This window comes from Suncus etruscus, chromosome 4 (assembly GCF_024139225.1).
Source record: "Suncus etruscus isolate mSunEtr1 chromosome 4, mSunEtr1.pri.cur, whole genome shotgun sequence".
Classification (NCBI taxonomy): Eukaryota; Metazoa; Chordata; class Mammalia; order Eulipotyphla; family Soricidae; genus Suncus; species Suncus etruscus.
The window spans coordinates 133,220,544-133,292,632 of NC_064851.1; the positions used below are offsets into that span (position 1 = coordinate 133,220,544).

The 72,089-nt window shown below is 39.9% G+C and overlaps 1 protein-coding gene across 2 annotated transcripts; it reads right to left on the reverse strand.

Moving 5' to 3' along the window:
* Positions 1–16,778: 16,778 nt before the first annotated feature.
* On the reverse strand, positions 16,779–53,058 carry ASAH1 (N-acylsphingosine amidohydrolase 1). 2 transcript variants are annotated; one of them, XM_049772368.1, is made up of 14 exons: positions 52,940–53,052; positions 38,535–38,581; positions 33,459–33,549; positions 32,692–32,778; positions 26,948–27,026; positions 25,796–25,870; positions 24,327–24,372; positions 23,744–23,888; positions 23,159–23,213; positions 22,962–23,043; positions 19,565–19,696; positions 19,354–19,477; positions 18,571–18,627; positions 16,779–17,898 (listed from the first exon to the last, which is right to left on the reverse strand). In XM_049772368.1, the coding sequence occupies exons 1-14, from the start codon at positions 53,018–53,020 to the stop codon at positions 17,809–17,811; spliced, it is 1,191 nt and encodes a 396-aa protein (XP_049628325.1). In that variant the 5' UTR covers positions 53,021–53,052; the 3' UTR covers positions 16,779–17,808. The 2 variants fall into 2 exon arrangements, with proteins under 2 accessions (XP_049628325.1, XP_049628326.1); XM_049772369.1 differs by lacking the exon at positions 38,535–38,581 and having other exon boundaries at positions 52,940–53,058.
* Between the last annotated feature and the right edge of the window lie 19,031 nt (positions 53,059–72,089).

Sequence of the window (72,089 nt, forward strand, 5' to 3'; positions counted from 1 at the left end):
TAGGATGTGACCCCCCAAATTAATCATATAATTATAATGTTAAAAAATTGCAAATGATACTAATGATATAAATGAGACTAGTACTAATGAAGATGATAATTCACAAAAAATAATTCTTTGTAAATATGTTGATGCATCCTGGATACTAAGAAAACACTATTTTGAGGCTATGATGACAAATATAAAATTCCACTGTTGAATGAATTCCTTGTTCCAAGGTACAACGCCAGGCTCTAGAAGATATAAGCACTAGCACCTCTGCCTCACCAGAACATCTCAGCAGGCGTGTGTTCCCATGAGACCAGACTCAGCAGCTGAGCAGAACACTTAAATGTAGGATGCAGATAACATCTGAACAGAGGGAGAAAAGCATACCAGCAATATTGCTTTTGTTAAAATATCTTTATTTAAGCACCATGGTTACAAACATGCTTGTAGTTTGGTTTCATTCATAAAAAGTACAACCCCTTCACCAGAGCAACCTTCCCGCCATCAAGGCCCCCCATCTCCCTTCTACCCACCCCAGGCCTGTCTTTGAGACAGGCATTCTATTTCTCTCCTCACTATCATTGTCATGATAGTTGTTAGTGTAGTTATTTCTTTAGCTGCACTCTTTGTGGTAAGCTTTATATCATGGGCTGGTTCTTCCAGTCCTCATCTCTATTAGGTTTCATATCATGGGCTGGTCCTTCCAGTCCTCATCTCTATTGTCTCTCAGTTTGATGACCATAGTGTCTTTTAGTTTTTTTAAATCCCACTGTTAGTGAAACTATTCTGTGTGTCTCTCTCTCCCTCTGACTTATTTCTCTCAGCATAATAGTTTCCATGTCCATCCATGTATAGGAAAATTTCATGACTTCATTTTTCCTGACAGCTGCATAATTATCAATATTTTTCAAGTGCACTCTTAACTCTTTTTGTGTTGTGGGCTTCTCAAGCAATGCCAAGAGGGCCCAAGGATATAGTGCCAGGGATTCCCTGGGCTGCAGTGCTGGGAGCCCACTAGTGCCAAACCTGGCCATGCTCCCATATGGTGCCAGGAACTGGATACAAGTCTGCACATGCAAGGCCTTAAGCCCTGCACTACTAGCTTTCTAGTCCTAAAAGAAAAGTTATAAGAAAAAAAAAACAAATGTTAAGAAATGGCTACAGGGGCTGGAGAGAGAGCACAGCAGTGGCCGTTTGCCTTGCACGTGGCCGACCTGGGACAGACCCAGGTTTGACTCCCAGCATCCCATATGGTCCCCCAAGCCTGCCAGGAGCAATTAATAAAAAAATACCATTAAAAATATTTTTAACAATAGCTACTTCTCAAGTCCATAAACCTGGATAAAACACAGACTTGGTCTTGTACCCTGGATAAAAGGCCCATTTGCCTCATACTTGGAAACATTCTATTTCTCTAAAAATATTTTTTTGTTTTTGCTTTGGGGTCACACCTGGTGGTGCTAAGAGGTCATTCTTGGGCCTGGACTCAGAAATTACTCCTGGCAGGCTCAGGATGCTGGGGATCAAATTCTGTCCAGTTGGCTACGTGCAAGGCATATGCCCAACCTGCTGTGCTATCCCTCAAGCCCCCAAAATATAGTCTTATACCTGTAATTACCTAAGTGATATATTTCTTAAACCCAGGTACCACCCTCTCATTTCATTTCTGGTTAGGAATATTTTTATTTAGATATTTTAGATTATTCCTCCGAGAGATCATTAAAGCATTTTTATCTTTGCCATCTGAAAGGTTTTTGTTTGTTTGCTTTTTGTTTTTTTTTTGGGGGGGGGTCACACCCGGCAGCACTCAGGGGTTACTCCTGCCTCCATGCTCAGAAATTGCTCCTGGCAGGCTCAGGGGACCATATGGGATGCCAGAATTCGAACCAATGACTTTCTACATGAAAGGCAAACACCTTACCTCCATGCTATCTCTCCGTCCCCTGAAAGTTTTTTTTTTTGAGGAGGTTGTGGAATAAGGTGGGGGGGGCTCCCAAGTGGTCTTCAATGTCCCTGGAGGCCACTCTTTGTGTACAGACTCCTTGTGAACACTTCTAGTTGAACAGACTCAAGTGCTCAGTGCTTAGGTCCTGGCAATGTGGTGTTGGGGGGCCACCAGGGGACCAAGCACTCTGGAGACCAAAGTTAGGTTTCCATATGCAAAGCATGTGCTCTAGCCCTTTGAGCCATCTTCATTATGTAGGTTTTTATTCTTATTTTAGAGATAGCAACAAAGAATGCTTTAATTTACTTCAACCTTATTTCCTTCTGTTGCCTGGGAGTGCTCCTGGTGATACCAAAACAGTCAAGTGAGAGAAGTGAGAGGTTGTGACTGCTTCACAGAGCCTGGGATTAGACACATGCAGGCAAACAGGTGCATTCAACATTGACACATCCAATATGCAGCAGGTGTGTGGAGGGAGTCTGCACCCTAATTTAGCCTTGTAGTTGACCTGTTAGTACTGGATAGTGCTAATTGTTCCAGAACAGCTGTTACTTAGTTCGGAGTTCTTCGATAATCAATCTGCAGGCTGGCACTGGCCCACAGATGTAGGAGTGTTAAAAAGCAGAGATAGTCCCTGCTTTACTATATTTCCCAAAATACACAGGTAGGTGATAAAGTGATAGCACAAACACCCACACCCAACACCCACACACAATACACAGGTAGACTGAAAAAAAAACTTGAAGAAGAAAAATTCAAACTTTATGCACCTACAGTCAAATATTTTTTTCTAAATTTTGTTTCTTGTTTTGTTTTTGAACAACAGCCAGTGGTAGTCAGGCTTTACTCCTGCTCTATGAACAGAAATTACTCCTGGCAGACTTAGGGGACCATCGGGGATGACTGACATTGAACCTGGGTTGGTAGCGTGCAATGCAAAAGCCCTACACACTTTGTTATGGGTCTGGCCCCAGAAACAGTTTTTTAAATTACTTTATTAACACATTGTGGATACAAAATACTTCATGATTGAATTTTAGTTATATAGTGTATACTACATATATATGCCAGTGCACATAGCCCACCACTAATGTCCCTTCCCCTGACTACCCCTGGAGCAGGCATTTTACTCCTCTCTCTCTCTCTCTCTCTCTCTCTCTCTCTCTCTCTCTCTCTCTCTCTCTTTCTCCTTCCCTTACTCTCTCCCTCTCTGTTGTAAGTCAGCCCTTGATGGGGCTGACTGATGTAGGAAGAGAGGATGAGGTCTTTCTCCTCCATCTCAGAGCACGCCTCTGTCACCCTGTTCAGCTGGCGGTTCTGAGGTGAATGTGGCAGGTATAAAGTTAACAGTCAGGCTTCAGAAGATATCAGCTTTATTCAGTGGGCATGGCTGAAGCCCAAAAGCCCAGAATCAGCCCTTGAAAAAGCCCCTGCCTTCCACAGACCCTTGCTTTTATACATCAGAATCAGGTACCAACCTAGGGTGGGAGCAGAATGCCAGATCACACCCTAGGGTAGGGCACAATCACTGATCAGGGTAGGATTAGTAACATGATAATCCCATGGAAATGTTTACATACACAACTCCTCTCTTTATCTCTTTTTTAAAATTAATATATTTAAGCACCATGATTACAGTTTGCAGTTAGGTTTCAGTTATAAAAAGAACACCCCCCCTTCACTAGTGCAACATTTTCACCACCAATGCACTCCATCTCCCTCCTCCCCCACTCCCTGGCTGTATTTGAGACAGGAATTATATTTCTCTCACTCACTACCATTGTCATGACAGTTGTCAGTATAGTTATTTCTCTAATTGAACTCACCACTCTTTGTGGTAAGCTTTATATAATGGGTTGGTCCTTCCAGCCCTCATTTCTATTGTCTGTATATTATTACAATAATATCTTTTATTTTTCTTAAAATCCATAGAATGAGTGAGACTATTCAGTGTCTATCTCTCTCCCTCTGACTTATTTCACTTAGCATAAAAGTTTTAATATGTATAGGAAAATTTCCATGATTTCATTTTTCCTGATTGCTGAACAGTATCCCATTGTGTATATGCACCACAGTTTCATTAGCCACACATCTGTTGTTGGACATTGGGTTGTTTCCAGATTCTGGCTATTGTAATTAGCTCTGCTATGAACTTAGGAGTGCAGAGGGCATTATTGTAATGTGTTTTTGTGTTCACTAGGAACGGTATACCTGTATCATCTGAGAGCTCAAATTCCAGTTTTTTTGAGGAATTTTCATATAGTTTTTCTTTTTTTTTCCCATATAGTTTTTCATACAGGCTGGACTAGACGGCATTCCCACCAGCAGTGATTGAGAGCTCCTTTCTCCCCACATACCCACCAGCACTGAGTGTTCTTATGCTTTTTGATGTGTGCCTGTCTTTGTAGCGTAAGATGGTACTTCATTCAGGAGAGGCATCATCATGAAGGGCAGCATCGAGAAAGCCATCATCATCAGAGATACAGCATCAGATTCAGCATCAGCAATTCAGTATCATCAAAGAAGCAGTAGCAATAGTATCACCAAAGGGAGTTAGTCAGCCTGGAAGCCAGTTAGGAAGCCTGATAAAAGCAGCTGAAAGGGAGACGGAGGCCAAGAGAGCCCAGTAGTACAGAAGTAGCTGCTAAAAAAAAGGCTTAGTATAGAGGCCATGTGAGGAGGTGTACATGGCAGTAGGACTGTGAAATAAAGCTCCTGACTCCTGGAACTTCATCTGACTGCTTTGTGAATCTCTCCACCCTCACCCTGCCACATTCAGACCTGCCAGATCATAGGGGCTACGGGAACCGGTTCAAGCCCAGAAAGGCCTCACCATCCCCACATGAACATTAGAACTCTTTCATTTTTATTAAGACAACAACATTCAATATGCAGCAGGTGTATGGAGGGAGTCTGCACCCTAATTAGCCTTGTAGTTGACCTGTTAGTACTGGCTAATGCTAATTGTCCTAGAACAGCTGTTATTTAGCTCAGCAGTTCTTCTATAATCAGTCTGCAGGCTGGCACTGGCCCACAGATGTAGGAGTGTTAAAGAGCAGAGATAGTCCCTGCTTTACTATATGTCCCAAAACACACAGGTAGGCGATAAAGTGATAGCACACACACTCACACCCACATCCACACACAATACACAGGTAGACTGAAAAAAAAAACTTGAAAAAACACTTGAAGAAGATGGTACTTCATTGTTGTTTTGATTTGTATCTCCCTGATAATTAATGGTGTAATAAACATTTTTAATGTGTCTTTTGGCCATTTGTAGTTCTTCTTTGAGGAACTGTTTGTTTAATTCTTCTCCCTATTTTTTTGATGGGGTTAGATGTTTTTTTTCTTGTTAAGTTCTGTCAGTACCTTGTATATCTTAGATATTAGCCCCTTGTCTGATGGGTATTGGGTGAAGTTTCGCCCATTCTGTGGGTGCCCTTTGTATACTTGCCACTATTTCCTATGAGGTGCAGAAGCTTCTCAGTTTACTATAGTCCTATCTGTTTATCTCCATTTGTTTGAATAGTGCTGTTTCCATCTTCTCCTCCTCCTCCTCTTCTTCCTCTTCTCCCTCCCCCCTCCTCCTTCCCTTCCTTCTCCTCCTCCCCTCCTCCTCCTCCTTCTTCTTCTCCTTCTCCCCCCCCTCCTCCTCCTCCACACCTGGTGACACTCAGGGGTTACTCCTGGCTATGTGCTCAGAAATTGCCCTGGCTTGGGGACCATATGGGACACCGGGGATCAAACCAAGTTCCATCCTGGATCAGCCACATGCAAGGAAAATGCCATACTACTGCGGTATCACTCAGGCCCCTGCTGTTTCCTTCTTGAAAATGCATTTGGCCTCAATACATGGAGTGTTTTACCTATGTGTTCTTCTATATACTTTATGGTTCCAGGTCTAATATCAAGGTCTCTAATTCATTTGGATTTGACCTTTATGCATGGTGGTTAGATGGAGGTCCTAGTTTTTTTTTTTTTTTTTTTTTGCATGTGGCTGACAAGTTGCCCCAGCACCACTGTTGAAGATGCTTTCCTTGCTCCAATTTTTGCATTGCTTGCCCCTTTATCAAAGATTAAATCGTTGTCTGTCTCAGGAACATTCTCTGAATACTCGTCTATTCCATTGATCTGAGAGTCTGTCTTTATTCCAATATCATGCTGTGTTAATGACTCTTGCTTTGTAGTACAATTTAAAGTTGGAAAAAGTGATGCCTCTATCTTCTTTTTTCTAAGGGTTGCTTTAGCTATTCTTGGTTTTTTTATTGTTCTAAATGAATTTCAGGAATTTTTGATCCACTTCTTTGAAGAATGTCATGAGTATTCTTAGAGGAATTACATTAAATCTGTACAATGCTTTGGGGAGTGTTGCTATATTAATTATGTAAATCCTCCCAGTCAATGAACAGGGATACATTTCTTTGTGTCCTCTTTTATTTATTGAAGCAGGATTTTTGTAGTTTTCTTTGTGTAGTCCCTTCACCTCTTTTAGTTAAATTGACTCCAAGGTATTTGAGTTTGTGTGACACTAGTGTGAATGAGATTTTTTTTTGGTTTGTTTGCTGTTGTTGTTTTGTTTGTTTGTTTGTTTGTTTTTTGAGTCATACCCAGCAGCGTTTAGGGGCTACTCCTGGCTCTACGCTCAGAAACTGTCCCCGGCAGGCTCGGGGGACCAGATGGGATGCCGGGATTTGAACCACCGTACTTCTGCTTGCAAGGCAAATGCCTTACCACTGTGATATCTCTCTGGCTCCAAGATTGTTTTTTTTTTAATGTCTATTTTTTCTCTATCATTATTTGTATATAAGAAGGCCATTGAAGGCTGAAGAGATAGCATAGTGGTAGGGTATTTGTCTTGCATGCAGCCAACCCAGGATAGATAGTAGTTCGAAATCCAACATCCCATGGTTCCCGAGCCTGTTAGGAGCAATTTCTTAGTGCAGAGCCAGGAGTGCTGCCTGAGTGCCACCAGTGTGAACCCAAAACCAGGAAAAAAAAAAAAGAGGCCTTTTATCTAGAAGCTTTTTGGTAGAGTCTTTAGGGTTTTCTAAATATAGTATCATGTCATCTGCAAACAGTGAGAGCTTGACTTCTTCCTTTCCCATCTGAATGCTCTTGATATCTTTTTCTTGCCTAATTGTGATGGCAAGTACGTCTAGTACTATGTTGAATAGGAGTGGTGAGAAGGGGCAGACTTGTACCAGATTTTAGAGAAAGGCCCTTAGTTTATTCCCATTGAGAATAATATTTGCCATTGGCTTGTGGTAGATGGCCTTGACTATATTGAGAAAAGTTCATTCCATTCCCATCTTTTTGAGAAATTTTTTTTATCATGAATGGATGTTGGATTTTATCAAATGCTTTCTTCACATCTATTGATAGGTTCATATGGTTTTTATTTTTCTTTTTGTTGATATAGTGTATTATGTTGATTAATTTATGTATGTTAAACCATCCTTGCATTCCTGGAATGAAACCTATTTGGTCATGGTATATGACCTTGACGAGGCATTGGATTCTATTTGTGAAGATTTTGTTGAGGATATTTACATCTATGTTCATAAGAGACAGTGGTATTAAGTTTTATTTTTTGCAACATCTCTGTCTGCTTTTTGTATCAAGGTTAGTTTCATAAAAACTATCTGGGAGTGTTTCTGTTTCTTCAATTTCCTGAAGAACCTGAAAAGGATTGGTAGTAGTTCCTCTCGAAGGGTTTGAAAGAATTTGTTAGTGAATCCATCTGGTCCTGGGCTTTTGTTTTTAGGAGACTTGTGATTACCATTTTAATTTCCTCAATAGTAAGGGTCTGTTTAGATATGCTAGCCCATCCTGGTTCAACCATGGAATATTATGATCCAAGAATTAATTCATTTCTTCAAGGTTCTCATGTTTTATAGTATAGTTTTTCAAAGTAGTTTCTGATTATTCTTTGAATTTCTGTAGTGATCTCCACCTTTTCATTTCTAATCCAGTTTATTAAGTTTCTCTCTCTCCTTTTCTTTGAGTTTTGCTACTGGTTTACCAATCTTGTTTATTTTTTCAAAGCACCAACTTTTGCTCTTGTTGATCTTTTGGATTGCTTTATTGATTTCCACTTCATTGATTTCTGCTCTAAGCTTTGTCATTTTCTTTTTTCTTTTTTTTTTTTTTTGGTTTTTGGGCCGCACCCGGCGGTGCTCAGAGGTTACTCCTGGCTGTCTGCTCAGAAATAGCTCCTGGCAGGCACGGGGGACCATATGGGACACCGGGATTCGAACCAACCACCTTTGGTCCTGGATCGGCTGCTTGCAAGGCAAACGCCGCTGTGCTATCTCTCCGGGCCCGCTTTGTCATTTTCTTCTGCCTACCTATTTTTGGTTCCTTTTGTTGATCATTTAAAAAAAATTTTATTTTTGGTATTTGGGCCACAACTGGTGACGTTCAAAGGTTACTTCTGGCTATATGCTCAGAAATTGCTCCTGGCTTGGGGGACCATATGGGATGCTGGGGATTGAACCAGGTCCGTCCTGATTGGCCACATACAAGCCAAACACCCTACCGCTCTGCTATTATTACGGTCCCTCATTTTCTAATTTATAATTAATTTTATGAGCTGTGTCATTAAGCTATTTATGTAGGCCCCTTCTTCCTTCCTGATGCTATGAATTTTCCTCTTAGTTACGCTTTTGCTGTGTCCCACAAATTCTAATACATAATTTGTGTCTTCATGTGCATTTGTTTCCAAACCTTTATTTAAGCACTATGATTACAAGTATGATTGTAGTTGGGTTTTAGTCATAAACAGAACACCCCCTTCACAGTGCAACACTCCCACCACCAATAACCCCCCTTCCCAACCCTTGCCTGTATTTAAGACAGGCATTCTACTTCTCTCACACATTGTTATGATTCTTATTTCACCAAGAATCTTTTGATTTCCTCATAGATTTTTATCTCTGATCCACTGGTTGTTCAGTAGCGAGCTGTTCAAGTTCCAGGTGTTAAAATTTTTCTTCTGGGGCCGGGCGGTGGCGCTGGAGGTAAGGTGCCTGCCTTGCCTGCGCTAACCTAGGACGGACCGCGGTTCGATCCCCCGGCGTCCCATATGGTCCCCCAAGAAGCCAGGAGCAACTTCTGAGTGCATAGCCAGGAGTAACCCCTGAGCGTCACAGGGTGTGGCCCAAAAACCAAAAAAAAAAAAAAAAATTTTCTTCTGTGTATCTTGTAGCTCACTTTAATTTTAATTTTAGTGCCTTGTGATCTGAGAAGGTAGTCTGTACAATTTCTACTCTCTGAATTTTATGAATATATGTTTTATGGGCCAGCATGTAGTCTATCCTGGAGAATGACCCATGCACATTGGAGAAGAATGTGTATCCAGGTTTCTGGGGATGGAGTGCCATATATACATATATATGCCATATATATACATATATACATATATATATATACATATATATAAGCTGTACTCTCCAGGCATGCACTATTTGTTTTTTATTTATTTAGTATGCCATTTTATTTAGTAAAGTAAAAATAAAGTTTACCATGTTTGTTACAAAATACTGCATTACGACTACATATAAGCATGACTTTTATTTTTAATATAAATTATTTAAGCACCATGGTTACAAACATGATTGTAGTTGGGTTTCAGTCATAAACAGAACACCCCCCCTTCACCAGTGCAACATTCCCACCACCAATGCCCCCCTCCATCCTTCCCATCCCTTGCCTTTATTCGAGACAGGCATTTTACTAGTTATTTTTTTAAGTTTAGTAATTTTTTTTTTCTTTATTTCTTAAAAGTTAAGTGTTAAAAAAATACAGTTAGTAGCCGTGTGAGAGTGGCAATCACCATTGTTTGCATGGGCCCAGCAAAAAATGGGAAAAACAGAAAAAAAAAAAAAAAAAGCCTTGGCCTAGTTACAAGGAGGCCAAGGAGGCCTCACCCTGAAGTTTTCTGGTAGAAGACCAACTCTGGGTTCCAGGCATATCAGGCTGCCCAACCACTGAGTCATTCTCCATGGTTCTGGTGAAACTTTTTTGCACATTAGCTGTTGTTGGTGTCAGGTTCCTGTAGTTAAAGATTCTAGTTTCTGTGCATTTCCTTCATCGAGTCATGTTGATGTGGAGCGTCCTCTAGTTTCACGTCACCATTAGATTAGGAGACACCTGCCCTGCAAGCAGGTTGTTGCTGTTGCTAAATTATCTGGGTGTGGGGCTGGTGAGGTGGCACTAGAGGTATGGTGTTTGCCTTGCAAGCGCAAGCCAAGGAAGGACCGCGGTTCGATCCCCCGGTGTCCCATATGGTCCCAAGTCAGGGGCAATTTCTGAGCGCTTAGCCAGGAGTAACCCCTGAGCATCAAACGGGTAAGGCCCCCCAAAAGCAAAAAAAATTATCTGGGTGTTAAGAGAGCACTCTTTGGAGTAAGTCAATGCCAGAGCAGCGGTAGGGTCTTCCCTGGTAGAGGTTTGTTTCTTGGTTATGTTATAGACAATTGTGGTTGTTTTTATAGATGGTATCTATGGTTCAGGGACATATAGTGCATTCTTCTGAGGCCTGAACCAAGTCATTAAGGCACACACTATTTGGTTTCATGCAGTCTTTAGTTCTGGGAGTTTCTCTGTAAAATGATATCTTTAACTGTTGATTCTTCCTGAGATTTTATTCCTAGGTCTCTGGGACTTCAATGATTCTTATGTTGTTTCTGTTGAATTTATCAAAGACTTCTATTTTCATCTGTTCACATTCTTTGAGTATTTTTCCCATTGTCTGATCATTTGCTTTAAGGTTCTTTTCCAATCTTTTCTGCATCTCATCTTCCAGTTCACTGATTTGGTCCTCAGCTGCTGTTACTCTGTTGAAGAGGCTTTCCAGCGAGGTTTTTGTTTCACCTACCATGTTTTTCAATCCTGTTATTTCAGTTTGGAATTTTCTGATTTCTATTTTCATATTCTCTTGATTCTTATTTGTGGTCCATTCAGCTCAATTTATGCTTTCTTTGAGTTCTATGAACATTCTCTATATTTTTTCTCTAAACTCCTTATTTGAGAAACTAAATAGGTGGCTTGCACTTTCTGGGTCATCAGAGCTGTCATCTTCATTCATTTTTTTTTTGGGGGGGCACACCCGTTTGATGCTCAGGGGTTACTCCTGGTTAAGCGCTCAGAAGTTGCCTCTAGCTTGGGGGAACTATATGGGACACCAGGGGATCGAACCGTGATCCTTCCTTGGCTAGCGCTTGCAAGGCAGACACCTTACCTCTAGTGCCACCTCTCTGGCCCCACATCTTTATTCTTTATGCATGGTGTTGGCCTGCATTGTTTCCCTATTGACATGCCTGAGTGTAGAGTGATGTTTTCTGCATATTGTTCTGGGTCATTAACTAGATGTACACAGCTGCGGAGCAAAGTAGAGTGGCCGGTCTCCTCTAGTTCCACCCTTCTTCCTCTCTCTCTCTCTCTCTGTCTCTCACAGACTCTTCCTTTTTTCCCTTTTAGACACTGTGCTTTGCACTATTATTAATGAAAAGGTACAAAGCATATCACTTTATCTCCTTTCAGCACCCCATTGTTGTCCATAGTGGTCAGTTTCAAGTATCATTTCATAGTGTACACTTGTACACTTCTCTGCCCTAAATGCACTGCTCCACTTTTGTAAAAGCTTCCTACAATGGACTGGTCCTTCTGGCTCTGGAATCTTCTTATAAATACTTCAAAAATACTTTTGGTTCTGGTTTTGTTTGTGTGTGTGTGTGTGTGTGTGTGTGTGTGTGTGTGGTCACATCCTATGATGCTGAGGTATTACTTTTAGGTCTGCACTCAGGAATTACTCTTGGCAATGCTGGGGACCATATGGGATGCTAAAGATTGAAACCAGATATGCTGTGTGCAAGATAGGCATCCTACCTGCTATTATTGCCAGTCCTACTGGAGCAATAGTAGCAGATAAGGTGCTTGCCTTGCTATGACATCGTGTGGGCTCTTTTGAGAAAGGTTTCTAGGTTTTTCTACAATAACATATATGACTTTAACAGTCTCTAAAAGCAGAGGCTACAGAATCCTGTCCTAATATGAATAGATGCAAATTTGAGCTTCATGCTTTGGCACGAATTAACGGTGTAGTTCTCCTCTGAGATAAGAATTAGCTAAATCCTTGGGGACTAACAACTTCCTCCTATGACACAATCAATAATCTCTAGCCAAGGAAGAAACTGGAACTGGGAAAATTCCGTGGTTTAATATCTAAACTGAACTTTTCTTGTCTTGTTATATTCTCAACTGGATTATCTCCACATGAAGCAGACCAATCATGTTATGGAATATACATATATTTTTTGGAGGGCCCCAACCTGGCTGTGCTCAGCAATTTCTCATTTGTCCTCAAGGATCATTCTTGGCAGATCCTTGTGGTACTAGGGATGGAATCTGGGTTGGCATTCTGTAAGGCAAGTGCCCTATTTTACCAATGTTTTTCATTTTGTCTTAGAGATTACCAACATTCAATCAACTATAAAGTATACAATTTTCTAAGTTTTTACATATACATAAATTACCATAATAGTGAGATTTCATCTCACCAATACGCTGAGAACCTGAGAGTCAAACAAATAGTTTATGTGAGAGAAATGGCTATTTTTGTTTTGTTTTGGGATCACACCCAGTGGAGCCCTGGGCTCAATCCTGGTTCTGTGTTTAGGCATCACTTTTGGGGGTGTTCAGGGGACCAGTGCCAGGGATTGAACCAGCATTGTCCAGGTGCATGGAAAACCCCTTATCCTATGTCCTACTTTAGAAAGTATCCTGTATGAGCCCAATCTCTCATCTTTCCTATGTGTGGGAAACTGTTAGCCCATTGGACTATGCAGGAGCATAATTTGAATTTGTTTTCCAGATATTAAATAAGATTGACAGTGAACTCAGGTGCTACAGGTTTTCAGAATTACATATTTTCCTTTTATTAGTTGATATGCTACACCTGTGTGTTATGCAGCTATTACCATATACATGAACAAAGTTTGTTTGCCCCTGATGATTTTGACAGCATAGTTGCCAGTGATTGCTTTAGCAATAAAATAGAATATAATGTAGTAGAATTAATTAAGTAGGAAAAACAATGTGGAAATAAAAGTGAAGTGGAGCCTCTACATCATTTTCAAATCTATGAAATGAACTTTGGCATCTGCCCCTGTTACTCTTGACTCCTGCTTGGCTGTCTAATCCCATCCTTGCATCAATTACTGGACTCCATAAGGTTCCACCCACCAAATCCTTTCTATTCTATGCCAATTGTGGCACTTCAGCCCCCCAGCTTGAAGGAAACCTTCATATGTTTGTAGGTTCTGCCCTCTCTTTATAACTTGAGATACTCCTACTTGCTCCTCTTGGAAGTCCCTGCATCCAGAGTCTTAGGCAAAGACCACCGGTGGTAATCCACATCTTTAATGAAATAAAGATCTGAGTTGCAGTTCTGGGGCTCTGTTCTCAGGACTTAGGGAAACCTCTGGTTTTCAGGTTCTTTCACATCTCTCCTCTCCTTCCTCCTGACCTCTCTGGGCTCATCTCTGTGACCACGGACGGCACTTCTTGGCAGTGGTAGCACCTTTTAGCTAGCACAGCTCCAACATGCCCACCCATAAGCTCCTCCTCTCAGACTTGCTTTCTTCTCTTTTATAGGGATCAGGACAAAAATACACAAGGTCACATGTTTTCCCTGGGACTCATTCTGCCTAAAACATGCTATCAGATCCAATGCCTAACTGCTTACATTAGGAGAAAAGTCAAATTTCTTCCAAAGCCAAGTACAAATGGGCCAGAAACAAGTGCTTCCTGACGTGTCTAACTACACCTGGGAGTTTTGCTGTTTTGAATTGCCAGCTTGTCTCAAACAATTCAAATCTAACTTCATCAAGATAGTTCAGCAGACTAAGTGCATGCTTTACATGAGAGGAGGTCTGGGTTCAATTCCCAGTTGTCCAGCTTAGGAGTAATTCCTGAGCATAGAGCCAGGATTATCCCCTCACCAAGCACCACCATAAGTAACCCCAAAACAAAAGAAAGAAAAAGCCCAAAATAAAGCTGGAATCATAAAGGCTTGGGGAAACCATTGACATAACTGGAATTGTTTACAAAGGCAAATATGAAGCTGTAAGGGGGTTCAGTGGATCATCAGTGTACAGTTGGGAGATAAAGGAATGGATAAAGGAATGACAAAGAAAGGACACCTAGAGTCAGATGTCCTGATGACAGTACATCTGGAGCTCTGGGCCAGGGCATGCCAACCTCCCTGTAGCACACTGGTAAAACAGAAAATGTGGGGAGAGAGAATCAAGAGGCCACCTAGAGTTCACAGAACATCTGTTACATTGTGTTTCTATTAAACAATTAAATAATGTGTAAATTAGGAATCAGAGGGATAATACAGCAGGAAAGGTGTTTCCTTGGCATGCAGTCAGCCTGGGTTTCATCCATGGCATGGCATATGGTCCCCTAAATACTTCCAGGAGTAATCTCTGAGCACAACTGGGTGTGATCCAAAACCCCAAAAATATTTTTTAAAGAAAAAAAAAGGCAGCAGTCTATTTTAAATTAAAAAATTTTTCTGTACTATATTATCTTTCAAATTATAAGTCCAATATTGCCAATTCTTCCTCCCCTCCAAAATCCATTTCCTCTCCATACAATTGATCCCCTTTGCCCTTTTCATACTTGATTTCCCAATTTGGTAGCCAATATGAGGTTTTTTATTTTGTTTTGTTTTTTTGTCACACCCAGCAGCGCTCAGGGGTTCCTCCTGGCTATATGCTCAGAAATTGCTCCTGGCAGGCTCGGGGGACCATATGGGATGACAGGACTCGAACCAATGACCTTATGCATGCGAGGCAAACACTTTACCTCCATGCTATCTCTCCGGCCCTATAAGGGTTTTTTTTTTTAATTATTATTTGTTTAATTGGTTTCTTTACATTTCACGAATAGAATCATTTGGCATTTGTCTTTTTCCATATGACATTTTACTTGGCAAAACACTAATTCGGGTCCATTCTTGTTGCTGCAAACAAAAGGCCTCAATCATGCAATGGCTAAGGCATGGAGAAAACATACCGTATTTTCCGGCGTATATGACGACCACCTAATTTTACAGTTAAAACATATGTTTAGGCCTATATTTGCTGTATAAGACAGAATGTCCTGTGCTGCAACTGTATCTTCCACAGTGAGCCAATCACAACAAGCAAAGGTCCAAAGGTTATATTGTAATAGACGTCCTCTCTGACTCTGGCCAATCTGAGCAGGCTTTTTACAGTGTAGATTTGGGTACAGAACACTGTATAATTTGCATGCATAAAAAGCCTCTTGAGTTAGAGAGGCTGTCCGAGCAGCCTGGCAGTGATTGGTGCAGGATCGAGTTGGAAAATTTGTTTTGTGGCAATATTCAGACAATTTTTGTTTAGTGGCATATTGAAACATTTTTCAGGATATACTCAGCATATAAGACGACCCCTGATTTTCGGTTGACTTTTTTTTGTTTCAAAAGTCGTCTTATATGCCGGAAAATACAGTACCTGCTACTAGACTATCACTGGATAAAGGAGATGAAGACACCAGCAATATGTCTTACTATTTTCAAAAACGATGAAATCTTGCTGCACATAATTCTTTTTTTTTTTTTTTTTTTTTTTTTGTGGTTTTTGGGTCACACCCGGCAGTGCTCAGGGGTTATTCCTGGCTCCAGGCTCAGAAATTGCTCCTGGCAGGCACGGGAGGACCATATATGGGACGCCGGGATTCGAACCGATGACCTCCTGCATGAGAGGCAAACGCCTTACCTCCATGCTATCTCTCCGGCCCCTGCACATAATTCTTGATCAGGACTTTATGACGGGGCCAAAAAGATAAGGGGCTAGTAAGGGGTTTGCCTTGCATAAAGTGTATTTGGGTTCAATCCCCAGCACTTGATATGGTTCTCTAAGTTTGCCAGGAGTGATCCCTGGGCAGAGGCAGACATAAATCCTGAACACTGCCTGATGTGGTTCCCAAATACAATACATGACATTTGAGTCACAGCAGAGGAAATAGTGGAGAAAAACCTGGGCGATATCAGGGGTTGCTCTGCCAGTGAGCCTGATACCCCTTTGCCTCACTGGTCAGCAAGGTCTTCATTACCTGAGCCAGAAAAACAAATGTGTCCTCTGTCCCACTACAGCTGTCTCTGCTATCAGAGACTGTCTGATGAGCAAGAATCCTTAGATAGTCAGTCTGGAACAAAAGCTGTCCTAAGACATGTGGAAATGCCACAGAAATTGTGCAACACACAGTTAGTTTGTGGCCCTTGGCTGGGAAATGCCTCTCTCAGTGCCCATGTGAGCTGACAAGCCTGGTCAGACAACTAACCTCCCTGGGCCTATAAACAGGGTTAGTGGATAGGTCAGGGCAGTTGGGACCTTCATAGGTAACCCTTGGTTGTGGAGTATTGTGTAAATTTAACTCAACTAACAAAACATATCCTCTGACGTGGGACTAGCTTCCGTGAGAAAGCCTGAGCTTTTCTATTTCAGAATTCTTCTGTTGCTTTTCTTTTTCTTTAGGGTCATGCAAGGGCAAACCCAATGCCCAGATTGTTCAATTACTAATGTAATTAGAACCACAAATAGACCAAGAGTAGAAACTTTCACAAACTGAACTCAGACCCAGGGTAGGGAGAAAAAAAAGTGCAAGTAGATGCAAGTTGATGGTTTCCCAATGGAAACCAAAATGATGTGCAGAGAACTAGACTCAGAGAGATAGCTTGGGACATACAGAGCTCCAAAAAACAAAACAAAACAAAACACATCACCAATCAATCACTGGACTTGACACTGCCTGACACTACTTCCCATGACTGTTTTATTGAATGTCATGCATGAAAACAACCAATATTATAAAGAAATGAAGTGGATACAATCTTATCCAAGTAGCATATGTTTCACAGTTAATTATGAAAGTTTGAGAAAGATTAACAACTTTTATTAATTCTTTCCTAAGTAGACTTATGAAAAACATTTTTAATATTGAGTTTTAAAAATATATTTGATCAGAAGGGAAAGCTAAAATTTGGTTCATTAAGTCATATATAGTGTTAGTAAAATATTGGATTCCTTTCCTATTTTTCATGAGAACAGAACCTGAAACTATTTTTTGAAGTTAAGTACTTCCTGGGGTTATAGGAGGTAGAGGAATTATGAAAAAGGGAACATTTCAAGTCTGTGTATCAAGAAGGGCTTGTGTGTTGATTATTTTGTAAGCTCCACAAAGTACTCCTACTCAGAATCAAATGTATATTTAGTGCCCTTTTCAAGAAATATACAATCAAATATCTCTATTATTCCCTCCCATCAGCTAGTGAAATCACACTGCTGTCACAGAAAGCAAAGATGTAAATGGTAAATTTATGTGAACAGTAGTAGTTAGAACTTATAAGAAAAATATTCTATGCTGAAAAACATTCATATATGCAGGTCAAAGTGAAAATCTAGTCATGCAGAGTACTGAAGTATAGCCACAAGCATACACTGAATTCAGCACTCACAGAACCACAACACCCACAACACCTTGGCTTCATTCCATGGAGGACAGACAGCAGTGTGACTGCACATCCTCTGCCCCAATGGTCAAAGTGAAATGGAACTCAGCAAACTCTGTACTTTATGTCAAGAAATTTATCAATACAAAACAACAATCAACTGTTAGGGCAAAAGCAGCCTGTGAATTGTAAACATTCTGAGAAAGGTAAGTTCATGATTAGAGAACATCTGCTCTTTTGGAAGGAGAGTGTGGGCTACGCAGGCTATCTGCTTCCATCATCAGAATGGAGCCACTTGCTGCAGGTAGGGTTTGCAACAGCTGCTTGATGCTCACCACCCAATACAGGGGTCTGGACAATCTCGCACATAGGTTTCAAAGCGATCATTGGTAACATCTATCAAGGTTGTGAATGCAGTCAGCTGAAAGAAAAATTGATTTTACAGATGTTTATAATTTTATAATGGCTTGAATTGCTGAACTTATTTAATATTAGATGATTAACATAATATTATAAATAGATATAAAATTGATAACAAATAATAATAAACAATTGAGTCCAATAAAACCATTATTCCAGGTCAAGCCACATGGTGGTTGGGGATAGATGATGAGGAAACTTTCTTACATTTTTAAAGCTCTTGTGTGCAGAAAAGTAGAAGGATATAATAAAGTTTTAGAGAAACCCTAAACCCCTAAATACAAAGCTCTGTTTGAAAATAGATTTTAGACTTGAATTTGGTTGTCTAAAGTGTTCATTGCAGACTATTGCATAGGACAGACAGAGACACGAAGATAAATTCCATGTAAGCATAATCAAAAATGGAAACAATGCTCTGACCAATTTGGACATCAAGCCATTGTGATCAATGTCTTCATCACAGACCAAATGTCATGGTTTCAGTTATACAAAACTATTTCAGAAATCAGCTCTAAGTGAAACATGAGCTGGGATTCTAGTTCTGACTGATTCAATATAATGGGAAGAGATTAAAATTAAAGAACCAAATCCTTCCCCTAAATTTTTAATTTTATTTTATGATTTTTAAATAATTTTTTTATAAATTTTATAAATTATTTATTTATTCAAATACCTTGTTGAGGACAGGTTTTGTTGACAGGACATCATACAAATCTGCAAGTGAGATATTCTAAAATATAAAAATAGTGTTCATGAGTTATAAATGTCAGCAGCTATTTATTAACATTTATTAACATAAATGGACCATTAGAAACCAAGTCATTGAAGATAACTAATGTTCCCCATAAATGCACTAAAAGTAATTTCTGAGGCTGTTAGAAGCAGCAGTAAAGGCTCTATGTATCACTTTCAAGTTCTGCTTCTTCTCTTCTTTAAATTGTCTGTCTGATTCCGCTTCATAGATGCCCACAATAGATTAAGAAAGTACTAGGGGCCAGAGAGCTCAACAGGCTGAGCACATGCAATTCACAAGAGAGCTTGCTCCTCTGGGCATTGCCAGGAGCAAAAGTCCCCAATTCCTCATCCCACTAGCATAGTGTGGGAGTAGCCCACTGGGCCCCTGGCATTAAAGGAAACTACTCAAATCATCCTTCCCCCCAAAAGGTAACACAGCAAAAATTTTGCTGTTTAATTGTTTATTTGGGCCATACCCTGCAGTGTTCAGGGGTTGTCTGGGATTGAACCTGAACTTCCTGCTGCAAGGCAAGTGCTTACCCATTAAACTATGCCTCTGTTCTCTAAATCTTGTCCTTTTACAAACAAAACAAAAACTTAATTGGGACTGTCTAACAATAATATAATGAGAATTGCAAATTTTTTAAAGATCAAATAAATGTCAGAATTAAGATATTCTCTAATGTTCCCATTATTTTCTCTACAAGACTCCATGATATACCTCTTGGGAGATCCGGTTTAGACATATCTTTGCAGGTTTCCTTCGATCATCAAGGAAGAAGGGATTTTTCCAACGGTCATAATTTGTTTGTACCACATACCACCTGTCCAACTTGGTGTCTAATCTAGATTCAAAAAGAGAGATTCAGATTTCTTACCTTCCTTTTGCACAAATGTCAATCTATACGGTAGTGTCTACTAATGGTACTTACTCATATACATCTAAAGACTGTTTTCTGCTTCGTGTAATCACACATCCTTCTCCAGACTTATTGCCTCCTAGGATAAAGTATGCCGGGGCCAATATCTTGGATTTGGTCAATATATTCTTAGCTTCTTCATAACTAGATAGAAATATCCAAAGCGGGGAGAGTTTTAGTTAACTTCGAATGGAAAATTTTAACTCTCCCTGCTTTGGAACTTAAGGGAAAAACAAAGAATTTGAAGAATAGTTTTTTTTTTGGTTCTGGTTTGCTTTTGGGCCACACCTGTGCCCAGGGCTTAGTTCTGTGTTCAGAATTTGGGGACCTTATAGGATTCTAGGGATTGAACTTGGCTCATCTGTATTTAATGCAAATACTTTACCTAGTGTACTATTTCTCTAGCCCTTGTTTGAGAAGTAAATTTAAAATAATTTATTTTTTTTTGGCTTTATCCAGCTGTACTCAGGGTGACTCCCCGCGCAGAACATAGGGGACTATGCTGTGCAGAATACTGAACCCTCTGAGCTATTTCTCTAGTCCCAGAGTACTTTTCAAAATGATCATGACAGTCAGCTCTGGGAGAAATAATCCCTTACTAGTCTGAAATAAAAAAGTAAATCTGAACTATATTTCAAAACTTGAAAATTAGGAATATTAAAAATTTAAGTGAATTATTGGGGCTGGAGAGATAGCACAGTGGTAGGGCATTTGCCTTGCATGCAGCTGATTCGATCAGACAGTGATTGGAACCCCAGCATCCCATAGGGGCTCCTGTGCCTGCCAGGAGCAACTTCTGAGCACAGAGCCAGGAGTGACCCCTGAGCGCCATTGGGTGTGACCCAAAAATCAAACCAAACCAAACCAAACCAAACCAAACAAAAAAACCCAACCAACCAAAGAAATAGAATAACTGAATTTCCAAAACAACAACTCAGTCTCATTCCCTGAAAACCAGTAATGGGAAGCACATGAACAAAATGAAGGATAAAAATCACATGATCAATTTGCTCATGATCATAAATCAAAGAAATGGCAAATGATGAGATTTCACTTCACACTTGTTAAAATGGTGTTTATAAAAATTTCAAGAGAGGGCTAAAGAGATAGTATGGGAGGTCAGAAGCTTTGCTTTGTATGTAAGTCAACCCCAGTGTGGAACCCTGGTACCACAAATGATCCCTCAAGCATCACTTGAAGAAGGGTCATTCTTGAGCAGCCAGCATTAGACACTGAGCAGTGCTGAGTGTGGATCAAAACCCAAAAAGTAATTGAATTTGAAAGGATTAAATAAATTTAAGTAGTAACAAGTGATACAAAAAAATGCAAAGAAAGAGTTCCAGTACACTGCCAGTGAGACTATAAAATGGTACAGAAAAGCAATGGCTCAAGAAATTTTAAAGAACTATATGGAGCTGCGTTTTTCTATAAAACTAAAAGGAAAGGAGTAAAGAAAGGCTGGGGGTTAGGGGCCAAGTGGTCTCATGTGCACAAGAGGGGAAATAAATAAGGACAGAATTTATTTATTAATCCAAGCCAAAGTCAATGATAATAGAATCAAGGGACCTAAACTTTAACAATCTGAACTCAAAAGGGCCTGTTACACTGGCAGGCCAGGGGGAAAAGTTTGGTATAGGATACACTCTGGGTCCATTGGTGGAAGGAGGTTGACACTGGTGGTGGAAAGGGCCCTACCTGATTTATTGTATATCTGAAATTCAACTATGAAGGACATTGTAGATCACAAGTGTTTCGATAAAATAAAATTAAAACAAACAAAAAACTATATGAGCTTCAGTTATACTTCTGGGTACTTATACAAACAAAAAGAAATGAATAATATGAAAAAATACCTATATCTCCATAATTGTTGAAGCATTATTTATAATAGCCAATACATGAAGACAATGTAACTGTCCATTAAGGGCTTAATAAACTGTAACACACAGAAATATTTTTCAGCCACAAAAAAAAAAAAAAATGAAATCTTGCCATTGCAACAACATGAACAAACCTTAAGTGTACCATGCTAAGTGGAATAAGTCAAAGGCACATACTGAAGAGTCTCACTAATATGAGGTATCCAAAAACAAAGCCCAATTTCCAAAAAACACATAGAGAACAGAAGTGGAGGAATGAGTGGGGGTCGGAAAACTGGTGAAATAGTTGAAGAATACAAGCTTCCTATTGCAGAGATGTAGCATGCAGTATGGCAATAGTGGAGACAACTGTTTGTACATTGGAAAGCTGCTGAGGAAATAAAGTTGTTAAGAGGATAAACCTTGGGCCCGGAGAGATAGCACAGCGGTGTTTGCCTTGCAAGCAGCCGATCCAGGACCAAAGGTGGTTGGTTCGAATCCCAGTGTCCCATATGGTCCCCCGTGCCTGCCAGGAGCTATTTCTGAGCAGACAGCCAGGAGTAACCCCTGAGCACCGCCGGGTGTGGCCCAAAAAAAAAAAAAAAAAGAGGATAAACTTTAAAAGTTCTTCTACGAGATCTGGAGAGATAGTCCAGGGTGAAGGTACATGACTTGTATACAGTTGGCCCCAGTTTGAAACTTAGTACAACGTGGTCACTGAACACTGTCAGATGTGGCCCCAGCACTGCTGTAGGACCTGGGTATAAGATATTCTCAGATATTTGAGAATCATGGAGAGAGAACCCCTCCCCAGCCTCCTCATCACTACTTAATCTCACCCCAAAATTCTCATAAGAAAAAAAAATTGTTGGGCTGCAATAATAGCATACAAGGTAGTGTGTTTGCCTTGTAGAGGACTTGATTTTGATCCCTGGCATCCCATATAGTCCCTGAGCCTGCCAAGAGTGTTTTCTGAGCACAGAGACAGATGTAATCCCTGAGCATTGCCATGTGTCATCTAAAATAACAAAAAAAACAAACGAAATACCTGAGAGCACCAGGCTAGGATGAGGGTGGGAGAACTTGAGGAGACACACAGGCATGGGTGAGGTATCTGAGACACTTTGGTGATGTTAAGATGAGGCAGTAACATACACCAGAAAAATAAATATCAACACGATTGTAAATACATAATCCAAACTATAATATTTGGGGGGAGTTGTTTCCAGGGTGATCAGGGATTACTCTTGGTTCTACATTCATAAATTATTCCTGGCAGGGCTCAAAGGTCCATATGGGGTACTGAGTATTGAACCTGGGTCAGCTGCATGCAAGGCAAGTAAGTGCCCTGCCTGTACTACTGCTGATTCCAAAATTTTTAAAAATAGTAGTGGCATGTGACACACATGTGGCTATTAAGTAGACTCATGGGGTAATCATTTTGCAATACATAAAAATATTGAGTCATATTATCCACCTAAAACTATCATAATGTAACATTTTCAATTAAGAACCGTTATACTTGATAATAAGGCAATCAGTTTGTTTACCTTGTACCATTTTCCAGGACTGATCTGGTAATAAACCCTATCCATCTGGCATCTTTCTTTCCCAGCATCCACTCGATGATACCTGCAGGACGTCACACAAAGTGTCAAGGCTGTGGTTGAGGTTAGACAATTGACAGCTACAAGGGGTGTAGCCTAGTGCTCTTCTTAACCATCTTGGAAAAACACTCTCTACTCACCCAGATATCCGCCATTTGTACTGAAACGTTCATTTAGTGTAAGACTAAACAGTCCCTGAAAGGGGGGAAAATTATGTCAGAAACTTAACCGTCCAGTTCCAGGCCCTCATTGTTTTTAGGGGTATATCAAAGCTTTGAATTAAGCAATGTGGAATGCAAAGTATCACTTCTATTAACAGAGGTGTTTTTTTTGTTTAAGTTCGTAAGTGCTTAAGTTCAAACCCTTTTCATATTGAGTGCATGAGATAAGTAGGCGAGATATTAGCCACATTTTTCTGACAGGGAAACTGAAGTGCAGAGAATTAATGCCTAACTTGCCTGAGTGGCAGACCCAGGATCAGATCCCAGATTTCGACTCTCAGCCCTTGACACCCAGACACATGCTTTTTCCTCAGAAAAACTCCATTTCCTTTCTACTCTTCTCTATCATGCAAGCTCATACCTATGAAGGTAAGAAGAAGTACAAAGGGATAAATTGGGGCTTCAGATTCCTTTCCGGTCCCCATTTTCTTAGAATCCACCCTTTCCAGAGAGTAAAGTAGGCACAGAGCTACTTGTAAAATTATATAACAGAAGATTGCTTACTGGTTTCATTCCTGTTAACATGCCTACATAGCCAGCAAAGGTTGAAGACTTGAAGACAGTCTTATTATTTCTTTGAAAGTCCAAATTCACTGTTAAGGGTTTTAGTTCTTCAGTTACGACCCAGGAATTATTATCTACATTCCATCTATAAAAGATAAAATTTAAGGACAGTTAAGAACGATGATAACAGTGGTGAGCATGCTGATGATGGTCAGGCATTTACGTGAGGAGCTACCTACCCTAATAACTCAACAAGAACTTACCGTGTCAATGATTTCCCTTTTATTTTCCACATGGTACACTGAAGCTCAAGAAGTTAACTGAACTTTTCTAGTACAATACACACTATAAAAATCCATGGTTCTAATTTAATTCCAGAAAGATCAAGAAGTCATAAAACAGAATGCTATTCTGCCTTGTAAGCAGTAAACTAAGATGTGTACCTGGAGGACTTTAGGCACATTATAAAGCTGTCTCAAAATCAGGAATTCAGTATTTTCACTTCTGGTCATATTCTGAGCCTGGCTTGAGACTTTTTTCCCAATCAAGGTAATATCTATTCTTCATGGGAACTACTACTCACCCAAGAAATACTCCAAAATCCATGTTTCGTGCATGAAGTAGGTGACCTAATTGAAGATAAGAAAGACAAGGGGCAGCATTAATGATAATATGACTGACTCAAAGTCACAGCTACAAGTTTTGCTTAACTGATAAATAAAACTCTTCAATCTAAGATTAAGAAAACAGCTTCTTAATTGGTTTCATGATTAAGCCTTCATGAATCAGAGCTTCATGTTTCTGAAATCATGAGGCTTATTGAAATCAAACTGTATTTTCTGTGATGATAATCAGAATCCCCACAATATCTGGGCACAGGTAAGATCCAGGTAAAATTGAAATATGGGAGTAGGAACAGTGGTTGGACGACTATGACATGTCACTACCTGGCCATGACCTCAATTCATGTGACTTTCCAACATGTTTTTCTGTAGACACGGTCCACCTACCACCGGGCACAAGATTTAGGTATTGTAGAGTTTATATCTAGAGAGTATCAGGATAAATCACTGCATGCCATGTTTTTGGGGAGCCAGCCAAGAACAATACAGGAAAGTGAGGCTAGGCTGTTCTACATAAGCACAGCATAAGCTCTGTTAAGTAGGAAATAAAAATCTGTCTTGGACATTACTGTAATAATACCCAGACACAATAGAATGAAGGCTGGAAGGACCGGCCATGATAGAAGCTTATCACAGAGTGGTGAATGAAGTTAGAGAATAACTACATTAACAACTATCATGACAATGCTAGTGAGTGAAAGATGTAGAATGCTTATCTCAAATACAGGCATGGGGTTGGGGAGGAGGAAGATGGGGCATTGGTGGTGGAAACATTGTATTGATGAAGGAGAGGTGTTCTTTTTTTTTTTTTTAATAACTAAAATCCAACTACAAACATGTTTGTAACCATGGTGCTTAAATAGCTATTTTTTTTTTTTTAAAAAAAGCCTGTCTTAAAAAAAATAAAAGCCTGTCTTGGGTTTCAAGGAAAGTCTGAGGTCATTATGCAGTTGAAGATAAGTAAAGTAAAAGTATATAGGTATAAGTAAACTTATATAAGGAAGGTAAGAATGTTTGGAAGCCCAAATGCTCCACAATTTTTGTAAACTTGAAATTGCTTTACTTTAGTCATTTTTAAGAAGTTTTTTTTTTTTAATTTTGTTTTTGTTTTTGTTTTTCGGGCCACACCCATTCGATGCTCAGGGGTTACTCCTGGCTAAGCGCTCAGAAATCACCCCTGGCTTGGGGGGACCATATGGGACACTGGGGGATCAAACCACGGTCCTGATCCTTGGCTAGCGCTTACAAGGCAGACACCTTACCTCTAGCGCCACCTCGCCAGGCCCATTTTTAAGGAGTTTTAAATTTAACAACTCACCAAGATCTAAAAGGCCCAGAGGTTGCATTAAAATTTACTATTTCTAATCCCATTTAGATTTTTCCTTTACTTTGTGCTTTGTACAGCCCACCTTGCCTTGTATACATTTACCTTTTTTGTCTTCTGTTATCACTGAAGTACACATGGTAAAAAGCTCATAGAAAATATTGAATGAAATAATCTCTCCTGTAAGAAAATACAAGAAAAAAATTGTCAATATACAGGAACCCTGACAACAGTACAAAAAAAATTTTTAAAAAAAAGATTTAACTAGGGCTGGAGAGATAGTACAGTGATTAAAGTAATGGCCTTGCAATTTATGGTCAACCCTAGTTTAATCACTAGCACTACAACTGTCTGGAGTAATGCCAAAATTCTGCTTCTACTGACACAAAAAAGAATCTCAAGAAGAGATAAAAATTAATATATGGTGGTCTGGAGCCATAGCACAGTGGGTAGTGTGTTTGCCTTGCATGTGGCCAACCCGGGTTTGATCCTTAGTATCACATATGGTCCCCTAAGCCTGCCAGGAGTGATTTCTGAGCACAGAGCCAGGAGTAATGCCTGAGTACAGCTGGGTGTGGCCCGAAAACAAACAAACAAAAAGACCAAAAAAAAGTACATATCACCAAAGAAAAATAAGGGACACCTGGGAACATGGGAATGTTTGTGAAGAGGAATGATGGAGCATGCTGAATTGTTTAAATTTACTGTATTTTGATTAAAGTTGTAATTACATATTTACATGCCTTTTTTAATTTTGGGGGTGACCATGTCCAGCAATGCTTAGAAGCTACATCAAAATTAGTGCTTGGGAAATTGGTGCTGAACAGCAATTTTGGACTTACCTATCTCCCCAGCTTCAGTCAATGCCTTATGAAAACTATTTCTGAAAACCAGGGATGTGGCTCAATGTAAAGCATGTCTTGTATACATGAGACCTGGTTTCAATTCCCAGTCCAACAAAATCCAAAACAAGACAGCTATATTGAGGGGAAGACAGATAGCTCAATGGGTTAAGTATATGCTTTGCATACAAGAAGTTGAGCTCTGATCCCTACCACTGCATGGTCCCCTGAACACTGCTGAGAGTGACATCTGAACAGAGTGGGAAGCAGCACCTGAACACCATGAGGTGTTCTTTGAAAACAAAAACAAGCTATATTGAGATATATATGGAATATCAGTGCATTTAAATGTATGCATGCCATATCACAATAGAAAAAGCCTCATTAAATCAAACAGTTGCAAAATAAACTTTACCATAAGGAATTCCAGTAACATCTGCAATGCCTCTCATTTCTTCACCAAAAGGGGCAGGTAAGTTGCCGAGAAGACTAGACTAAAAGATAAATTAACAATTATCCAACCTTAAGGGTGACTGTTCCTTTATACAGAATATTTAGACAATGCTGCCATAATGGATAATAAAGTTATATTTCTGCAACTTTAATTTCTACTTAATTTTTTTCTGTTGAAGTAACTGCATTATAAGTTCCAGATGTGCATTATTATAACTCAAAACCTGTTTATACCACATTCAATTCATTCTAAGTGAGCAGGAAAGATAGTAGAGTGGATAATGGACTTTCCTGGCATGTGGCTGACCTAAATTTTAATCCTCAACACCCCGTCTGGTCCCCCAAGTACCTCCACAAGTGATCTCTAAACTTTACTGGGTGTGGGTCCCTCCAAAATTCACATTGAGTGCAATTCTATTATTCACTTTATAACTCACCCCCTTTTCCTGATCTACCCATACTCCTTAGCCCTTTCCTTTATGTTACCTGCTAGTTTAGTCTTGCGCTCTAATGCTTTTATAGTCTAATTTATTGAAAGAAATTGGGGCCGGCGCAGCGGTGCTAGAGGTAAGGTGCTTGTCTTGCCTGCGCTAGCCTAGGACGGACCACAGTTCGATCTCCCGGCCTCCCATATGGTCCCCCAAGCCAGGAGCAACTTATGAGTGCATAACCAGGAGTAACCCCTGAGCATCACCGGGTGTGGCCCAAAAACAAAAAAAAATTTTTATTTAAAGAAAATATATCACATAGTTGACATAACTGATCATAATTTGTTTCAGAAAGAACAAAGGCAAAGTTATTTAAAAAAAAAAAACAGATAAAACTAACAAGATAGAAGAGAAAAAAAGCTTCAGTAGCAAGTATATTTTTGAAAATCACTGAATCACCAATGAACTCATTAAAGGCCTAGAAGAAGGTTTAATAAAATTTTCTTCTTCTTTTTTTTTTTTTTAAGGATAAGAGTTAAAGAAGTGCAGCAAAAACAGTGTTAGAGTGGCAATTGTTTGCATAGGCACAGCAAAATATGGGGGACATGGAAAGGAAAAGTCTGGGCCTAAATACAAGGAGAACTTACTCCTGAAATTTTCTGGCATAAGACCATTTCTAGGCTTCAGGCATACTAGGTTGTCCAATCCAAGCCATTGTATGTAGTGCCAATAAACCCTATGTTTTTTTCTTCCTCACAGCCGCTGTTGTTGGTGTCAGGTTTCTGTAGTTAAAGATCCTGGAATCTGTGCATATCCTACATTGAAGTCAGGATGATGTGGAGCATCCTCTAGTTTTACCTCACAATTAGAGGGAAATGCAGATAGCCCAGCCCTGAAAGCAGGCAGTTGTTGTTGTTATGTCTTCTCAGTGTTAAGGGACCTCTCTTTGGAGTAGGTCAATGCTGGGGCAGCAGTAGGGTCTTCTGTGGTAGAGGATTGCTCCCAGGTGATTTTATAACAACAGTGGTTGTTTCATAGATGGCACCCTGGTTCAGAAGTGAATGAACAATGCCTGTCCTTTTGAGGCCTGAGCCAGGTCATTATGACAATGTTCAGGGTATAAGGTCCCACTGCATTACAAGATTTGTATGTTCCTATCTCTATTAAATAAGAACTTGCCTGTATGTGTAGTAATTTCCCATTTTAATGTTCCTATGCAAAAGTGGAACAATGCCTCATGGCATTATTGGTACATATGGGGACTGCTGGAACAAATTCAACAATCCTCTTAACTTGGTTCTAACATAAGCTCTAAATCTAGGAACTCTTCTACCAGAATTCCTTATTGAACAGATCACAAAGAGAAGAACAAACAAAACAGTGGGGAAAATTGTCACTGTATAAGAGAATAATCAATAAGGGTTATAGCTATTAAGGGAATACACACAAGATATTCAAAAGATATATACATGTTCCTTTTATGTCTCTGAAATAATTGGGGGTGCATTAAATCTGCTGCATCACTTTGGTCTGTGATTTGGCTTGTGCAGTCTGATAACTAACCGGCTGGCAATGGACCCACATCAGGAAAAATCCTTGAGCTGTGACTTCTCAGAAACAGAGTCTCTTACCAAACAAAGGCCCACAATGAAGGAAGGAGGAGGAAAAGAGGCCTCTGAGCATAGATCAATAGCAACAGAGTAATGGGATCTACTTAGGCTGAGAGTCTATCATATCACATAGGGTGCAGTTTGGCAGCTGGCTTTGTTTGGGGATAATTATCTGCTTCTTGAGGAGCCAAGAACTGAAGTTAAAAAGGGTTAAATGTGGGGTAATGATGGTTGGGATTGAGGGAGTGAAGGACAAGACATGAACTTGTAGGGCAGTAGGCAAGGGCAGAATATAATATGGACATGCTGCATCTGCAGAACACATTATCAGAGGAAATCTAATTGATTTAAATAATACACCCCCGAGTGGTTTTGAAAATGGAGACCAGTGGGAAAAAAAGTTGCAGGTGACTGCCCCACCCCAACACTCATTAGGATCCTCCTGTCACCCACCTTTCTGGCTCCTTGGGCCAGCACCCAGGCATTCCCCTGGAATCTGGAAAGAAGGTGGGAGATAGCTGGGAACCTCACCGGTTCTAAGAACAAATCACATGTTGTTTGTCTTCTTTCATTTGACTTAATTCACAAAGCATGATACCCTTTAGAGCCACTATGTTGTTCACCTGGTAGTTTTTCATCATTTTGTTGTATATTTGTAGCTTTTGGGGTCACACTCAACAGTACTCAGGGACAAATCATTTGTGGACCATGTTGGTACAGTATTGAGAGTAAGCCTGGTGTTTCTGCATGCAAATGCAAAGCATATGCTCCAGCCATTTGTTATCTCCCTGGATCCGAGGATTTCACCTCTAAAAAAAGTAATATATTCACATACTCTATAGGGGCATCCTCAGTGCTACTATGGGACAGTGGAGATCATATTGGATATAAGTCCCTATGATGCTCAGATTTGCCAAGAGAGAGCTGTTCAGGATTGTGCTGCTGTGGGTAACCAGGGCTAAACCCTTTGGTGCTCAGGGGCCCCGAGAAGCTGGGGACTGAACTTGCTCCATCTCTGTGAGCTATCTCCTTGGCCCAAAAGTTATATTAGTATTCATTAATCATTTGCTTTGTAGTTTGGGGGCTATACCCATGTTGTATTCAGGGATCACTCCTGGTTCCAAGTGTTAGAATTTTCTTTTTAACATTTTTGTTGAAAGTTATAGTTTTATTAAAAAAAAACTTTATTAAAGGAAGAGAAAAGGAAGGCAGGGAAGAACCAAGTTTATGGAGGAGTCTCCTAAAGAAGGATTCATGGGCCCAGAGAGATAGCACAGCGGCGATTGCCTTGCAAGCAGCTGATCCAGGACCAAAGGTGGTTGGTTCGAATCCCGGTGTCCCATATGGTCCCCCATGCTTGCTAGGAGCTATTTCTGAGCAGACAGCCAGGAGTAACCCCTGAGCACCGCCTGGTGTGACCCCCCCCCCAAAAAAAAAGAAGGATTCACAAAAGCTGTTATTTAAAAGTACTTTTATATTGGGCCAGAGCAGTGGTGCAGTGGTAGGACATTTGCTTTGCATGCTCTAACCTAGTACGCACTGCAGTTTGATCCCCCAGCATCCCATATGGTCCCCCAAGCTAGGAGCAATTTCTGAGTGCACAGACAGGAGTAACCCTTGAACATCACTGGGCGTGACCCCCAAAACAAACAAACAAACAAGCAAAAAAAAGTACTTTTATATCAAACGTTTTTTTTTTTTTTGGTTTTTGGGCCACACCCAGTGACACTTGGGTTACTTCTGGCTATGTGCTCAGAAATCGCTCCTGGTTGGGGAACCATATGGGATGCTGAAGGAACAAACTGTGGTCTGTCCTAGTCAGCTGTGTGCAAGGCAAATGCCCTACCACTGTGCCACCGCTCCAGGGCCTATATCAAACATTTTTCTTTCTTTTTTTGTTTTTTTGGGCCACACCCGTCAATGCACAGGGGTTACTCCTGGCTATGCACTCAGAAATCGTATCCTAGGCTAGTGCTGGCAAGGCAGACGCCTTACTGCTCCGTATATCAAACATTTCTAAAAGATCCTATGTAATAGACCCAATCACCATGTCTGTATTTGGCCAACTCTACAGACTCAACACACACACACACACACACACACACACACACACACACACACACACACACAACACACACCCCTTGCAAGGTTCTTGTTGACCTTAATCCTTTGTACCCTGCAGGCTTGTGATGGTCTTGGTGCAGAAACTAAAAGAGGCTGGTGAGGATTTTTAGGGGGTTCTAGAGGCCAATCTCCTATACAGATACTCCTTGCTTAATGGCCTACCTGTTTAGCAACTACTCCCACTTATGACCATCTCTTCACCGTTATTTTATTTTAAATATCATATTTCCATCTTGTACATGCTACAGTGCAGTACTTTAATGTACCTACTTTACTAACTTTATGTTCTATAATACATTGCAGTACTGTGTGTAAATTACACAACCTATACAAATTAAAACAAGTGGAAGTTTTCAGTTTGATCTTTCTCATTATTTTACTTATCAGAACACTCTATTGTCAAGTACTATGCATATACTGTACTACTGTATACAGTACATGCAGTTCCTCACTTACTGACCAATTTGCTTGCCGACCAAGTCTTTGAAACAGAACTTGGTCGTGAAGCGAGGAATATCTGTAGTGTCCAGTGGTACTAGCTAAATCAAGAGAGGTTGAAGGGGCCGGAGAGATAGCATGGAGGTAAGGCGTTTGCCTTTCATGCAGAAGGACGGTGGTTCGAATCCCGGCATCCCATATTGTCCCTGTACCTGCCAGGGGTGATTTCTGAGCATAGAGCCAGGAGCAACCCCTGAGCGCCGCCGGGTGTGATCCAAAAACCAAACCCCCCTACCCAAAAAAAAGAGAGAGGTTGAAAACAAAAGTCTTCTTGGGTAACCAGGAAGAAAATGAGATGATCTGGTGAACACATAGCCATGAGAAATAGAAATCCAAGAGAATTTAGCCACAGTAACTGAGAAACATAGTTTCTTAGGACAAGTATGCCTTTGGTTTTAACTAGAAAATTCTCTGGGTGGAGGCCAGAGAGAGAGCTCAACAATCTGACCTCAATTCGAACCTAGATAGCATATGGTCACTCAAACAATGGTAGGAGTAACCCACAGCAATGTCAGATGTGCCCTCGTCAACAAAAATCTTAAGGGTTTCCAATATAGAAAAAGTGCTTACAGTTATTTTTTATAGTGAATGTATAGTTAAGTATGTAAAAGGAAATGCCATGCACCTCCAGATGAAGTTTGTGCATTTTCCCAGTGCTCTGTAAAACAGATGGTATCTCTTAAAACAAAAATCCACTAAGACAGAGCTAACTTCCAAAACTTGACATGTTGTTTTATAGCTTGTTACTTAAATATCATTAATACCAGAATCATCTGAAATTTTGATCAAGATCTAAAATAAAAGCGTATTTGTTTATGTCCCTTAAAAGTTATCAAACTGAACCTTTTTAAATATCAGGGTTTTTTTCCCCCTAAATTATGTATGTGGTGTGTTTAAAATTTATTGTGGCTAAAAGCCAGGCCTTTGGTGAATATAATGTTGTATGAACAGATACTGCATCATGAAGCTGCACACTTAAAGCTTATGCAATGTAACATAAGTCAATTAAACAATCAAATAACAATGCTGGTAATGATATCTCTTACCAACTTTTGATCTACCATCTCCATAATTTTTCCACTTGGCACAAAAGCATTTACTACGTTCTTTACGGAGTTCACTAGTATCTTTAACTGTAAAAGAAAGAAATTAAAAAAAACATTATGGCATAAAGAACTATTGACATTTAAGAATTAATTTAGATAATTAGCTAATTAATTAAATAATTCAATAATTTAGATAATTAATTCAGGATTAATTTAGATGAAAAACAGATATTCACATCCATGTATAGTTAAAATAAATGGTTCTATATGAAAAATATATATTATATGACACAATTTTATCTTTAAAATATTTAATTTGTAACTTTTTAGATAAGGTAAATGACATTCAAAAAAAAAAAATAACAAAGACAAAGATAACCAAGATGAGAAAAGAAATACCATGGAATGATGTAATTTTCTCTATCATCAATGACTGTAAATGGCAGAAAGTACAAAAGCACATTCAAAAAACATTTGTTGCAGAGTTTCATTCTGTCTTAGGGCCAGAGCTATAGTTGATAGGGTGTTTGACTTGCATGCGGCTCACTGAGCTTTGATCCTCAGCCTACCTTATGGTCTCACGGAATAATGGCCTCTAGGAATAATTCCTGAATACAGGGTCAGGAGTAATCCCTGAGCATGGCCAAATGTGTTCCCAAAACCAAAAATGAAAACGATCAACAAACAACAAAATCCCACACATTGTCTGGACATTACATTAACATTCAGTAAAGTTGGAAGTAGAAAGTTGAAAAGAAACTGCTTACTGATGCAGTCTTGTCAGCCAACAGTTCCTGCCATCTTTTGTAGGGTGGTAAGTCAAGATTTATGGTGTACCATGGAACTGGACCCCTATAGCTGTAATGAGAGGTGCATCATTTTGAAATGTGGAAAGCAGCTTTTTGATGGAGGTGAGAGAGTTATATCTGGATATATATGGATATGCTAGAGACATATTGTTAGTAACAATATAAATATCGATAAAACAGAAAGTCTTTTTTTCCCATAACTTTTATCCTAAGGATCTTTGAAAGAACAGGAATGATTTCAGATGGTTATTGTGGCTTAATGTTATATTAAAGAATCAATTTGGTTCAAGAATCTAAAAATTGGGCTGGAATGATAGCATAATAGGAGAGTGTTTGCCTTGCATGCGGCTGACCTGGGACGGACCAGGTTTGATTTGCAACATCCCATATGGTCCTCTGAGCCTGTCAGAGGCGATTTCTGAGTGTAGAAATAACCCCTGAGCGATTTCTGAGTATAGGAATAACCCCTGAGTGCTGCCGAATGTGATCCTAAAACCAAAAAAAAAAAAAAAAAAAAGTTCTAAATAAAAAAATTCACTGTTAGAACTTGTCTGCACATTTCCCCCAATCATGATGCCTCTCTCTCTCTCTCTCTCTCTCTCTCTCTCTCTCTCTCTCTCTCTCTCTCTCTCTCTCTCTCTCTCTCTCTCTCTCTCTCCCCCTCTCCCTCCCCCCACCCCCCGTGTGCTGGGATTGAAATGAAGAATTGTAGAATTCATATAAGGCATGTGCTACTGCTGAGCTACATTCTCAGCACGGGATGCTTTTCTTTTCTTTTTTCTATTTATTTTTTGGGTCACACCGGCAATGTTCAGGGGTTATTCCTGGCTCGACGATCAGAAATCACTCCCGGCAGGCTCGAGGGACCATATGGGATGCCGGGATTCAAACCAGCAACCTTCCGCATGCAAGGCAAACGCCTTACCGCTGTGCTATCTCTCCGGCCCCATGGGATACTTTTCTAATTGATATCTTACACTCAGAATTTCCTCTTAGACCAATACTGTTATCAAACAATGTCTCTCTGCAAACTTCAATAAAGTTCAATAAAGTTACTCTGATCTTGAAGCTTCTCATGTCTGCTTTTAGAACCTTCACTATTCATTCTACCATCCTACTCTTTATACTATACTCCTCTCTTCTCGTTCTTCTGTATAAGCCCAAGCCTAAATAAGCACTGTTCTTTCATAACCATTCCCCAACTTCCTCTTCTTTGATTTACTACAGCAATTCCTACAATAAGAATATAGCTTATACTCCCTTATAGATGGAGCTGGGCCCTAAGTCTGGTGGATAAATTAATAGCTAATCTGTTGCAACAGAGAAGCATTATCTCTTGCTACTTGTTACTAATATGAAAAAGCCTCTAAGGGTGTGCCATTCGGAGACATATCAGCTTAGAACTATGCCTAAAAATAGCATACACAGGAACTGAAGTATGTATTGACAGATGACTAAATAAAGAAGATGTGACAGGGGGCCATAATGATAACTTAGTGGATAGAGTATTTGTCTTCCATGTGGTCTCTGTTCCTCAATCCCCAGCAGCCCATAAGGTCCCTAGAGCCTGTCAGGAGTAATTTCTGAGTGCAGAACTAGGAGTAACCTCTGAATGCCACCAAGTGTGGTTCCCCTCCCCCCAAAAAAAGATGTGATACATTTATAAAGCTGTATACTACATAGCCAAGAAGAAAAAAGTGAAGGGGTGTTCAGCAGCAGAGGAGATACATGTCTTGCATTTTGAGGCACAAGATTAAATTCACAGCATTGAATATAATTCACTATAGCCAGAATCTGGAAACAACCCTAGTGTCCGAGAACAGATAAATGGATAAAGTGTAACACATCTACATACTGGAATACCATGCAGCTGTTAGGAAAAATGAAGTCATGAAATTTCCTATATCTACAAATGGATATAGAGTATTATGCTGAGTGAAATGAGTCAAAGGGGGAGGGACAGACATAGAATGATTACATTCATTTATGGAGGATTAAAAATAATTAGTACAGTAATAATACCCAAAAACAATAGAAATGAGGGCTAGGAGGACTGGACCATGGTAAATAGGTTGCCACAAATAGTGGGAGAGTGCAATTAGGGCAGAGAAGGGATGACTATGACAGTGATAGTTGGAAATGATCCTTTTGGGCAAGAACTGGATGCTGAAAGGAGGTAAAATAATATACACAATACCCCTTCAATAACAATATTATAAACCATAGTTTCTAAAAAATAAGTATGAGAGTTTGTGAGTGTGTGTATGTGTGTGTGTGCGCACACACACATACACACACACACACACACACTAGAGAAAGAAAAATGTTTGCTATAGAGAAAGAAGGGATGACAGCAAGAGGAAAACTGAGGACAATGAAGGCCTGAAACTGGCACTGTGAAGAGATGGGTGTTAGACATTTACTGAAACTTAACCTGGATACTTTTATAACTGTATCTCATGGTGATTCAACTAAAAATTTTACTTAAAAAATATCCCAGCATTGCAATATATGTTAAGAGAAAAAGTTTCAATATGCTACACAATAGGTCTTAAAGGGAAGTAAGAGACACAATATGAATCAGTAGGAGAAAACCAAGTATTGTATCATTTCAGCCATGATTATGATCTAAAGATACAAAATCGATGGGTAGACAAAACAAGATGAGAAACCAAAGAGAGTGCTAACAGAATAAAGATTTCCTAAGCAGAAGTGGGTGGGAGAGTAAGAAAAGGTAATTGGGAGGAGAGGGCAGGAATAAATCCCCTCGACTATGTTTTTGAAAATGATGGATTTTTAGGTAAGATCACATCTTTAAGTTCTCATTAAATATGTTTCTCAAGTATTTTAATATTTAACACTGGCATCTCAATTTCCTGGAAAAGTGAAGGCAGTGAGGAGTATAATGAACACAAAAATACTGAGAAACATCTATATCCAACCAATAGCAATTACTAGAGCCTATTATCCCACTACAAATAATAAACATTATTAAAATATTTTAAAGGTCTGTGTACAATAGTAAGCATTGACTGGACCCACCTGGCAACTCAGGTGGCTTAAAAACTAGTTCAAATAAGATAATACACACAAACATAAATATGGAAGCAGATGCTGAGCATGAGTGAGCAGGAGAAAATAAAATGTTACTGGGATTCAAATGGATACAGGGGTAATCCGCCTCTCAGTCTCTGGTTCTCCAGCACTGATGTGACTGGACAGGCTAGATAAACAGGTGTTCTTCCAATCTCCAGCTTCCTGTGCATACCTCCAGAATCTAAGCCATTAATTAAAAAGGATGACCTTACAGGCACAGGAGGATTTTTTTTTTCATTGAAATGCATATGAATACTACATTACTCTTATACATCTTAAGATCCATTCACAGTTCAGCGAGGGTAAGAATCACAGTGGTAAAAAAGAAAAAAAAAAGATTCACAGTGGTAGTGTGGGTTTTTTTCCAGAAAACTAAAGGTAGCAAAGAATTCAATGGAAGTACTAGGGCAAATGTATAATATATAAAGAAATATATATATCTGTATATAAATGTAAATGCATATATGAAGACATGTATGTGATCAAGTCATAAACATATACCAGGTACATATAAAATAGGGCAGACAAAAAGGTTCTTAAAAAAAAAAAGGTTCTTAAGTAATATGGTCAATGAATCTGGCAGTGAGAATAGCCCATCATGCGACAAAAAGGCACTGAAAACCAACATGGTGCCAGTGGGTGAAAGGAAGACTTTGAAAGAGCGTGCCATTATAAGAGCTGTAGAGGAACATAAAAAGGGAGTATCTCGACAGTATTCCTGCAAGTATTTGTCTCATTCTACAGGAAGGTGAGTAACTCAAAAGAATTCCATTCATTATGTTTCACTCTGGCACAGAGGCCATTTAGATTATCTACAAGCACAATATTTGACAAATTCTGTAAAATTAATGTAACTGGGGTACTTAGAAACCCCCTTAAATATCATCTTAAATGTCATCAACTGGTTAAAGTTGTACTTTACCTCCTCCTACTCCCCAGCAGATTCCTATCAGTGAAAAGGAAAAAACAGGGATAAAATGGGGCTGGGGAGACAGTAGAGTGCACTTACTGTAAAAGGGCACTTGCCTTGTATGTGGCTGACTTGGGTTTAATTGCCGGCATCCCATGAGCATTGCTAGAAGTGATTCCTACAGTGAAGTGCCAGGAGTAACCCTGAGCATTGCTAGTTGTGCCCTCCTCCCCATATCCTTATCAATACCTCTTCCTTCTTTCCTACATTTTACACCCTCTAAAAAGTGTTATTCTTCTCTCTCACAGGCCCATCTGCTCATAAATGACTTGAAAAAGCCAAAACCTCTGACTAAAAGTATTGTTAAGTACATTAAAACATAATTTTGCTCTCCTCTTATAGTTTCCAATTCCATTTGCCTCTAATAAATTTGATTATCATGCTAACGATATTACCTGAATGTTTCAATATGAAATCCTAGACTTTTGGATTCTGCTATAATCTGTTATTTGTATCCAGTTGCTACAAGAAAAAAAGATCAAAGATCAGCTCTGCATTAATCAGGAAGAGAAAAATGGTAATAGGTAGACAGAAAAATTTAGTGAAGAATGGAAATTTTCTTTTTTTTCTAGGATTCTGATAGGTTAGAAATGAACATTTTCATCATGAATTATTTCCATTTCTGCCTAGGGACTTACCTAACTAGACAAACCTAATGGTGGAAAATAATCTTGTAATAGAAGATGTAACTTAGTTGTCATGAATAATTGTTATTTTTAAGAAATTACTGCATAGGGAAAAATTACTACAAGGTCAAAAAGACTTTTGTTTGTTTTCTCAGCAACACCTGCCAGTGTTCAGGGCTTATTCCTGGCTCTGCATTCAAGGATCATTCCTGGAGGAACTGGGGAATCACAAAGAGTATCATAGATTGAACCCAGGTCAGCTTCATGCCAGATAAGCACTCAACCCACAATACTATTGCTCCTGCTTCTCAACAAGATTTTAATCATTAGATGTTTACTCACGTTGGTCCAGAAGGAGGATACATTGATTTCCTGCAATCTTCTGTCCACTAAAGAAACAAATAAAAATTTGTAGAAAACAATTCAGTATCAAGGCAATTTGAAAAAAAAATATAGATTACGAAGAGGAAATAAAGTATATGTCATTTTAGATCATTTCTATCTCTGAAATATCTTTTCTTACATCTCAACAAGTACATTTTTAGTTTCAATTCAATGTGCATAGGACCAGTTATTGAAATATGACAATATATGGAAATAAGACAATAGATGGGAAATAGATTAGCTGAGGTTAGAAAATAGTTTGTTAACCAGGTTAGTTTGTCTCTTAAGGTAAATGATATCAAGTGATACTACATGATTCAATGAGTCATTGTTACTATAGTAGAAATTTGCATCCCAAACCAGATTTTCAAGGCATACTATGTAGGGCTCTTCAAAATCTGTTCTAATATACTCTTTTGCAACTCATTTTACTGTTCTGTTCCCTCTAGTAAAATGTTGCATTTCATTGGAATTTTCTTTTTCTAACTGGAAAACTTTGGCTTTAATGTCCAGTTTTCAAATACTATCTATATTTGGTTAACTCTTTACTTTTTCCCACATGAAAACAGGTACCTCCTTTTGATTCACTCCCACAGCACAGGATCACATCTTTATTACCATTATCATATATATATATATATTACACCATGTTTTATTATCTGTATTTCTCTTCACTACTAGGTCTGTGTTCCTTGAAGCAAAGATGGCCCTTATCAACCCCACAGATGTTCAGTCACTATGGGGTGGGGGTAATGAATGAACATAGCTATTTTAGGAAGAGTTGTTTGAGCTTAGTAGCAAAATACAATTAGCATTAAATGATTAAATGGATTTTGTAATTCATTTATTACTTGTTCAACATGGCAAACATGTTCATCTCTTTCTCTCTGGATACCAATATTATGAAACAGAAATAATTTGGAGGTTGGGCCATACCCAGCGATGCTCAGGAGTGACTCCTGACTCTGCATCCAGGAGACAAGGCTGGTGGGCTCAAGAGACCTTAAGAGATGCTGGGGATTGAATCAAAGTTGGCTGTATACAAGACAAATAAATGCCCTACCTGTGGACTATTGCTCCTACCCAAAAAAGAGAGGTAATTTTTTTTTTGGTAGGGGGAACACATTTAGCTGTGCTCAGGGGTTGGTTCTGCACTCAAAAATCACTCTTGGTAGGCTCAGGGGTCTATATGGGATGCCAGGGATAGAACCTGGATTGGTCATGTGCAAGGCAAACACCTTAAATGCTATACTATTGTTCCAGCCCTCAAATAATTCTTTTTTTCTACCTTTTGTCCCTTCCTCAAAGGGAATTTTTTTTTTGTTTTTCAGGCCACACCCGTTTGATGCTCAGGGGTTACTCCTGGCTAAGTGCTCAGAAATTGCCCCTGGCTTGGGGGGACCATATGGGATGCCAGGGATCGAACCGTGGTCCTTCCTTGGCTAGCGCTTGCAAGGCAGACACCTTACCTCTAGCGCCACCTCACTGGCCGCAGGAAATTTTTTTTTTCTTTTTTTTTTTTTAATTTTTTTTTATTTAAACACCTTGATTACATACATGATTGTGTTTGGGTTTCAGTCATAAAAGGAACACCACCCATCACCAGTGCAACATTCCCATCACCCAAGTCCCAAATCTCCCTCCTCCCCCCCCAACCCCCGCCTGTACCCTAAACAGGCTCTACATTTCCCTCATACATTCTCAATATTAGGACAGTTCAAAATGTAGTTATTTCTCTAACTAAACTCATCACTCTTTGTGGTGAGCTTCCTGAGGTGAGCTGGAACTTCCAGCTCTTTTCTCTTTTGTGTCTGAAAATTATTATTACAAGGGTGTCTTTCATTTTTCTTAAAACCCATAGATGAGTGAGACCATTCTGCGTTTTTCTCTCTCTCTCTGACTTATTTCACTCAGCATAATAGATTCCATGTACATCCATGTATAGGAAAATTTCATGACTTCATCTCTCCTGACAGCTGCATAATATTCCATTGTGTATATGTACCACAGTTTCTTTAGCCATTCGTCTGTTGAAGGGCATCTTGGTTGTTTCCAGAGTCTTGCTATGGTAAATAGAGCTGCAATGAATATAGGTGTAAGGAAGGGGTTTTTGTATTGTATTTTTGTGTTCCTAGGGTATATTCCTAGGAGTGGTATAGCTGGATCGTATGGGAGCTCGATTTCCAGTTTTTGGAGGAATCTCCATATCGCTTTCCATAAAGGTTGAACTAGACAGCATTCCCACCAGCAGTGGATAAGAGTTCCTTTCTCTCCACATCCCCGCCAACACTGTTTATTCTCATTCTTTGTGATGTGTGCCATTCTCTGGGGTGTGAGGTGGTATCTCATCGTTGTTTTGATTTGCATCTCCCTGATGATTAGTGATGTGGAACATTTTTTCATGTGTCTTTTGGCCATGCGTATTTCTTCTTTGTCAAAGTGTCTGTTCATTTCTTCTCCCCATTTTTTGATGGGGTTAGATGTTTTTTTCTTGTAAAGTTCTGTCAGTGCCTTGTATATTTTGGAGATTAGCCCCTTATCTGATGGGTATTGGGTGAATAGTTTCTCCCACTCAGTGGGTGGCTCTTGTATCCTGGGCACTATTTCCTTTGAGGTGCAGAAGCTTCTCAGCTTAATATATTCCCATCTGTTAATCTCTGCTTTCACTTGCTTGGAGAGTGCAGTTTCCTCCTTGAAGATGCCTGTAATGTCCTGTAGTGTTTTGCCTATGTGCTGTTCTATATATCTTATGGTTTTGGGGCTGATATCGAGGTCTTTAATCCATTTGGATTTTACCTTCGTACATGATGTTAGCTGGGGGTCTAAGTTCAATTTTTTGCAAGTGGCTATCCAATTGTGCCAACACCACTTGTTGAAGAGGCTTTCCCTGCTCCATTTAGGATTTCCTGCTCCTTTATCAAAAATTAGATGGTTGTATCTCTGGGGAACATTTTCTGAGTATTCAAGCCTATTCCACTGATCTGAGGACCTATCCTTATTCCAATACCATGCTGTTTTGATAATTGTTGCTTTGTAACAATTTTTGTAACAGTTTAAAGTTGGGAAAAGTTTTGTAACAGTTTAAAGTTGGGAAAAGTAATTCCTCCCATATTCTTTTTCCCAATGATTGCTTTAGCTATTCGAGGGTGTTTATTGTTCCAAATGAATTTCAAAAGTGTCTGATCCACTTCTTTGAAGAATGTCATGGGTATCTTTAGAGGGATGGCATTAAATCTGTATAATGCCTTGGGGAGTATTGACATTTTGATGATGTTAATCCTGCCAATCCATGAGCAGGGTATGTGTTTCCATTTCCGCGTGTCCTCTCTTATTTCTTGGAGCAGAGTTTTATAGTTTTCTTTGTATAGGTCCTTCACATATTTAGTCAAGTTGATTCCAAGATATTTGAGTTTGTGTGGTACTATTGTGAATGGGGTTGTTTTCTTAATGTCCATTTCATCCTTATTACTATTGGTATATAGAAAGGCCATTGATTTTTGTGTGTTAATTTTGTAGCCTGCCACCTTGCTATATGAGTCTATTGTTTCTAGAAGCTTTTTGATAGAGTCTTTAGGGTTTTCTAAGTAGAGTATCATGTCATCTGCAAACAGTGAGAGCTTGACTTCTTCCTTTCCTATCTGGATTCCCTTGATATCCTTTTCTTGCCTAATTGCTATAGCAAGTACTTCCAGTGCTATGTTGAAAAGGAGTGGTGAGAGAGGACAGCCTTGTCTTGTGCCAGAATTTAGAGGAAAGGCTTTCAGTTTTTCTCCATTGAGGATAATATTTGCCACTGGCTTGTGGTAGATGGCCTTCACTATATTGAGGAAGGTTCCCTCCATTCCCATCTTGCTGAGAGTTTTGATCAAGAATGGGTGTTGGACCTTATCAAATGCTTTCTCTGCATCTATTGATATGATCATGTGGTTTTTATTTTTCTTGTTATTGATGTTGTGTATTATGTTGATAGATTTACGGATGTTAAACCAGCCTTGCATTCCTGGGATGAAACCTACTTGATCGTAGTGGATGATCTTCTTAACGAGGCATTGAATCCTATTTGCCAGGATTTTGTTGAGGATCTTTGCATCTGCATTCATCAGTGATATTGGTCTGTAATTTTCTTTTTTGGTAGCGTCTCTGTCTGGTTTAGGTATCAAGGTGATGTTGGCTTCATAAAAGCTATTTGGAAGTGTTTCTGTTTGTTCAATTTCATGAAAGAGTCTTGCCAAGATTGGCAGTAGTTCCTCTTGGAAAGTTTGATAGAATTCATTAGTGAATCCATCTGGACCTGGGCTTTTGTTTTTCGGCAGACATTTGATTACTGTTTTAATTTCATCAATGGTGATGGGGGTGTTTAGATATGCTACATCCTCTTCCTTCAACCGTGGAAGATTATAAGAGTCCAAGAATTTATCCATTTCTTCCAGGTTCTCATTTTTAGTGGCGTAGAGTTTTTCAAAGTAGTTCCTTCCTTGGCTAGCGCTTGCAAGGCAGACACCTTACCTCTAGCGCCACCTCACTGGCCGCAGGAAATTTTTTTTAATTAATTTTTTATTTTTAATTATGAGAACAAAGATGCAAAGAAAGAGGACAAGGTAAAGTTACAGTGGAAGGACAATCACCCATAAACAGAATTCTTAGTAGTCCTATTGCTGATATCTTAACTTTGAACTTTCAGCCAAAGAACATTAAGAAAAATAAAACAGAACCTATGTACAATTGCTTTGTCCCTCAAGTCCCCAGATTGTAGTACATAATATCTCTTAGCAGCACACAAAGCAATCTAAAGACATAATACTTATGTAACTCCTTAAACATTGAAGGCAAAGTACTTTTTTACATTTCCATGCACATACATATTAGTTTAAGTTAACTTCAAAAGTTTAAGTGGTTTGTTTCTCTTAAGATTAGAGTCAAAGGAGCACAGTAAAAACGGTGTTAGAGTGGCAATTATTGTTTGCATAGGCCCACCAAAATATGAGGGACATGGAATGGAAAAGCTTTGGCCTAAATACAAGGAGACCCTACCCCTGAAGTTTCCTGGCATAAGACCAACTCTAGGCTCCAGGCAAACTAGTTTGTCCTATCCAGGTCATTGTCTGTAGTGCCAATACACTTTTATTTTTCACACACTCTCTGTTGTTGGTATCATGTTTCTGTATTAAAGATGCCAGGAAATATTTTTTTAAAAATAAATTCCAGGGGCCAGAATCGTAGGGAGTCTGCCTTGCATGCACTAACCTAGGACAGACCGTGTTTCAATACCCTGGTATCCCATATGGTTCCCCCAAGCCAGGAGCAACTTCTGAGTGCATAGACAGGAGTAACCCCTGAGCATTACTGGGTGTGGCCCAAAAACCAAAATAAATAAATAAATAAAAATAAAAATAAATTCCACAATAAGATGGAACAGGGAAGTACTAGGATTGTTGTAGGTTAAGTTCAGTATACAAAACTGTAGCAAGTCTGTGTGAGAATAGCTGTTAAGTGCTGTTTTACCTTACAGTTTTAGGCTAAATTAGGCTAAAGAAAGAGCATTTAGCAAAAACCATCAAGTTATCAAAAGTTAAGCCAATATATTAGGATTTAAATTCTATTTCAAAAACTATCAGAACATAAAGTATTTAATATTAAAAACATCAGTTTGATAATTCAGTACCAAACTTAAAAGGTAATTTTCCAAACACAAGAAATTATTCTTGGTAAGGGGTTTTTTTTGTTACAGAAAAAAATATTTCAACAGAAAGAGCATTTGCAGCTGACCCTGTTTTGATCCCAGCACCCTATCTGACCCCTCAAGCTCGCCAGGAGTAATCCCTAAGCTCACAGCTAAGAGTATCCCCTGAGCACCACTGGGTATGTCTCCAAAACAAAACAAGTAAATTGAGTCTTGGTGTCCCTACCTGCAACCCAAGATTGCAGTAAAAATTTACTGCTGCTCGCACTATTCACGATACATAAGCTCTGGAAATAACCTGAGTAGCCCAGAAAGATAACGAAGTAAAGAAACTATGGCAAAATATACAATGAATACTATATTAGACTTAAAAAAAAACAAACAGTAAGGCTTTTGATAAGTTGCTTGCCTAGCTCATAGCCCCTTCAGCTCTGCCAGGAGTGATCAATCTCTGAGCACAGAGTCAGGAATGTATGCCTCAAGCAAAGCTGAATATGGTCCAAAACCAAAACACAAACAAAAAAAAATGTAACTGCTGTAACATGGATGGAATTTGAAAGTATCACGCTGAGTGACATCAGTCAGAAGGAAAGGGAAACAGAATTATTTCTCTCATATGTGATATATAGAGAAACACGGTAGAAGGATAAAACATAGTCAAAGGCAACAGAACCTGATCTAGTCTATAAACTGCAATTAACAAGGGTGGGGAGGTAGATGAAAGACTTTGAGACAATGGTGGAGAGAGTGATGTTAGAACATTGTATACATGAAGCCCTATCATTAATCATGGTGTTTCAAATAAAATTTTTTGGAGTTTATTACTATGAGTGAATGAAGAAACAATGACAATGTATATAATGGGATACAATACAGTCATGAGAAATTATGAATTAGAGACCAGAGAGACAGTATCGGGTTCAAGACATTTGCATACAGCCAACTATGGTTCAGTCCTTGGCACCACATATATGCCCTGAGCACTCCATAGAGTGATCTTGGAATACAAAGCCAAGAGGAAGGAAAAAAAAGGGAGGACAAAGCCCATATAATCTTTCTCATATGTGGTATATAAAAAAATAAAGCAAGGGATACATAGCACCTAATGCTAGCAAACCATGGACATTTACTACAGGATTTAGGTTACCAAAGGGTGAAGGTGAGTCAAGGGTGGGGATATATTAAGGAAGGACAAGGCAAACTAAAGTAACATAAGGACAATGGTGAGAGTCTGGCACTTTAGTGGAAATACAACTACTTCATATACTATAAATATTAACAATATTTAAGCCATGCAACCTCAAATAAAGCTAGAAAAAATTAATTATTGCTGCAAAAGTGGAAAGAGAGCTCAAAGGGCTAGAATTGTATGCTTTGCATGCAGGAGTCTGGGTCTAATTCCCAGCACCACATGGTTTCCTGAGCACAGCTGGGCAAGCACTTCACAGAGAATCAAAAGTTTACTGCTGCAGTTATTGTGAGGTAAGAGACGCCATTGATATTCATCATATATTTCTTATTAAAAATCCTCAGAAATAGGGAAAGCAGATAGGGTGCTGCTGTGTTGCATGTGATTAACCCCAGCATGGATTCCATCCCCAGCATCCCATATGGTCCCCTGAGCACACCAGAAATAATTCCTAAATGCAGAGTCAGGAGTTACCCTTAAGCATCATTGAATGTGACCCCAAACAAACAAAAATTCATAGAAATGATGGTTACGTCTATGAAAGTAAAAGAAGCTTAATATTACTGACTCAATATTATTGACTCAATATCACATGATATAGTCAATTATTTCCAACAATATACCTGCAGATCAACAAGATGATAACTCAAAGTTTTAAGTACCCTAATTTCACCAAGTTTCATTTATTTGTCCAAATAAGGCTTTTTTGCTCTACATGTATTTTTGCGGGGAGGTTGGGCCACAATCAGCAGCATTCACGAGTTATTCCTGGCTTTGTGCTCAGAAATCACTCCTAGTAGGGCTTGGGGGACCATATGGGATGCCAGAGATCGAACCCAGATCCGTCCTGGTGGATTGGCCGTGTGCAAGGTCAACCCCCTACTACTGTGCTATCTCGCTCTGGCCCCAGCTCTACAGTTTCGTTTTGTTTTGTTTTTGGGTCATATCCGGCAGCACTCAGGGGTCACTCCTGGCTCTACAGTCTACACTCTGAAATCGTTCCTGGCAGGCTCGGGGGACCATATGAAATGCCGGGATTCAAATCACTGTCCCTCTGCACAGAAGGCAAACGCAGTACTTCTATACTATCTCTCCGGCCCCATCTACACATTTTTTTTAACCACTGTCAACTGTTACACGTAATGCCTGATTTACTAAATTCTCAATTTTTTATTGTTTTTGGGTCATACCCGATGGCGCTCAGGGTTACTACTGGCTCTGAGCTCAGAAATCGCTCCTGGCAGGCACAAGGGACTATATGGGATGCTGGGATTCGAACCACCGTCCCATCATGTATCAGCTGCCTGCAAGGCAAACTCCCTACGGCTGTGCTCTCTCGCCCCAATTCTCAATTTCTTCAAAAACATTCTTGCCTGCCTGTAATTTTTTCCAAGCAAATATTACTAAGATATTAATTTCTGTCTCATATCAGGTATTGGTAGTAATAGGAAAATAACTGATCAGTATTAGTAATGTCAGGAAAACAGCTAGCTTTAGAAAGAAAGAAAGAATAGGTGTCAAGGTAGCTTCCCTTCCCCCCCCCCCCTTTTTGGGTACTTGCTTTTATGCAACCAAATGACCCTGGTTTGATTCTGACACCACTGAGCTAGGAATATCTCCTGAGCAAAGCTGGGTATGGACTCTTCCCCTCAAAAAAAGAAAGAAAATCATTTGTCCATTTAATTCAATTTGTCTGGTTAATTCAAATTGGTATGGCTGCAAAAGTCTTATCAATGTTCTCATCTAAAACCTAATGGTGTGAAAGATTTTCTCAGGACACATTTCTTCCACTGTTGCAATTAAACATGATGTCACTTACCATTGGCAAATGGTTTTCTTTGTTTGCCTAATAAATGCATCAGCTGTAACATATTTTGTTATAGCTTCATGTTACTTTTTCTGTTTTGTTTTGCTTTGAGGTCAAACCCAGCAATACTCAGGACTTACTCCTGGCTTGCACTTAGAGATTATTCCTGGCGAATTCAAGGACCATATGGAGTGCCAGGGACCAAATCTGGGTTGGTCACATGCAAGGCAAACAATCTACCTGCTATATTATCACGATGTTCCCACAGTTTACTTTTTAAAATGTATAAATTCTGCTATTTTAAGATGCTCTTCTTTAAATATAATTATTAAATTTTTATTTATTTTTAGTGAGATAAGGTAGTTTTTGCTTAACAAAAATTATTAAAGAGAAAACCTGGGCTTCCCCAGAGTGAAAAAGCATGCAAGTAAAGACAAGTAAGAAAGAGAGAACGTAGGTTTGAAGAGACTAAGTGACTTTTCTGACCACTCTTCCTAAGAGGGGGTACACTGTTATGATGACAGCTAAATTTCATGTTGATATACATTGTTTTCTTTTTGCACAATCTAGTATCATTGCATAGGTATATTTCAATCAATCTTTACTTTATTAAAAGAACACATTTAAAGTCTGCTTCCCAGAGATACACAAATGGAACTAATATTAAGCTAAGAAGCTTCTGCACTGCAAAGGAAAAAAATGCCTAGAATACAAAGCCACCCATCCACCCAATACCTATCAGATAAGGGGCTAATATCTAAGATATACAAGGTACTAATAGAACTTAACAAAAAAAAATCTAACCCCATCAAAAAATGGGGAGAATAAATGAACAATTTCTCAAAGAAAAAATACAAATGGCCAAAAGGCACATAAAAAATGCTCCACATCTCTTATCATCAGAGAGATGCAAAGCAAAACAACAATGAGGTACCATCTCACACCATAGAGACTGGCACATATCACAAAGAACAAGAACAATCAGGGATGTAGAGAGAAAGGAACTCTGATTCACTGCTGGTAGGAATGTCGTCTAATCCAGCCCTTCTGGAAAACAATATGGAGATTCCTCAAAAAACTGGATATCGAGCTCCCATACGATCCAGCTATAATACTCTTATGGATATACCCTACAAACACAAAAATCCAATACAAAAATCCCTTCTTCACACCTACATTCATCGCAGCACTTTTTACAATAGTCAGACTCTGGAAACAACCAAGATGCCCTTCAACAGATGAATGGCTAAAGAAACTGTGGTACAATATACACAATGGAATATTATCCAGCCATCAGGAGAGATGAAGTCATGAAATTTTCCTATACATGGATGTACATGGAATCTATTATGCTGAGTAAAAGTCAGAGGGAAAAAAAAGAGACACAGAGTAGTCTTATTCATCTATGGGTTTTAAGAAAAATAGAAGACATTTTTGCAATAATACTCAGAGATAGAGGACTGGAAGGTCCAGTTCACAAAATGAAGCTCACCACAGAGTAGTGAGTGCATTGAGAGAAATAACTATGCTGAGAACTATCATAACAATGTCAGTGAGGGAGGGATGTAGAAAGCCTGTCTCGAATAAAGGTGGGTGTGGGGGAGGGAAGAGATGGGCACATTGGTGATGGGAAGGTTACATGGGTGAAGGGGGTTATTCGTTTTATGACTGAAACCTAACTACAATTGTTTGTAATCAAGGTGTTAAAAAAATAAATTATTTAATTAAAAGAAAAAAGAAAAAAGAAAGTCTGCTTCCTGTTCTTACAACATACTTTTTTTTAATTTGGGGGCTATTCAGGGTTTACTCCTAGTTCTGTGCTCAAGGGGATCCTTAATTATCCTTGTATTGCTCAGGGGACCTTATGGGGTGCCAGAGATTGAATCTACATCTGACATGTCCATGTCAAGTGCCCTGCCCACTGTCCTATCTCGTTGGCACCTGAATTGGTATAACACTTGTTTGTTTTGGGTTTACAATCAGAGGTAAATCGGGGACCTTATGCAGTGCCAGGGCCCAAATCACACACAATCTTAATCTCTTCTAGTATCATTCATTCCAGAATGGTAACTATTTGATCTTTTATTAATACATTCTTTAATTGAATCACCAAAAAATACAGTCACAAAGTAGTTCTTGATTGAGTTTTAGTGATAAAATGTTCCAACACCCATCTCGTCACCAGCACATTTCCCACCACAAATGTCCACTATGACAGAAGTTTTTCTTCTCTGATCTTTCTTTTTTCCTGTTAGGCACTGGTTTGCAGAGCTGTTATTGATTTGCCGAATTGTTATTGAAAGGTATCATTTTACCTTGTTCAGAGCCAGTTCTTGTCCTAATTACATTTCCCCACTTGTTTTTTTTTGTTTGTTTGTTTGTTTTTGGGTCACACCCGGCAGCGCTCAGGGGTTACTCCTGGCTCTATGCTCAGAAATCGCTCCTGGCAAGCTCGGGGGACCATATGGGATGTCAGGATTCGAACCACCATCTTTCTGCAAGCAAGGCAAATACCTTACCTCCATACTATCTCTCCGGCCCACATTTCCCCACTTTTTGTGGCAAGTTTCCTACCACGGACAAATTCTCTTAGCCCTCATCTCTATTGTCTTTGGGTATTATTACCATACTATCATATATGTATATGTATATATATATATGTATATGTATGCATATATATGTATGTATATATATATATATATATATACACACACACACACACACATACCGTATTTGCCGGCATATGAGACGACCCTACAACCCATGAAAAACTTCCTAAAAGTCGGGAGTCATATCATATGCTGATATACGGCATGCTGAAATTTGTTCCAGCTTCAGGGATGAGTGATCTGCACCCCTCTTACTTTTAAGAAGTGATAAGTTAATTATTCTTGTATATATATTTTTGTATATATATTCTTGTATATATATTTTTGTATATAATTATTCTTGTATATATATTTTTATACTGAACAAAAATTCTGTGAGTTAATGGGGACCATTTTTGTTCAGTATAAAAATATGAACAGGGGGGCCCGGAGAGATAGCACAGCGGCGTTTGCCTTGCAAGCAGCCGATCCAGGACCAAAGGTGGTTGGTTCCAATCCCGGTGTCCCATATGGTCCCCCGTGCCTGCCAGGAGCTATTTCTGAGCAGACAGCCAGGAGTAACCCCTGAGCACCGCCGGGTGTGGCCCAAAAACAAAAAAAAAAAACAGGGGACCAGCACTGTTAGTCCAAATTTTTATTCTCCCACGTGGAGAATAAAACAAAACCCCATACATTTGAAAAATGGTTTAACATTTAAAATTACATGTTCATAAATCTGAATAAAACTAATACTCCATATTATACTTTAAATTTATGCCTTCAGTTTTCTCATTTCTTCTTTCGGGGGTGGGGGGCATACCCGGGATTGTTCAGGGTTATTCCTGGCTCTCAACTCAGGAATTACTCCTGATGAGCTGGGGACCATGTGGAATCAAACCCAGGTCGGCCTCATGCAAGGCAAATACCTTACCCGCTGTCCTATATTACTCTGGCCCAGTTTTCTAATTTCTTGAAAGACATGAAAGCAACTTCTCCAAAACCAGTATCTCTACTAGATTTTAATAAATCACTGTCCTAAACAATTACTATGAAAGTAATGGTGGTGAGGGTGGTTGTTGATTCCAAAACTACTTAGTGTTTAAAGTACTTTTCCAGCCCGGAGAGATAGCACAGCAGTGGGGCATTTGCCATTCATGAAGTCAACCCTGGACAGACCCCAGAATCCCATATGATCTCTCGAGTTGACAGGCGAAATTTTTTGAGCAGAGAGCCGGAGTAACCTGAGTGTTGCCAAATGTGGCCCCAAATGAAATAAATAAAAAAAAGTACTTTTTCTTGACCTGGACCAAGGCTCAATGGGAGAGTGCTGCATCCCCCATTTTAACAGATCTTGAGACCTAGGAAGGCACCAAGTTTAAAAAGGCCCTCACTACCTGAGAGAGGGCTTTTTTCAAAAGCTGTCTACTATTGCAGGAACTTTTTCAAAGCACCCTATACTCATGAAAAGTACATTAAAAACAGCATCTGTAAGAAAGGATGCTTGGAAAGTAACCTATATTCATAGGCATTAGGGCCCTGAAAAACCTTGATTGCCTGTCCATGAGGCATTCAGGAAAAAAGGGGATGTAGCATAAATATTGAGACATAGTTCTGGCAGACATTCTAAAGATTACTCAGATTTAACATTTACATGAATTAAATATTCTTTTTTTTTTTTTTTTTTTTTTTTGGTTTTTGGGTCACACCCGGCAGTGCTCAATTAGGGGTTCCTCCTGGCTCTTCGCTCAGAAATCACCCAGGGCAGGCTGGAGGGACCATATGGGATGCCGGGATTTGAACCACCGACCTTCTGCATGCAAGGCAAACGCCTTACCTTCATGCTATCTCTCCGGCCCCTACATCTGGCTTTTAACCGTTTACCACTTTGTATTAATTTTAATTAGATGAATAATCCCATTTCCAAAGACCTTTGAGAGCACTTCTCTAGTTAGAAGAGACAGGTGAAGGGAGCAAGCCACACCTTGCTTCTCTAGCTATATTCTAGCTCATTTACTCAAGTCTCAGGTCCCATTTCCCAATTGTGGGATCTGTTGGCACAGAAAGTGGCAGCCTGAGTGCTTTTAGAGAGTTGAATGATGAAAGCCGCACCAGCCAAGAGTCCTGAGGCTTGCTTCCTTAAACAAAAGTGTGACCTCTGGCTAGAGATTGTCTCACTAGTTCCTCTTCTGGAAAAGGAAAGAGTCGGTCTGGTCTGGTCTGCTTCTGGTTCCTCTGAGACTTACAAGTCTGTGGTTCTGGAACTTCCTCGTTGGTAAAGCCTCGGGACTGGCATTCCTATGACTGGGGGTGGCGGTCACAACAGCAATCATGGGGTCACGAGATTGGCTGGGCCACTGTCCAGATTAGGGACGCCCAGAACTTTCGCGGGGTTCTGGGGTGGGGTGGGGCGAACCTGCTGCACTTTGGCTTCAGCTAGCACGGACTGTCGATGCCGCATTTTGGGTAGAAAGTCACCGGCAGAGCTGTGAAATCAAGTCATTTTTACGTCCATGCATGGACGGGCATTTATTTGTTCATGTTCAGGACGGAACTGGTAGAACAGGAACAAACACTCCCATTGAGGGGAGGGAATGCGGCTCCCCAAGCGCCATTCAACGGAGGAGAATTCCCTCAAAAGGTTCTGCGGGTGGGGCCGGAGAGATAGCATGGAGATAAAGCATTTGCCTTGCATGCAGAAGAACGGTGGTTCGAATCCCAGCATACATAGAGTCCCCCGAGCCGGCCAGGAGCGATCTGTGAGCGTAGAGCCAGGAGGAACCCCTGAGCGCTGCTGGGTGGGACCCAAAAACCAAAAACCAAAAAAAAAAAAAAAAAAAAAAAGTTCTGCTGGGGGTTCATCATGTTTGGAGACCCACTAGGGGTGCAAATCCAACAGCCGACTCCGGGCACTCACCTTCACTCACTTACCTCTGCGGGGAATGCGCGCGCAACCACAGCCCCAGGAAAGATGCCACCGCCGGGATCAGGTGTTCCCACGCCCAGGCCGCCCCACCCGCAGAGCACCAGCACACCCCACCACCCTTTTGCTTCCCCCCCCCCCACCGGCACGCCCCTCTCGCCTCTCCGGCGCTCACTCACCGGGGGTGCATGCTGCGCCACGACGCAGGTGACGGCCGCCCCCAGGAGGACCCAGGTGAGGCGACTCGGGCCCATCATCATCCCCGCCGCCAGCGATGCTTCCGCGCTCTCCGCAGACGCGGCTGGAGGCTCTAGCTAGCTGGACGGAGGACGGGCCCCGCCCCTACGGGCCAAACCACTTAGCAGATGGAGGGGAGATGGACGAGTGCTGGGTGAGGTCGAGTCAGAAAGAAAAAGAAAAGCCTCTTTCTTGTGTCCGCACGACGACTAAGAGTTGAACTTTTTCGGATGGAACTGACAGCGCCTCATGATTGCCGCGCTCGCGGGGGGGACCGTGATATGGGTCATATTACATCCCCCCCACTTGCGTGTCAGTGGTTGGGCCCAGATGAAGCTCCGCCCGTGGGCGTGGCCGAGAGCCTCTCGCCACCACCACCATCCCCCGGGTCCGGTCTGACAAGGGGCCCCATGTAACTCCTGACCTTTGACTTCGAGGTATCAGTCTGTGAAGTGACGCGGGGCTGCGTTCCCCGCTAGTCGCCCAAATTTGGCTCTCGGAGACGGGGCGGCCCTGTTATATGAGGAGAATCTTGGACCAGATCCTCAGGGCGCCGGACGACTCGGGTGGTGGTGGCAGGGGCGGGAAGCAAAATGATTGCCTCCCTCCAGCTTCTCCAGACTCTTCCCCAGGGCTTTCACCCCAGAGCTGCACGTTGTTTGGCTTCTGGCATTTGGGCTTCGACTGATGGAATAACCGGGTCCAAGGGTGGACCTTTCGCTGATGCATTACTCATCCATTCTGCGGCTGGATTTTTGTGGGTTGGTTTGGTTTTGGTTTTGGTTTTTGGTTTTTGGGTCCCACCCAGCAGCGCTCAGAGGTTCCTCCAGGCTCTACGCTCAGAAATCGCTCCTGGCAGGCTCGGGGTCCATATGGGATGCTGGGATTCGAACCACTGTCCTAATGCATGCAAGGCAAACGTCTTACCTCCATGCTATCTCTCCGGCCCCTGTTGGGTTTTGTTTTTTAATCGAACTTTTTGAAGCTTTTAGGTTGGCTGAGCTGGAGCTAAACCCGGGAAGAAGAAAGACTGGAAATACCCTTATGGTTTGCACCCGGAATAACAGAAGGATTTACTTGATTTAGCACCCTGGAAGAAGTGTAACTTCAAAGCCTTACAGGAGGGCAGGGTAGAATGTACTGCGAGTGGCAGTTGGATCCCTGGAACCACTGAAGTCCCCTAGGATCACTAGGAGTGATCCCTGAGCATTGCTAGCTGCCCCGCTCCCCCCTCCCCCCCAACAACAACAAAAACGAGAGTAACTAAATCAATCCTACGGGAAATTCTACCCTTCCTGGGTTGACTCTTTGACATACAAACTGCCTTGTTTGACTACGTTTTAGTAAAATTCAGAATTCTGTTGCAAAAATCTTCATGTGATTCTTTTCCCACGTGTGTTTTGAAGGGTGTACAACCTTACCCATTTTGTATTATTTTCCTAGATGAAAAAAGTCAGTATTTTGTTGTTGTAAGTTGGGAAATGAGAATTTGAAGTTTTGATGTTTGGGTGGATTGTTTTCTTTTTTGTTTTGATTTTGGCTTTAGAAAGTAGACAAGGGGTCCTGAGGTCAGTTCACTGTCCCCCAGGCCGTTGGAGGTCTGGGCGATAGTTAAAAAAATAAAAACTCTGAATAAATTTCCTATGCATACAGCATAGGAAAAGTAAAAAACAAAATGGGAACAAATACAATTGGGGGGGGGGGCTTTTTGGGCCACACCCAGTGATGCTCAGTGGTTATGCGCTCAAAAATCGCTCCTGACTTATGGGACGCCGGGGATCAAACCAATATCTGTCCTGGATCTGCTGCGTGCAAGGCAAACGCCCTACGGCTGCGCCACCACTCTGGCCCTCAAATACAATATTTAAAGTGAAGAACAAGTAAAGTTAAATCAACAAACTTACCAGTATTTCAATGGGAACTAAGGGTCTGCTTTTGGTTGGCTACAGTTTGAGGCCCCTTGACCCAGACTGAGAGAAGTCAAGAGACAAGAGAGAAGGAGGGTAGTCAGAGAGTGGGCACACATTCTACACATGCACTGTGGCCCAGGACTAGTAGGTGGCTAAACAGGACTGGAAGCAGTGGCAAAAACACTCTGCTTGTGGGCCATAGTTTGAGTACCCGGAAATAGATGATTCTTCTCATTAAGAAGGAAGGTTGACTTTCCAGACATATCACATGATTGAAGTGGTTGGGTGATTTCTGATCCAACAGTAAGCAAGTAGATCATACAAGTGTTAATTCAGAAAATATAGTTGACTTACAATATGCCAAGTAGTTTTCCAGACACTAGGGATAAGCAGGCACTATAAATAAACAACAACAAACAACAAAAGAAAACAAAGCCAAAACCAAAATGACTAAAATCTTTCCCTTCTGAGGATTACATTCTAGATGAGAAGTGAACAATGAATATCACACATGAAGAAAATTTATGTAGAATTCTAACATAAGATATATAAAGAAAAAGTAGTGTTGAATCAAGAGAGGACACAATTTTAAGATGGTCAGGATAAATATTTTGAAAAAGTTAAATTTTTTTAGATTTTTTATTAAATAATTTATTTAAACACAGTAATTACAAACATAATTGTAGTTGGGGTTCAGTCATAACAAGAACAACCCCCTTCACCCATGCCTTCCCATCACCAATGCCCCCATCTCTTCCCTTCCCAACCCTCCATCTGTATTTGAGACAGGCTTTCTACATCCCTCACTGACATTGTTATGATAGTTATTTCTCTAATTGCTTCATATCTTGAGCCGGTCCTTCTGGCCCTCATCTGGGAATTATTTCATATATCAATATGGGTTTTCTTAAAACCCATAGATGAGTGTGTGTCTCTCCCTCTGACTAATTCCATTTAGCATAATAGATTCCATTTCCATCCATGTATAGAAAAATTTAATGACTTCATCTCTCCTGACGGCTGCATAATATTTCATTGTGTATATTGTACCACAGTTTCTTTAGCCATTCATCTGTTGAAGGGCATCTTGGTTGTTTCCAGAGTCTGACTAGTGTAAAAATTGCTGCGATGAATATAGGTGTGAGGAAGGGATTTTTGTATTGGATGAAAAGTTAAATTTGAGCAAAGATTTGAATGGATTCATTAGAGGGAAGGAAGTGTGTACAAAGTATATCTTAGAGTGGATCTCAGTATAGCAGGGAGATGAAACATTTGGTGAAAGGCTTAAAAATGAGACTTGGGCCCGGAGAGACTGTAGAGTGGTAGGGATCTTGCCTTGCATGTAGCTGATCAGAGTTTGATTCCTAACTCCCCACATGGTCTCCTGCGCTCAAGCAGGAATGATCCCTAAATAAAGAAAAAGAGGCTGAGTCTGCTGCATTTAGCTACAGTGTGAGAAGGACAGATATAATGAGGGATATACAAGTAGATAAAATCTGAGAGGTTATGTGGTGTACAACAGATTGTTATGGGCATTTGAAAGACTTGGATTTCAATATAGAAAAATGTGCACGGCATAAATATGTTAGTTATCTTATTTTGTGGGTCATATTTAAAAATTTCATTGATTTTTATCATATTATTAAAATATAATATTAATTTCCCAAGTACTGTGTAATAATTTGAATTTTCCTACTGTTGTTTGTGGAGATGTAAATGGTACTCATAAAGTCATGCATTCATTGTCAGGAATAGAATCAAGGGCTTATACCTGCCACCTCTTCAGAGAGTTGCTCGCTTTATACTGTCAGGTGATTGCCACCTTAAATCTAGTTATCATCCTCTATGCATCATTACATTTTTTCTTGTGATAAGAACTTTTAAGATAGGCTTTTAGCAGCTTTCAAATATACAACACAATATTAACTATAGTCTTTGTGCTGTCTAATACATCCTCCTAATTTATTTGTTATTGCAAGTTTGAATCTTTTGGTCTCCTACATCCACTTTGCTTCCCACACTTGCCTCTTGGAACAATATGTTCTATCTATCTATGAATATTATTTTTGTTTTTCTCACATTTGTTTTTGTATACTGCATTTGTCTAACCTATTTCATATAACATGATCCATTTTATAATACCCATGTTGTAACAAAGGTAAAAATGTCATTCTTTTATCTTCCTGATTGAATACACACACAAACACATACATATTTCATTTCTTCATTTATGGATAAATACTTAGGCCATTTCTCTACATTAGGACTGTAAATAATGCCGCAGTGAACTTGGGGTGATGATATATTTTAACTTAGTATTTTCGTTTTCCTTGTAGAAGGAAGAAGAAGAAGAAAAAGTGCTAAATCATCTAGTAGTTCTGCTCAAAGTTTTGAGCTCTGGGATCACTCCTTGGAGGACCATATGTGGGTTCTTTGGGGGAGGGGCATACAGCACATAATCAGCAGTTTTCAGGGCTTACTCCAGGCTCTGTGCTCAGATATAATTTCTGGTAATGTTTGGGGAACCATATAGGATGCTGGGCATTAAACCCAATTCAGCCTTGTGCAAGGCAAGAGACCTGCCCTACCTGCTCTATTATCACTCTAGATCCAAGTGCTGAAATTCTATTTTTGTTTGTTTGTTTGTTTTGGGGCCACACCTGGTTCGGTTCAGGAGTTATAGCTGGCTTTGCACTCAGAAATCGAACCTGTCTAGGGGGACCATAAGGAATGCCAGGGATCAAAACTGTGTTTGTTCTGGATCAGCCACGTGCAAGGCAAACACCCTACTGCTGCGCTATTGCCCCGTCCCCAATGCTGGGATTCTGGGGTCAGAATTCTGTGGTCTGATTTGGGGTCAGCAAAAAGTGGAAGGTAAAGCAACTATGCCTATACTGTTGCTCCAGCCCCCCAATCAAATTCATTATGCAAATACTTCAAGTATTGGCATAATAAAAAATTAGGTACATTTTATTTTCAAAAACCTATTGTATAGCTTTGATTCTAGATGTTCAAAAGAATAAAAAAATTTAAATCTGTGTTGTTGCCATAGGACCATTGTGTGTGTGTGTGTGTGTGTGTGTGTGTGTGTGTGTGTGTGTGTGTGCGCATGTGTGTTTGACTGAATCTACTTTTGAATAATGGAAATGTTCAGGTAAGGCAAGGAGTGTGCCCATAGAAAACTTTGCCATGTTTTATGGCATTCTGACTATTCATTGAAAATGATATGTCAATGGACATATGAATGATCATGTCAGCAGAAAGGGTGGTTTAAAAACTATCTTCATAGCAATCATCAAGTTTAAGACTTGGATAACCTGTTGAGTATGAAAGAGTCAGCCTCATTAATCAAATTACTTATCAGAATAGCTGAAGTTCTTGGCAAGCTGTTGACCTTTTCTCATCTCCTACCTAACATTCCTAGGTTTCCAAGGTGGGGCCTTCATTTAAAGTCCTTGCAATCTAACCACCCCACCCTAAACAAAATCTATCACACATAACACCTATTACCCCAACAAGTATGACTTGATTTAATTAAAAAAAAACTAAAAAAAATCCTCTAAAAGATGATTTTTTTCTAGTAGCTTGATCACAATGAACAAGATTAATTAAATTTTTTGGGGGGGGATAACATCCAGCAGCGCTCATGGGTTACTCCTGGCTCTATACTCAGAAATCGCTCCTGGCAGGCTCGGAGGACCATATGGGATGCTGGGATTGGGACCACCATCCTTCTGCATGCAAGGCAAAAACCCTACCTTCATGCTATCTCTCTGGCCCCAAGATTAATTAATTTTTTTTGAAAAATAGACATATAACTCAGTCTGTGGGGAATGGGTATTTGTCTGGGTCCCACCTGTTGACACTTGACCTGGAAATGCAGGCCTAATAGTGCCTAGACTCAATGGTACTCAGATGCCACCGGTGTTATAGTGGATGGTTCTTGATTCAATTTCTGAACACAGAGTCAAGAATAACCCCTGAGCATCACCGGGTGTGGCCCAAAACCAAAATAAAAGAAAAAAAAGATTTTTTCAATAAATTGTAATCACTAGATATAGAAAGAATGGGTACTTACTCTAAGATGCTAGTATCTTGACCTTATTTCTGGAGGTTGCTCCTGGCTAACTTGATTTACCATATTTTCATACCATAAGACACACCTCCCCTCAAAAGATGGTGGAAAATGGTTATACCCCTTTACTGTGCAGGCATACCACATAGTAAGAGCAATTAGGTTAACGCACTTTTACCGTCATATAGAGCTTTCATTTAAGACTATTTGATCGCTGCTGTGACTTTTATTTTTTTCCTAAAAACTATGTGCATCTTATAGTCAGGTGTGTCTTATAGAGCGAAAAATAGGTTAAATTTAGTTTAATCCTTTGCTTTCTTTGGTCTGGTCAAAGCATGAAATTTCTGACTTTTGTTCTATGATTGCGGCAACTCTCCTTTCTCTTCTTGTAGGGAAGAGTAAGCTAGTTGTCCCATGGCTTTGGGAAGTCATGTTGTAAGTTTGACGGGAGAGACCTAATGATGAATAGATACTATGGACAACATAGAGGAAAGATGGAAAGAAACTGGGTCATTATGAAATTGTTAAGCTGCTCCATCAACCAACTACAGAGCCTGTCTAACAATTGAACTCTTCTGAATGTAAGCCACTACCCTTATGTATTTTTTATTTTTCAATTTTTTTGGTTTTGGGGCCACACTCAGCAGCACTCAGGGGTTACTCTGGCTCTGAGCTCAGAAATCACTACTGGCAGGCTCATGTGACCATATGGGATGCTGGGAATCAATCCTGGATTGGCCATGTGCAAGGCAAACACCCTTTGCAGTGCTATTGTTCTGGCCCCTACTATACTTCTTTAGTACTTGAACCAGTTTTAGTCGGTTTGCTTGTAAGCAACACAGTGCCTGCAAACATATCACCTGATATTACTGTAAGGCCATAAAGGTTAAGTTTCTAGAGCTTCAGTAACTTACTTAGGCCTATTCCAAGTCATCTAATTTTACATGTGTAATTTTGAATTCTTTTTCTTAAAGAGGACCATCCAAATTGTATAGACTTCCGTTGCTACAAAATCTATATCTACTATCACCAAATATTATTGATAGAAAATGTCCATCTCCTCTCCAGGGCCCCTTGATTTGTGGCTACTTATTGGAGGAGTGATTTTTTTTTTTTTTTTTTTTGGTTTTTGGGCCGTACCCGGCAATGCTCAGGGGTTACTCCTGGCTCTCTGCTCAGAAATAGCTCCTGGCAGGCACGGGGGACCATATGGGACACCGGGATTCGAACCAACCACCTTATGTCCTAGATCGGCTGCTTGCAAGGCAAACACTGCTGTGCTATCTCTCCGGGCCCTGGAGGAGTGATTTACTTTTTTTTTTTTTTTTTTTTGGTCACACCCAGGGGTTTCTCCTGGCTCTGCGCTCAGAAATCGCTCCTTGAAGGCTCAGGGGACAGAAATCGCTTCTGGCAGTCTCGGGAGACCATATGGGATGCCGAGATTCAAACTATCGTCCATCCTGGATCAGCTGCTTGCAAGGCAAATGCTCTACCGCTGTGCTATCTCTCCAGCCCACAGGAGTGATTTACGTAATTGGCAGATAGCTGCAAGGGTCACAGGAGATGTGTGGCCTAGTTTCTGGCTCTTTCATTCACATCTGCTCTTCCATAGTGGCCAGCTCATTGTAGCAAGACCTGGAAATGTGGTAAAGGGGGAAACAGGGGACTACATTTTTCTTTTTCTTTTCTTTTGGGCCACACCTGGTGGCACTCAGGTGTTTCTCCTGGCTCTGAGTTCAGAAATCACTCTTGGGCAGGCTCAGGGATATGGAATGCTGGGGATAGAACCTATGTCTGTCCCAGGTGAGTAGCTTGCAAGGCAAACGCCCTACCGATGTGCTTCTCTCCAACCCCAACATTTTTCAAAATCAGTTTATGTTAGCAACACCATGTAAAAGGATGACTATGAAGCATCTAAAAAAGGCATATTGAAAGGATGGCTCAGAGAGGTGAAGAGAAAGAATCAAGGAATGGAGTTTTTGTAAGTACACATGGTCCCAAACTTGACTTAGAATGTCTTTGAATTTATACCAAACATTATGTGGACTGTGTAATTAATATATGATACTCTCTTGTACTTACACTTTTACTTTGTTGTGAGGGGTAAACAATTGATCAGCTACTGTGTACTGTGTTGACATGTTTTGGATATATTTTTTTGTGCTTTTGAATTTCATTTTGCCTTCAAAATACCATCTATCTCACCAGCTTCTGGTGAGAAGAGCAGAAAGGCAATTCTTGAGATTAAACATAAGATAGCTTCCCAACTGTAGACTCAAGTAAGTATTCTTATCATGTTTAAGATGTAAGGGTAGGATGTAGTGTCTGGTAGGTTGAGGTGCATTCTCTTTTTTTTTTTTTTTGGTTTTTGAGCCACACCCGGTGACGCTCAGGGGTTACTCCTGGCTATGCGCTCAGAAGTCGCTCCTGGCTTGGGGGACCATATGGGACGCCGGGGGATCGAACCACGGTCCGTCTCCTAGGCTAGCGCAGGTAAGGCAGGCACCTTACCTCGAGCGCCACCGCCCGGCCCCGAGGTGCATTCTCAACATAATATTTTCAACTTGTTATGTGTTTGTTGACTTGTAACTATCATAAATTGAGGAAGGTCAATGCTTGTTTTAGCTCCCCTTTCATTTAATCACAACCTCATCCTATCCTTGGATTACTACTATTGTACCCTTGGAAGTAATTTCCACATATAAGTGACCAAGTGTATGAATTTATTACAGATGAAAAGATAAGGGAACTGTATATTGCCCTTAAAACTTTTTTACTCTTCGAATTTAGGTATAAATAAAGTTGATCTTGAATCCCATATGCTATCTGCATATATTTCTTAGTTATTTCCTTACTTTGAAAGGTGAGGAGAATGGTTTTGCCCTGAAATACAGCAAAAGACAGCCATAGCAATTACAGTAATAGTGTATGTATATGAATATTGACCAATCAAATAAAAATACAAAAGTTGATCACCAGGTGTTATAAAAAATATCCATATGGTAAAATATAAATCTTTGGTGTTAGGGAGTTTATAACTGAAAGGTAACATAGCACTAATAATGTATTTATATCAGCTTATGAAGCTAGCCACCATTAAAGCATATTTTATGTATTGTGTATGTTGAATTATATCAGATTGAACCATATGAAAGTACTATTTTTGTATGTTAAAAATTACTTGAATTCAACCACTTTTATACAGCCTATCTGGTATTAGGAACAGCAAAGCATTCCCATTCATTTGACTTGGATCCTAGTGCCCTCATACTGAATATGGAAAGAATGCTTTTGTGGTTTTTACAATTACCAAGAATATTAACAGAAGCCTTATTAGAAAGGGTTATAGTAAACAAGGTGTAAAAAATCTTCAAGGAATAAGGTGAAACAGGAGTATTAGTCATTTAATTAGTATTAATTAGTACTAATACCAATCAGTACTAATACTAATTAAACAATTAAGTTAATAAAATTAAATTTAATAAGTGTTAATTAGTACTAATATTAATTAAATGACTAATACTCCTGTTTCACTTTATTCTTTGAAGATTTTTTTTTTTTTTTTTTTTTTTGGTTTTTGGGCCACACCCGTTTGACGCTCAGGGGTTACTCCTGGCTATGTGCTCAGGAATCGCCCCTGGCTTGGGGGGACCATATGGGACGCCGGGGGATTGAACCGCAGTCCGTCCTACGCTAGCTAGCGCTTCAAGGCAGACACCTTACCTCTAGCGCCACCTTCCCGGCCCCTCTTTGAAGATTTTTTACACCTTGTTTACTATAACCCTTTCTAATATGGCTCCTATTAATATTCTTGGTAATTGTAAAAATCACAAAAGCAGTTATTTCCATATTCAGTTTTCTTGACTTTTCTCTTGCTATGCTCTTGATAGAGCATAATTTCACTTAATTCTGTATCATACTCAATTCTATGCTTGTATTTTATTTTCCTTTAGGGATATGATTTACAAAGCTATCAATATAGAGTTTAAGGCCAATGTTCCTTCTCCAATGCCATTGCCAGTGTAACAATGCACATAAGTTTCCTCTTATCACCCTCACCTCCACCTGATCTTTAATAGGCACTTTGTTTTAGTCAAGTCCTATAATTTAAGAAAATTATTTAAGAAAATATAATGGGAGGAGGCTGAAGAGATAGCATGGAGGCAGGGCATTTGCCTTGCATGCAGAAGGACCGTGGTTCAAATCCCAGCACCCCATATGGTCCCCAGTGCCTGCCAGGAGTGATTTCTGAGCATAGAGCCAGGAGTAACCCCTCAGCACTGCTGGGTGTGACCCAAAAACCAAAAGAAAAAAGTAAATATGAGGGGAGAGAAAGAGTAAGATATATACATTCAAGAGAGAACACAGGTTTTTCCAGAAGGGAAAATGCTGAGAATATACATATCAGATTGAGATAAAGGCCCAAAGTATTGAGAATGCTCCAGAAGGAACATTCATAAGCTTAATCATTGTACTTTGGGATTTTTGTTTCTTTTTGTTTGTTTGTTTGTTTTTGGGCCACACCTGGTGGTGCTCAGGGGTTACTCCTGGCTGTCTGCTCAGAAATAGCTCCTGGCAGGCACAAGGGACCATATGGGACACCAGGATTCAAACCAACCACCTTTGGTCCTGGATCGGCTGCTTGCAAGGCAAACGCCACTGTGCTATCTCTCTGGGACTTTTGTTTCTATGCTTCAACAGTTTTTGGGTGGGGCCGGAGAGATAGCATGGAGGTAAGGCATTTGCCTTTCATGTAGAAGGCCATTGGTTCCAATCCCGGCTTTCCATATGGTCCCTGGAGCTTGCCAGGAGCGATTTCTGAGCATGGAGCCAGGAGTAACCCCTGAGCACTGCCAGGTGTGATCCAAAACAAAAAAACAAAAATCAAAAAAATAAATACTTTATGGGTATATAGAGTCCTTATCTTTACACAAGTGATATGGTAAAAGCCCCTGCTCTTGCCCTATGCTACCTCTTTACTGCCTTCTATTTATTTATTTATTTATTTATTTATTTATTTATTTATTTATTTATTTATTTATTTATTTATCGCTCCTTTCTTTCTTTCTTTGGCCTTTTCATTCCTGTAATCCAGAGTCAAGGATTTTCCTACCTTCAAAACCTTCTATTCCCTTGTCACGTTATTACATATACTACAGATAAGTGAGAACAATTCAGCATTTGTCCATCTAACTTACTTCTCTCTTTTTTTGTTGTTGTTGTTTTTTTTTTTTGTTTTTTGGGCCACATCCGTTTGATGCTCAGGGGTTACTCCTGGCTATGCGCTCAGAAATTGCCCCTGGCTTGGGGGTACCATATGGGAAGCCGGGGGATCGAGCCGCGGTCCAGTCCGTCCTACGCTAGCGCTTGCAAAGTAGACACCTTACCTCTAGTGCCACCTTCCCAGCTTCTAACTTACTTCTCTTAATACGATACCCCCCAGTTTCATTCAAGTTTCAGAAAATCATTCCTCTGGCTGCACAGTATTCTATTCTGTGTGTATGTGTGTTGTTGTTGTTGTTGTTGGTGGTGGTGGTGGTGGTGGTAGTGGGGTGTGTGTGTGTGTGTGTGTGTGTGTGTGTATTTATGACCATTCATTATCCACTCATTTGTTGTTATACATTTGGGCTGATTTTAGAGCCCAGCTATTGTACTAAAGACTGAAAAGGTATTCACATATCTTTTTTTTTAAATGAATATTACAATGTTTTGAGGGTAGATATCAAGAAGTGGAATTGTGAGTCAATGACAGCTCTATTTTTTACTCTTTTGAGAATCTCCATATTGCTTACCATAAGAATTCAGTGAGAAAATATTTGAGCTTTTATTTTTTTTAACCACATCCCTGTCAACTCAGGTTGTATCTAGTATTTCTAATACTGCCATTCTCACTGGTATCAAATGATATTGCATTGTAGCCTTTATTTGAATTTCTTGTATCCAAATCAGTGATTCTTTTCTATTTTTGTTTTATTTTATTTTATTTTTTTGGGCCTCAGCCGATAACGTTCAGGGGTTACTCCTGGCTATGCACTCAGAAGTCGCTCCTGGCTTGCGGGACCATATGGGACCCTGGGGGATCGAACAGCGGTCCATCCTAGGTTAGCACGTGCAAGGCAAATGCCCTACCGCTTGTGCCAATGCTCCAGCCCCAGTGATTCTTTTCATATATCTACTGCTTGTCTACTTTCTTCAGAGAAGTGTCTGTTCTTTTCATTTCTCCACCCACTTTTTTTGTTTGTTTTTGAGCCACACCCAGGAGCGCTCATGTGTTACTCCTGCCTGACTCTTCACTCAGAAATTACTCCTGGTAGGCTCAAGGGACCATATGGGAAGCTGGAGATTGAACCTGGGTCAATCATGTGCCCTACTTGCTGAGCTATCGTTCTGGCCCCATTTTTTGTTTGTTTGTTTGTTTGTTTTTGGGCCACACCCATTGATGCTCAGGGGTTATTCCTGACTATGCACTCAGAAATCACTCCTGGTTTGGGGAACTATAGGGAACGCTGGGGGATCACCGCTCTGGCCCCCATCTCTCCATTTTTTAATGGAGTTATTTGATTTTTTGTGTGCTGATCTTTGTGAGTGCATTATATCTACTGGGTTGTATCTTAGACATTGGAATACTCAATTTTTTTGCTTCTGGAATACCACCCATTTGATTATTCTCTTCCTCACTGGCTATATCTTGAATATCCTTTATTGGGTTCCCTTCCTTACTGGACTTCTATATGATGAGGGACTTTGTGGCTCAGGTTTCAGATATCATTTTTTCTTTATGCATCATCTCGTCCATTCTCATGACTATTATATCTTTTTATATTGTGTCACACAAGTCACAATGCTGTCCCCTGAACTAAGACTCAGAACTTCCAGGCAAGTCTACTTTGTAATCTAATATGCATCTTAAACTTATCATGTCTAAAAGTCATGATGTCTAAAAAGTCATGTCTTTTTAGGTCAAATACATAAAATACTTACCTCAATTCTTTTCATCTCAATAAATGACAATTCTATTTTCTAGTTTGCTCAGCCAAAGATCGTATTTGACTTTTTCTTACAACATATTTATTATACTAGCAAATCACTTTATCTATATCTATATCTTAAAATATATATCATATATTTTTTGTTTTTTTTTTTTTTTTGGTTTTTGGGCCACACCCGGCGGTGCTCAGGGGTTACTCCTGGCTGTCTGCTCAGAAATAGCTCCTGGCAGGCACGGGGGACCATATGGGACACCGGGATTCGAACCAACCACCTTTGGTCCTGGATCGGCTGCTTGCAAGGCAAACGCCACTGTACTATCTCTCCAGGCCCTATATCATATATTTATTTGGGAAATAGTACTGTGAGTAGGAAGCTTGACTTGAGTGCAGTGAACCCAGGTTCAATCCTTGGCATCATTTATGGCCCTCAAGCACACCAGCAAGTATAATTTCAGAGTATAGAGTCATAAGTAATCCTTGAACATCACTGGATATGGCCTCAAAATATATGCATATGCATTTCGACTCATTTCTAACTGTTACTACTTTTGCATGCAGCTCCCGGCCAAAATGAATGGGGCTCTTTGCCTCTTCTCATTCTTTTGTCTACTGTGGCTCTTTGCCAAGTTTGGATTTTGTTCTGCTACTTCTGAGGAGGGACCTCTGAGGAGAGATCTCTGAGCATAGTCCTGCCCCCAGGCTGCGTCCTCCCGTCTCCCATCCCTCGGAAACAACTGCACGGGCCAGCGACCGGGGGACCCGTGTGTCACATGTTGTGTCACGTCTTGCCGTTAGTTCTTAGTGTGGAGGACGCAGCACACCCTCACCATCACTGCAGGATTTTGACCCTCACTCAAAATGGCAAAATGCAATATGTGTTTAATATATTATTGTTAAAATCATATGCTTTTGTGTGAGTGTTTGTCTGTTTTGGCAGGTCACTGCATGGTGTGGCTCTCTGACTCTCACAGTTTAAAATTTTGGCTCTTTATGTCGAACTTGTTTGCCACCCCTGACATAAAAGTAGTAGGAACAATCCATGCTGGCAAGGATGTTGTGAAAAGATATTCTCAATTTGCTGCTGGTGGGAAAGTTGTTTGGTTCAACCCCTGTGGAAAATGGTATGAAGAATCTTTAGTAAACATAAAGTTGAGCTGACATATGACCCAGGAATTCCACTTTTGGATATCTCTTTTTAGGGCTTAAAAAATTGTTCAAAGGATGCATGCACACCATTATTCATTGCTGCAATGAGTACAATATGTGAGTACATATTCAAAGATATGGAGTCAAATCAGGTGTTCAACAACAGATGAATGGATTATAAAGATGTGATACACAATGGGATACTTTGCAGCTACAAGGAATGATGAAATTACACAATTTGTGGCAACCTGGTTAAAACTGGAAGGCATCATGTTGAAGTGAAGTAAGCCAGAAGAAGAAAGACAAACACAACATGTTTTCACTAATCTGTGGCATATTAAATAATTATATTAAAAAATGGAGGGTGCTTAGATCATCCTTGATCTCAGAGCCTATGGAGAAAAAGGACAGAAAAGAAAAGAAATTAAGGAGGAAAGGAAGAAGATAAGAAAGAGGTAACGGATCAAGGATTTGGTTATACTGGTGCTGTGGGAAAATGGTATAGCCATATATTCAATGCACAGACTCAACAACACTGAAAACATGAGATCTAAGCTACAATCATTGAACTTTAATATGCCTGCCAGGGTGGCCGGAGGGCATGGCAGAGGTTGGTTGGGGGGATGAACAATGATGGAGTATGGGAGCACTAGTGCTGAGATATAATACTGGTGGAATTGATCTTAAGATATTATATGCCTGAAAACCTCAACTATCAAAAACTTTGTAAACCATGGTTCTTTAATTAAATGAAAAAAAAAAAAACGTAAGTTGGTGGTGTCCTTCCTTCCTTTTCTCTCATTTTCTTTTTCTTTTTTCTTCCTTCCTTCCTTTCTTCCATCCTCCCTCCCTCTCTCTTCTTTCTTTCTTTCTTTCTTTCTTTCTTTCTTTCTTTCTTTCTTTCTTTCTTTCTTTCTTTCTTTCTTTCTTTCTTTCTTTCTTTCTTTCTTTCTTTCTTTCTTTCTTTCCTTCCTTCCTTCCTTCCTTCCTTCCTTCCTTCCTTCCTTCCTTCCTTCCTTCCTTCCTTCCTTCCTTCCTTCCTTCCTTCCTTCCTTCCTTCCTTCCTTCCTTCCTTCCTTCCTTCCTTCCTTCCTTCCTTCCTTCCTTCCTTTCTTTCTTTCTTTCTTTCTTTCTTTCTTTCTTTCTTTCTTTCTTTCTTTCTTTCTTTCTTTCTTTCTTTCTTTCTTTCTTTCTTTCTTTCTTTCCTTCTTTCCTTCTTTCCTTCTTTCTTTTTCTCGTGGCCTGCAAGGCTACTGATAATTGGCTAGTTTCTTGTTACTTCTCAGATCTTCAAACTTTACCTTTTCTTATGATGCTATAGTCATATAGATCTTCTTTATGGACTTCAAACATTTCAAGTATGTTCCACTTGAGGAACTTTGCATTTATTGCTCCTTCTCTTGGAATGTTCTTTCCAGCTATCTATGTGACTCACTAAATGCCCACTTATTAGAGAGGCCTTCCTATAGCATCATCTATAACACTGAAATTCCTATTTCTGCTTTCTTAACTTAACCTGACCCCAATTGTCATCACTACTTCATTTAATAATAGTTCTTTCTGATTTTAGCATTAATGTCCTTTTAAGCCAGAATTCTATATGAGCAGAATTATGTTTTGTTTACTGCATATTCTCTACACCTAAAACAGTGGGCAGCAGATAATAGCAATCAAGAACACACATGTATTTGTTTAGTAAATAAGCCTAAGAATCTGCATTAATACTATATATTGAATGTTACGTGAATTGATGTAAGAAAACAATAAATTACAGATGGATTGACTTCAAGAAGTTGAGTGGTTGGAAACATATATATTTCCATATGTATATGAAGTATGTGTTACTTTTTCTTTTTTCTTTTGAGCCATACTCATCAATGTTCAGGGGTTACTCTTAGCTCTGTACTCAGTAGTTACTTCTTGTGATGCTCAGGGGACACTATGGAGTTCTGTGGATTGAACTGGGGTCAGTTGCATGCAAGGTAAATGCCTTACATGCTGTACTATCTGTCTGGCTCCAAATAAGTGTAATTAATATCTTCACTTTGGACATAAAAAGTCCTTGGTTAAGTAACAATGGAATATTCCCATATCATATATGAAAATATATGTAAAAATATAATTATGATATTAGGTAACCTATACAAGTGAAAGACTATCATAAAAGGTACTTATCTTGTGCAATTTTTTCTGACTTTAAACCCCATATTTTCTAGAATGTTCACTGAATTACTGCTACATAGTTTGTATTTCTGCTTTGTTTTCTTGCTGTCTTCTCCTCTGAACCATATATTCCATGAACTAGCATGTAAACCACTGACTTGCCTATATATTAAAAGCCCTCTTTTTTTGTCTTTTTACTACCCATCTTGTACAACCTATACCTTCAGCATATTTGCACCTGAGCTTCCAAATTACTCTTTAAAGATTTGGGTTATTATAAATCTAATAATCTCACTGGAATCCAACAATGTGAACTGTATTCAACCTTCTCTTAGCAACAGCCACATACTTTGGTCAACTGCCAAGCAGAACTGACATAGACATAATTAGCTGAGACACCAAGAGGAGTTAAAGTAGAGTCAGAATATAAGTTCATAGTGTATTAAAGTAATTAATCAACTGACAATGTAGAATGTTTGTTTGTTATAGTTCCAGGAACTGAACCCAGGCAAGGCAAGTGCCCTAGCACTAAGCTCCACCCCTGGCCTAAATGAGCTGAGAGCACATCACTGGGAGTTACCCCCCAAAACTGATCTAGGAATAGCCCTTGAGCACTTCCAGGAGTGATCCTCAAACAAAATTAGAATCAGGGCCAGTGCGATAGCCCAGCAGTAGGGCATTTCCTTTGCACACCCAATCTGGGACTTACCCAAGTTTGAGCCCTGGTATCCCATATGGTCCCTCGAGCCTGCCAGGAACAGTTTCTGAGTGCAGAGTCATGAATAACCCCTGAGCTTCTCCGGGTGTGGCCCAAGCCTCCCCCCAAAAAAAACCAACACCCTCAAGCCCCCCTCCCCCCAAAAGAAAAGAAAACATAGTGCAAGAAAAGCTTCTTCAATAAGTGGTGTTGGTACAACTGGTTAGCCACTTGCAAAAAAGCGAACTCAGACTCTCATCTAACCCATGCACAAAAGTCAAATCCACATGGATTAAAGACCTTGGTATCAGGCCTGAAACCATTAGTTATATAGAACAACACATAGGTAAAACACTCCATGACATTGATACTAAAGGTATCTTCAAGGAGGAAACAGTGCTCTCCAAACAAGTGCAATGGGAAAAACTAGTCACCCAATACCCATCAGACAAGGGGCTAATATAGAAAATATACAAGGTTCTGACAGAACTTAACAACAACAACAACAACAACAAAAAGCATCTAACCCTGTCAAAAATGGGGAGAATAAATGAACAGACACTTTCTCAAAAAAGAAATACAAATGCCCAAAAGACACATGAAAAAATGCTCCATATCATTAATCATCAGGGAGATGCAAATCAAAACAACAATGAGGTACCATCTCACATCACAGAGACTGGAACACATCACAAAGGCCAAAAACAGTCAGTGCTTGTGGGGATTTGGAGAGAAAGAAACTATCATTCACTGCTGGTGGAAATGCCATCTATTTCAGCCTTTATGGAAAACAATCTGGAGATTCCTCAAAAAACTGGAAATTGAGCTCCCATATGATCCAGCTATACTACTACTAGGGACATACCCCAGGAACACAAAAATACAATTCAAAAATTCCTTGCTCACACCTATATTCATTGCAGCACTATTTACAATTGTCAGACTCTGGAAGCAACCAATATGCCCTTCAACAAATAAATGGCTAAAAAAATGGTGGCATATATACACAATGAAATATTATGCAGCCATCAGGAAAGATAAAGTCATGAAATTTTTCTATACATGAAATCTGTTATGTTGAGTGAAAAGTCAGAGGGAGAGAGCTAGATACAGAATAGTCTCACTCATCTATGGGTTTTAAGAAAAATTAAGGACATTATTGTAATAATGCCCAGAGACAATAGAGATGAGGTCTAGAAGCACTGGTTCACAATATGAAGCTTACCACAGAGAGTAGTAGTGCAGTTGGGGAAATACCTACACTAACAACTATCATGACAATATTTTTTCTTTTTTGGTTTTTGGGCCACACCCGGTGACACTCCTGAATATATGCTGAGAAATCGCTCCTGACTTCGTGGACTGTCTGTCCTAAGTCTGCCTAGGTCTGTCCTAGGTCAGCCGCATGCAAGATAAATGCCTTACCGCTTGCACCACTGCTCCAACCCCTATCATGACAATCTTAATGAATGAGAAAAGTAGAATGCCTGTCTTAAATACAGACAAGAGTAGGGAAGAAGGGAGGGATGGCAGTGGTGGTGGGAATGTTGCACTGGTGATGGGGGAGTTCTGTTTATGACTGAAACCCAACTACAATCATGCTTGTAATCATGCTGATAAATAAAGATTTTATATATTTAAAAATATAAAAATAAAATGTAGCACATCACATAAAAAAAAGGCTTCAACATAAAAAAAAAAAAGAAAAACAACCCACAAACAGGACTCTGATCCTCCCAGCCCCCATTACAAAAGCCCTGCACCAGCTCAGGAAAGAAAGGGCATTAAGAATAGCCGCAAACCCCACACCCCCATCCTTGTGGATCCTAGCTTGGCAGGTGTGGGGCTCAGGGATTCTCAAGTCACCCCATAAATTCAGCTCACACAAAACAGCCTCTCTCCCCCACTTCTGCCTTGGAACTTCCCAGCCATCATTACAAAAGCCCAAGTCCACTCAGGAAAGAAAGCCCAATAATTCACTGCCCCACAAACCTCACAGACATTTTAGCTTATACCAGAAGGTTCCAGGCAGACCAGGTCTAATGTTTCTCTCCCTAGAAAATATACAGCCCCCAAACCAGAAGAACAACCCAACAAACTAGTGTGCAACAT

What these genes read in the sequence shown, in the direction of transcription:
- ASAH1 (XM_049772368.1), bottom strand. Translation starts at nt 53,020, where the DNA reads ATGATGATGGGCCCGAGTCGCCTCACCTGGGTCCTCCTGGGGGCGGCC. An exon ending in TGGCTGACAAGACTGCATCA is followed by an intron (nt 32,779 to 33,458) that starts GTAAGCAGTTTC and finishes TTTCTTTTACAG; the next exon opens with TTAAAGATACTAGTGAACTC. An exon ending in AGATGGTAGATCAAAAGTTG is followed by an intron (nt 27,027 to 32,691) that starts GTAAGAGATATC and finishes TTTATCTTTTAG; the next exon opens with TCTAGTCTTCTCGGCAACTT.